The sequence below is a fragment of the Artemia sp. Qi Xiang Cuo genome, chromosome 6 (assembly GCF_049724085.1).
Source record: "Artemia sp. Qi Xiang Cuo chromosome 6, ASM4972408v1, whole genome shotgun sequence".
Taxonomy (NCBI): Eukaryota; Metazoa; Arthropoda; class Branchiopoda; order Anostraca; family Artemiidae; genus Artemia; species Artemia sp. Qi Xiang Cuo.
Window position 1 is genome coordinate 62,820,382 of NC_142799.1, and position 72,089 is coordinate 62,892,470.

The following is a 72,089-nucleotide window of genomic DNA, read 5'->3' on the forward strand; positions in this document are numbered from 1 at the left end:
ATATACGGAATAATTTCTGTTCGTTTTAATTTTTAATGTTGCTCCTTACTTTCAGTTAAAAACTTGTTTTTCTATTTAATTTCTGAACGTTTTTTAATTAATTCAGGTTTTGATTTTGGCTCACCGTACATGAATAATAAGCAACACTCCTTAGGCACAATCTCTTTGCTCACTTGAAAAGGGTATGGTAATTTTTAATATCTGTATTTGAATGAGCCCTCTCCCAATCTTCTAGGACCACTGGTTTTTCCCGTCAACCCTGAAACAAACCTCATCAAAAACAAATAGATTAAGACGCATCCGTGATCTTTCTCCTGGCATTAAAAAAAATGCAGAATTTCACATTTTTATAGATAGGAGCTAGAAATCTCAACAGGAAGGTTCTCTGATACGCTTAATCTAATAGTTTTATTTTCAGTAAGACTGCTTAAACTTTGGGGGGGGGGCTCTTTTTTTTGAAAATCAGGCAAACTTGCTCAGGCTCGTTGCTTTTGATATGTGACAGTCGACTTAATTATTTGTATACATTTGGCACCAAAAGGTAAAGCTAATTCTTCTAATGTATTAACTTTTATCATAGTCTCTTGTTTTAAGTTTTGGTTGCTATTGGGCCGAGTTGCCCACAATTTGTTACCACTAAATATTTGATTAGGTTCAAAAGACAAAGGCTTTGTATAAAAACTAAAGAACTTTTCATAAAATTTTAAACGAGCAAAATCTAGCTGAAATAAGATGTTCAACTTAAGAACAAACTAAGGCAGCCAAAAAACGAAGAAATTACCTCTATTCAAGGCTGTATCTAGGGAGGGAGCTAGGGGGTTTGACCCTCTCCCCTTCAAAATTTTTCTTACTCTTTATAACTTTTGATGGGTTTTTAAGTTCTTCCCCCCCTCCCCAAAAAAAAATCCTGGGTACGGCCTTACCTCTGTTAATTATTGCTACTGTGTTCCGCATTCTCCTTCTTCCTTTTCCACAAAAGGGTAGAGTATTATTTGCGTTAAATTTAAAAATAAATAGGCTTAGATTAAATTCTTTATTTAGCCATTTTGTTTTATGTGTACTAGAAAGAAATGTATTAAAAAGGAGCGAAATAGGGATGAAAATTAGTTACATATTAGAAAAGTAAAATTTAATTGGGTGTTACATTGTAATAGTAAATATATGTTTAAAAAGTAACTTATATTATTAATGTAAAAGTAACAGTAACTCATATTAAAAGTAACTAATATATTAGAAAAAATATAATTAAAAAAATATAAAAGTAGCTATGTATTGGAAAAGTAAATTTAATTGACTGTTATATTAAAATAGTAAATATATATTAAAAAAGTAACTTGTATTATTAATATAAAAGTAACTTGTGTGTAAAACTAACAGTAAATTATATTAAAAGTAGTCAATACATTAGAAAAAATATAACTAAAAAAGTATAAAAGTAGCTATATATTAGAAAAATAAAATTTAATTGTCTATTATATTATAATTGTAAATATATATTAAAAAAGTTAAAAGCAATATATATTAAAAGTAACAAATATATATATATCATATATATATGTAGAAAAATACAATTGAATAATTATTTTAAAGTAGCTGTATATCAGAAAAGCAAAATTTAAGTGGTTGTTATAAATACACTAACTAAAAAAAAATCTGGAAATTTTAGTATTTTCTAATTATGGTTGTCTATTTTTAATGACACTCAAAACCGAGAATAAAGATAGTCAATGGCAAAGGCCTAAATTTTTGCTTAAAAGTTGTGTCTGTTTTATTATTAATTTGTTCCATTTTAGAAAGATGTTTACAGTCTTATCAGAGGAGACTTGAAGATCAGAAAAAATATCCCAAGGGCGAATATCAGCCTGTGACGTCCAGTAAGTGATCTTGGAAAATAGTTCTTTTAAAATATTTACGATAAAATTATTACGTTATTCGAACCAATATAGACAATCATTACAGTCCCCCTGCTTTGTTCCCACTGGGTGGGAGTTATCACCTATCACTCCCTTTGTCCCCCGCTTTAAACTTTAAGCATTAGTTTCTCAATAACTTATGGCTCTTGCCGCCCTCTAATTTTAGCCTCTTTTTTGGAATGTGGAAAGGGCGGCCACCTATAGCACGAAAATGCGATTATAGCACTGTTTTATTATGTGCAGCACTGTAGCACGTGCTTAGGGCTGCTAAGATAGCGCGAAAAACCTACTTTAGCACTATGTTAGCTAATTTGTTTACTATAGCAAAGAAAATCACTGTGCAGCACGCAAATTTGGGCGATTGTAGTACTTTAGGAGCTGACCATGATGGAAATCCTGTATGTCGCTGATTACTGAAATCCTCGCCCATTTTTCTTAATCCGCCTAAAATTTATGCGTCCTTCTTTTTAATTTCTCTTTAAGCTCCTAAATAAACTTGGCGCCCCCTTCCCATTATTTAAGGATTTATGCTTCGTTTTTCCGCCCGCATCTTGATCCAGTTTAGCACCCTGACCAGGGTTGCCACCTCTAGTGAATTATCTTTATTTCTAGTGATTTTTTATATTGGCTAAACAAAAAATCACTAAATCAGCTCATAAGTCACTAGTTTATTGAAGAAAATCACTAAAATCTAGCGATTTCTTTTCTCTGGGTGGCAGTCTTGATTGTGGCATCTCCCGGGAAAATTCAGACAGATTTGGTGACATCCAAAAAATATCTGTGCGAGTAATTTTCAAAGAAAGTTACTTTTTATACTCTCTTCTCCCAAAAATGCAGGAGAGTCATGTTGTGCCTCCGTTTTTGAAAAAGAGTACTCACGAACCCTCGCACAGAAAATGTTTTCCCAAAAACACTCCCCGCCCAGATTCCGCCCGCCTTGGGTTGTTTCTGAGCCCGTTCCTATCTTGTCACTCGTCACTCGTTCGCTGATTTACCTCCAGATATCGAAAACATTTTGTCCCCTACATTACGGAAAAAATTAAAAAAAACAACCTAAAAGTTTCTGTTTTTGATCACTTGTACAGGTGTTGCCTATACAGGGTTGCCATCTCTAGTGATTTATCAGTATTTCTAGCGATTTTTGCATTGCCTAAACAAAAAATCACTAAATCAACGTTTTTGATTTAAATCTAGCGTTTTTTGTACAATACTGAAAGATCAATTTTTTTTGCAATGGGCTGTGGACGGTTCCGGAAGCACGCCTGCAGTCTTGTAATTGAGTCACTGCTTTGTCAATACCATTTTGGTCGTGCATGAATCTTTTATAGCATGTGAAATCGTAAAACAGGGAATTCCAACCTTCATTAACTGTAAAAAAGCTTCTGCACCTATGTTTTGAGCATTTTGTTCAGAGTCTGTGCTGTTGCTGCAAGAAAACAGTTTTGATGAGAAACGATTAATCTTTGGCGGGTCCTTAGTTTTAACCGAGGGGCCACCCGCTTTCTATCATCTGATGTAGTTTTCAGAGCGCCACGTGTGCTATACAATTTTACGTCACGGTGCGCAGCCCTCACAACGTTTGGCACAGTGCCCTTAAAGCTTGGCATAATTCTGCCACGCTTAGCTCTTGCCACAGGGTTTAAGTGATTTCTGGAAGTTAGCGTCCCGTTGATTTTAACCATTCTTCTTAACGTTAACAGGAGCTACGTTGACTTAACACGCAACCCCGAAAATAATCGGCAGTGTTAACATGGTCTTATAGAATAACTTTTTTTTTATCTGAAGCTCCAAATCAAAAATCTGAAACTCGAACCAATTTTTAAATGCATAGATTCTCTCTCCAAAAATGTAAAAAAAAAAACATATTTTTTAACTCTTTCGATCTGAAACCATCGAAACAAATAAAACGGATATCGGTTTCATCACGACAGGGCCAACTTGTATTTAATAGAAATAATTTCAGCCTTCTATCAGCGAGAGGGGGGAATGGAGTCTGGGTGGGAGGCTCCAATTTTCCGAAGTCTGCACTAAAAACTGGATAGGAAATTATAGTAATAAAAAAGGGAATATGACATTGTTTTCAAACAGTGTTGCTACTAATATGCTCACTTTCATAATCATATGTATCTTGACTGAGTATTTCAAAATCGTGCAAAGGAACTGACGCAATTCTTAGCATAGTATAAGAAAACATCTTAACTCGGAATAAAAGCACGGATAAGCCGGCATCAGGGGTGGATACAGAAATAATGTCTGGCGGAGTGGTGACATGACTTGGGCCCCTTCATAATTGTTTGATCTCCCCTCAAATCACCCCTGTAATTAGTGTATCTTTTGATTTTGTGCAGGGGGTGCACATGCCTCTGAAAACACCCCTTGGATCCACCACTGGCCAACATTTGCAAATGCAAAAGAAGATAAAATGGATAGACTCCTTAAAAATAAAAATAAAACTTGCACCTCTTGGTTTTACAAAAGTTTCTGTTAATATCTCATATAGTTCGGAAACCTACTATTGACCTACTTGACTCAATTGTCCTGCCGGCTTTGTGCCAGCGTCGAGAGAGCAGACATCATTATCCTCCATGACACTCGGTCTTGAGCAGCCATGGGTGTATAAACTACACTATATATAAACATAATATAGCCCAGTATATTTAATAATAAAGAATTTATAAACATTGTGAAAAAAAAAATTTTTACGAGAAATTGTCCACTTGGTTTGTGATGTCACATTGTTAACAATGTTATCCTAACACCTAAACGCAGTGAAATATTTGGACATTACTTTTTTCTCTGTACTATTATCGCTTTTTTCTCCTACTCTTTTATAATATTATAGAGGACATAGCTGCTTATGAAGCTGGTTTACCATTGGTCACATATGATGCTTTTGTTCTTTATGCAGACAACTCTCCTGTTGATTCGGAATTTGCGCTGAATTTGCGAAAACGACTAGAAAATGATGCTTTGCAAGTAAGTAGCTTATTTTTGATATATTCCACCTACCATAGCTTCTTATAGGATGTGATGAGGACGATAGGGGATTTCCTAAAAAAAAAAAAATCCTAAAAAAGTATATATTTTTATTTCCTAAAAGATCATTTTTTTTTATTCCTAAAAACAATAAGTCCTGGAAAAAATCTGCGAGCAATCTTTGGAAGACGATGTTAGCAAAACATTCACACGTCCACTAGCTTAAGATGCCCGAAACCAGGGGCAAAATTCCAAAATTTTATTGGGGGGGGGAGCGCAAGAAGGATCCACATCTGCAGAGTCAAGGGGCATGGGTTATGTAATAATTTTCCACAAATTTTTTTTGGGGGGGTGCCAACTACCCCCCCCCCCTTGCGCATCCTCCCTCCCAAACGACGGCACTGCCCGAAACGTATTTAGAGGAGGGTGAGATTTTTCGAAACCGCAGACAAAAGGTGTTTCTCATGGACATTTTGTAATGAATCTTTAGAAGCAAGTGGCTTTATAAGTTACCTTTATGATGAAAGTTAATAGGATATTCCTAAATTCAAAGAAAGAAAAGTCGTGGGACAACCATTAGAGTCCTTATTGAAAGACTTCTCAAACGGTCTCCTAAAATCTTGGTGTACTTATTTCACAAGAGTATCTTTACTTTCTGTTGGCAGTAGGTGTAAATTCTCATACCCCTTCCAAATATACCCTTGAGTGTCAAATAGAGAGTAGTGATTACGTAGTAACCATGCTGGTTTTTCCTTGTCTTTTTATATATTTTTTCTTAGTGTGAATTCGGTTGAATAACTTTATTGAATATGGCTTATTTACCAATGTCAAGCGTTACAGACGTTCGAAATGTTCTTTTCTCACTTTCCATCATTATCTTTTCCATTCTCTCATTTAAGCTTCAACGATTTGGAGGTGAATGGAGCTCGTCCGGAATGATACAGACCATGTCTGCTGACCACGTACCTCTGGATACGGAGTTTCCCCTAACTAAACGCTCCGATCAGGGTGGCCTCAACCTCATGAGGTGAGTGGAGACTACCCCAGGATTCTCAGTATCCAGGTAAATCCTGGCTCTAATCAGAATCCAGGCCTAGGGTCGGTTGGGCTTGCAACCCTCCACCTGAGACCCATTGCAACGAATAGATTAGCAACTGCCTCGGATGACCAACCTTCTTTTATCCCGTGACGACCCTTGCTGGCCCCTGGACTGAGAAATGACCAGCGTTTGAATCTTCTTGACCAAGATGGCCTCCGAATTGCCACCTGGAATGTATTGACATTAAATTTTCCCGGAGCTAAGACGCTTCTAGCGATGGAACTGAAGCGATTCCGCATCTCTATTGCTGGAATAACAGAAACCCACCTATTCGGGAATGGAAATGATCGCATTGGTGAGGGATACCACCTTCTCTGGTCTGGCCGGACAACCATCAAAAGAAACAGAGTCGGACTAGCTCTTGATGACAAATCCAAGAAGTGGCTATTGTCATTCACTCCCGCCTCAAATAGAATCGCCTATGCTAGACTCCGTAATGAGCAAGGAAAAATGACGGTACTTGTTTGTTATTCCGCAACAAAGGAAGCTGACACCGAAAGAAAGGACACTTTCTACTCTGCCCTGACGAATGAATTGTCTAAGATATTCCGGCACGATATTGTCATTCTCCTGGGTGACCTTAATGCTACTGTGAGCGACAACCACAACTTATGGCGACAAGTCATTGGACCAGTTACTCCGGATTCCCTAAATGACAATGATCTAAGGCTTCTGCAACTCTGCAGCATGCACTACCTTGTGATTACGAATACCATGTTTGCAAGGAAGGGCATTCACAAATATACATGGTACAGCAACGACGGCCATACCAAAAAATGATCGACTACATCATCGTGTCACAGAGATGGAGGTCTTCGATTAGTAACTGCAGGACGTATAGGGCAGCTGAAATTGGCAGCACTGACCATCGCCTCGTCGTCGCTAACATTCGACTAAGGCTCAAAGCCCATCACTCAGAACCAAGACCAGCCAAGATCGACGTCTCTCGCCTCTGCGATCAGAACATACGGTCGAAATATGCCATTGATGTCTCAAACCGCTTCGACACACTCCTGCCATTTGAAAGTTGTGAAAACGCATGGCTCTCGTTCAAAAATAATGTCCTGGAAGCAGCAACAGCAAATGTTGGACGGAAAAGCGAGCTAATAAAGCGTGGATTCAGTCGGATACGCTTGACGTCATAGAGCAGAGACGCAAGGTGAGGTTTCTCGGTGACATGCCAACGTATAGAAGCCTTAATGGTGTCCGCAAAAAACTGATACAGCGAGACAGGAAGCTGTTTGTGGAAAGGAAGGCACATGAGCTAGAGGGTGCAGCCAAGAAAGGTGACGTGGGCAGTCTCTATAAGTATCTCCGTGATCTAACAGGTGACATAGCCCCCTCAGTTGCATCTGTTGTCTCTGTGGATGACCAGCCGCTCAGTGACGAAGCTTCCCAGGTCAGTCGATGGAAAGACCACTTCTCGGGCCTTCTCATCGCCGAAGCCGTAGCGTAGACTGAACAGGAACTCATCTGCCTAGCCGTCAGCACCCAGGAACTCCTGACAAGTGACACAGAAACTCCATTCACGTCACCAGAAGTATACACAGCACTAAAACGTTTGAAGAACAACAAAGCGGCAGGCATATGTGGAATATCTGCTGAGCTCCTGAAGTATGCCGGACCGGTGATGCTACTTTGGCTCCATATGCTGTTTTCTGTGGTTTGGCGCACAGAATGGATCCCGAAGGACTGGCGAGCTGGTATAATCTTGCCCTTATGGAAGAGAAAGGGGAGCAAGAGCATCCGCTTGAACGAAAGAGGCATAGCGCAACTTTCAGTGCCTGGAAAGCTCCTTGCTATGACCCCGCTGGATAGATGCACGATTATCCTTGGAAGAAAGACGAGAATACAGCATGTAGGGTTTATGCCCGGGAGATCCACTGTCGAACAAATCTTTACCATGAGCCAGTTAATTGAGAAGACGAAGGAATTCAGGAGGAAAGCATATGTAGCCTTTGTGGACTTCAAGGCTGCGTTTGACTCGGTGGATCGCAACTCGCTCTGGCTGATACTTTGATTAACTGGTCTACCTGACAAATACTGCAAGTTGTTTGAAAAGCTTTACGAAGAGACCGTGGGTTGCGTCCAATTCAACGGCAAACGGAGCACGACATTTGGCATCAAAACTGGTGTACGACAAGGGTGTCCTGCCGCCCCGGAACTGTTCAATTGCGTGATAGACCATGTCATGACACAAACAACAAATCACCTGCCCTTTGGTCTGCAGTTTGGAGATCGCGTTCTGACGGACGCTGACTTCGCAGATGATCTTGGTCTCACTGCTGACTCGATCGACCAGTTGACTGACGCTCTGGAAGTCCTGCAGGAAGAGGCAGCAAAAGTTGGCTGAAAATAAACTGGCTTAAAACAAAGATAATGGCGATTGAGCCCAAGCCCAGTCTCGCCCCGTGATAATATAACAGTTTGCGGAGCTCCTGTTGAAGTTGTAAAGAACTTCACTTATCTTGGCTCCGTGCTGTCTAATGACGGCTCTATAGAGGAAGAGGTGTGCAGCCAAGTTTCAAAAGCGTCGTCTATCGTCGGAAGGCTCAACAATCTCTGGAGAATGCCGCATATATCTAGGCGCACGACGATGCGAATTTATAATGCATCCGTAAGCTCGGTCCTCCTCTATGCAGCGGAAACCTGGCCTCTCAAATCAACAATCCTCAGCATGATAGACGTCTGCCAGACGAAACAGCTCCGCCGGATCGAGGGACTTCGATGGGATGATATTGTAACCAACACAAGGTTGCTCGCACTCACATCCCAAGTGCCATTCTCCGTCCAAATAGCGCACCGTACTCTCAGATGGTTTTGACACCTCCTGCGTATGCCGACGACAACCCCAGCCCGAATAGTCTACGATTTTGACGCTAAAGATCATGGCCGGTCTCGCCCGAGGGGCAGACCTCAGACAAGGTGGAAGAATAGCCTCAACAAATTTCTTGAGATAGCTAACATTGCTGTCGACGAGGCCTCACTAATAGCAGCAGACCGGTCAGCCTGGAGAAGCAGAGTTGCGACGCTCTCTACGTCGCTCCCAACGCGGCAGGAGCCTTAAGTCAAGTCAAGATTAATCCATCGACCTATTTACTTTTAAGATTAATATAAAAATTGGCTTCTAAGAAACCACTCTGTTGAAAGCATTGGCATTGCAAGGAGCTGCAGGAAGACGCTCCCCCCCCCCCCTTAAGAGCTAAATATTTTGAAAATTAAGGTGAAAAATGGGATAATGATTTAAAAATCGAGAAAAAAATATATAAATGGAAGTATAATAAATGAGTATTGCGAGGAGGTGCAGGAAGCCAATCCCCCCCCCCCCCAAAAAAAGCTCAATATTTTGAAAACTAAAGTAAAAAACGGAATGATACTTTCAAAACTCATAAAACGTTCTTTTTCTTCAAATTTTATCTTTGCCCAAGATTTAATTCGCCCGATATAAACTGTTTTTTGGTTGATTTTATCTTATCATATTACTAAAAATGAAAAAAAAACATATAAACGGAAGTTTAAGAAATGAGTGCCAAAACTATAAAATCTTGAAATTTCGTGGGGGGGGCCACTCTGAAGTTGAGAAGTCGAACACGGAATGTATGCTTCATTGACTTTGTTGGCCGAAAATTGCTACGATCAAGAAAGGATTTGCGTTGTCTTCTAGGCTATGTTGTTCTAAGCTACTACACCAACTTGAGACAACTCTTGTTCGGTTCACTAATTTTGACAAATTTAAGCTTAAATACATCAATAATGGGGAAAATTCACCGAAACACAAAAAATGGTTCTTTTTATAAAAAGTGGTGCTTATGTGTTATAGCGACCACACCAAAGAAGTAAAGTTAGGTTAATCCTAATGAAACATACCAAAATATGAGGCAAATTTAATACTTAACTGCAACAGAGAATTATGGAAAGTAGGCCGCTCAGAATCCATTATAATAAATGTCTAACCACCTCTATATATTAGATATATAATTAAAATGTACCTGCATAGATACCATATATCTCGCTCATGCTAAGCTGATTATCTCTGAGTGGACACAGAAAACCGGTTTTAGTACAGATCAAGAACAAAGTGTGGTTGCTATAACACTTAAGTACCTAAAAAGTAATGAAAACAATATTCTGATGGTAAAATTGCAGGGTCTATGCCCTGTCTTTATCTACATTTCTTCTTTAATTTATATTGTGTTTTGTTTTAAGATTTGCTCAAGAGACGACCTGCTGCCTGGAATGCACTCAGAAATCAATGCTCTTACTGGCTTAATCAAAAACCGTTGCAAAACTGTGATAATTATAGCCACTGATGATCTATTTCATAATAGCAGTGTTAATACCTGGTTAGTCAATGTGACAATCACAATTGGATTTGGTAAATATCAATTTTTGCACTCCCTATAGAACCATTTTCTAGGGAAGTTTTCTTAAAATGTATCAGTTATGCTTCAAGTGTAGGGACTACTCTTCTGTTCTTCCCTTTTCTCTTTTTTTGAGTTTTTTTAGTTCTATCTTATTTGTATGCTGTCTAGGGAAGTATACCCTAATATAAACAATAGCTTCGTAATAAAACAATTTTTTAGGGGAATTGTCTTCAGTCAGTTATCTTTTCTCAAAAACAGCTCGTAATTTTTCTGTAGTTAAGGACTGTTCTTCTGTTCTTCCTTATTTCTTTTTTTTAGTTTCACCTTTTTTATGTGAGTTTTAAACCATTTTTTTGAAAAGGCCCCTAATAAAACAATGTTTTAAGGAAGTTCTCTTAAAATTTGTCAGTTATCTTTCCATTATGGTGCTTGTTCTTCTGTCCTTATATTTTTACACTTCTAATTTTTTTTTTTTTTATATTTATATGTATTTTTTCAACGATTTTCCGGAGAAAAATCATCATAAAATTATTTTCTAAACGAGTGTTTTCAAAAATTTTTCAGTTATCTCTCAATTATGGTGTCTGTTCTTCAAAATTTTCGTTTTTTTTTTAGTTCTATTTTTTATTTTTTATGTTTAATATACTGTCCCTATTTTTATTCTATTCTTTATTTTACACTTTTTTACGTTTCTTCATGTTTTTTTTTTTTTTTTTACTTTTTCAAACAATTTCCTTTGATACCTTCCTCAAAGTGCGTTGGCTTGAATTCATCCAATTTAAATCGATCAAGTATTCTTCCTATTTTTATGTTTCTTTTTTTTCTTCCTCGGTTATGGAAATGGTTCGTTTATAGATCTTTTTGAAACAGTTCATGGTAAATGAACTGAATTGGTTTTAAAAAACAGTGCATCATACGAGAATCATTCCAAACTATATAATTCAGCCTTTGGTCTCCTCAAAATTATAAATTTTCATTGTGTTTCTTATTTATTATTTTATGTTTGGATTTTTTTACCTTACTTTATGAACTCTTTTTTTGTATACTATATTCTTGTTTTGAGACCTCAGTGTTCATGTTTTATGTCAATTAATAAAAAAGAACTTCCGAAAAAGAAGTTTTTTAGAGTAAAGTAAAGGCCATATTAAACTTAAGACTAGCAGAAATAAAAATCTATAATAATTCAAACTGAAAATGACCAGAAATTACTATTAAAGAATAAATTTAACCCAAAACGAACAGAAATTAAATAAACAATTATAGCAAACAAACATACAACAGGTCCGTTTATAAATGAATAAATAAATCTTAAACCAGTAAAATTTAAATTGAATATGCAATCAAGCTTAAAACGCACAAGGATCACTACAAACAAGGGTTCAGCTACTGCCCCTTCCTAACTGTAATAGTATAAAGCATAGTGCGTCATGGCGCTTTACTGAAAACGAATTGTATTACAAATATTTTCTTTTGTACTTATTTCAGTATGGAACATAAAATGAAAATTACAATGAAATAAAAGCATGAACTGATGATCTTTCAGCATCATGAGCTTCAGTATCATTATATATCAAATATTCAGTTTAATTTTCGGTGTAGACTTGAGAAGATATGTGATCCCCGTCCTGCACTGGTATCCGGGATCATTGCTTTTCCTGAGGCGAAAATAATTTCAATGATTTAAAGAACATGAAAATTGGAACTTGGAATGTTACGACATTAAAAAATGACTATCGTGTCGATATTTTGACTGACGAATTCAGACGATTTGAACTGGACTTATTAGGAGTTTCAAAAACTCATATCTCAGGAGTCGGAAACATTTGAATTTGTTTACTCAGGTAGGATGGATAGGGTACATAGACAAGCAGTAGGGCTCAGAATGAATAAGGAAGCTGCTATGTCTTGTTTGGGTTGGGAAGGTATTAATAATAGAATAGTAATTGCTCATTTTATGACTAGAAAGTTCAGGGTATCAGTTATAGTAGTATACACCCCTGTAGAACCGACTGACGGAGATACTAGGGACTCAGATGAATTTTACTTACAGTTGCAGGAGCAAATAGACAAGGTCCCAGGTAGAAATATGATGTTATTACTGGGAGATTTTAACGCCCAGGTTGGTAGAAATAGGGATAGATGGTATCCCAGCCTAGGTAAATTTGGTGTAGGAAAAGAAAACAGTAAGGGATACAGACTTTTGCAATTTTGTAGGTATAACAATCTAGTTATAACCATACGGTGTTTGGTCATAAAATGGCCAAAAAGTCAATGGGGTATTCATATGATGGTAACACAGCAAACCTTATTTATTATGTTATTGTAAACTAAAGACTGGCAGAATCAATACAGCATACTAGGGTATATAAGAATGCCGTTATTGATGTCAAAAGTAAAGAACACCATCCAGAAGTGTCAAGGGTTAATTGGAAGCTGATATTTCGGAAGGGTAACTTCCTGCTGGAAAGTATCGATGCCGGTAAAATCCAGGCTGAGAATCTTCGAGAATATTTCACGGAACAGTTGAATGCTAAAATTGAGAGTTTAAAATTTGGTATTGTGGAAAATGGTTGGAATAATTTTAGAAAAATAATTTGTGAAATTGCGGAATGTGTATTAGGGAAGAAAGCTAGAACTGCATCTAATAATATTAGTGAAAAATATTTATGTTTAACATAAATTAGAAAAGACTTGTACAAGAATTATCTGAGCTATAGATCATATGGAAACTAAATGAATATAAAGAAGGTAGAGAAAACATTAAAATATGAACTGAGTAGGTGTGAGGCCCTGGAAAAAATTGCCGAGGATCTGGAAGATGAAGCTGGACGGCATAATAGTAAAATACTGTACTTGCACGTTAACAAATTGAGAGGGAGTAGTCAATCCGGACTTGCCCCAGTTAAAGATAGGAATGGGGTCGCAATTAGCCATAATGAAAAAACTAAAGAGAGATGGGCCGAACATTTTGAGAATTTGCTTAACCGAAATAGAGATGCTTGAAAAAATATAGAGTAAAATGAAAAAGTTTTTGATACCTTGGATGTGAAGGAAGATTTGTTTTGTGAAGAGTAAATAGAAAAAGTACTAAAAGGATTAAAGAATAATAAAGCTCCAGGTGCTGATCGGGTGGTAAATGAGTTTATTAAATATGGTGGCTCTGAGGTTAGAAATAAGTTATTGAAGATTATGAATATGATTTTTGAAAAAGGGGAAGTACCTAACGATTTTAGGAAAACCTTAATTAAGTCACTTTATAAGAAAGGTGATAAAAGTGAGTGTGGATATGATACTTTTTAGACTGAGAGATGCCGTAGACAAAGTTTTAAGAGAAGAGGATTAAAATAGAATAAGGCTCAAGGTGCTGATTGGGTGGTAAATGAGTTTCTTAAATATGGTGGCTCTGAGGTTAGAAACAAGCTACTGAAGATTATGAATATGATTTTTGAAAAAGGGGAAGTACCAAATGATTTTAGGAAAACCTTAATTAAGCCACTTTATAAGAAAGGTGATAAAATTGAGTGTGGTAATTATCAAGGAATTAGTCTGGTCTCTGTAGGTAGCAAATTACTTAGTAATACGATACTTTTTAGATTGAGAGATGCCGTAGACAAAGTTTCAATAGAAGAACACTGCTGTTTTAGAAAAGGCAGAGGATTTGTTGACCAAATTTTCACTCTTAGGTTAGTAATTGAGAAGTGCCTGAGTTGTCAAACACCTTTGGTCCTCAGTTTTAAAGATTACGAGCAAGCGTTGGATTCTGTTGATAGAAGACCTTTAGTAAAGGTCTTATCCTTATATGGTATAACAGACAAATACATTAAAATTATTAGTGCTATGTACGAGAATAACACTGCTGCGGTTAAGGTAGGAAACGACGTTAGCAGCTGGTTTTGAATTGCATCAGGAGTAAAAAAGGGTTGTGTTCTATCCCCCTTTATATGGATTATTTTGATGGACTTGGTCTTAAGGAGCACGGGAAAGGCAATGGGAGACCACGGAATCAAATGGGGAGGAAGAAGTCGCCTGGACTTAGATTATGCTGATGATTTAAGTATCTTAGATGAAAGTGTGAGCAAAATGAATGAAGTTTTTGAGGGTGTGCGAGTTCAAGATGATAGTATAGGTTTGAAGATTAATAATAAGAAGACTAAATCCTGGAGGCTAGAACCAAGCGAAAATTAAAATGCAATTCTTAGTAATGACAATCTTAATCTGGTGGCCACCTTTCTTGGTAGTAATATTAGTAAGGGTGGTGGTAGTAGTAAAGATGTTAAATGAAGAATAGCCAAGGCTCAGGTTGTTTTTTCACAGTTAAAAAAAAGTCTGGAAGAATAGAAATATAAGTCTCCAAACCAAGATTAGAATATTAGAAGCTACAGTGATGACAGTGGTCAAATATGCCTCTGAAGCATGGACGCTCCGAAAAGTGGATGAAGATTTGCTAGATGTTTTCCAGAGAAATTGCTTAAGGATTGTTCTGGGTACCCGGCTGACTGACCGTATTTCAAACAATAGGCTATACGAAAATTGTAGTTCAATACCGCTCTCTAGGGCTATAATGAAAGAAAGGTTGAGGTGGTTAGGGCAGCTTGTGCGGAGGAAGGATGACAGATTGCCGAAGATCGTTCTTTTCGGCCAACCATCTAGGGCTAAACGGAAAGCAGGTCGTCCCCGTCTGGGGTGGGAGGACGTCATAAACAAAGATTTAAAGGAAATGGGAACTTCGTTGGAGGGTTTAAAAAGGAAGGATTCAAATAAATTGGGATGGAGGAGGAGCGTGCGCAACTGTGTTGGCCTCAGGCGGCTTGGTGCTGCGATGAGTTGTGAGCAGTAGTAGTAGTAGTAGTTTAATTTTATTAGTTCTTTCCCAGACTGTTCAAGATACATAGTTTTCAGTAAAGCGGAAGTGAAGCAGAAGGCTTTATACTTTTAGGCTCTTTACTTTTCTGTTGTTTTCTAATATAGCCTTTACTTTTCTTTGAAAAACTTCTTTTTACGAAAGTTTTTTTTTTAATTAATTTCTGTTCGTTTTCGATTGCCAAAGTTTCAAGTTTTTCAAAATCCCTATTTCAAAATCAATTTATTATATATATATATATGTATAAACATATATATATATATATATATATATATATATATATATATATATATATATATATATATATATATATATATATATATATATATATAAGTAAACAAAGTATAACTCACAGCCCTTTCCACGGAGGCTGGGAGGGGGGTTCAACCCCAGAATCATAGTTATTTGGCCTCTCGACTATTTTGAATATAATAGCTATTTCAATATTTAGGCAGGATGTCTTTGGGGAAAAGGTGGGGGGATGCTGGTTGCCCTTTGATTTCTTTTGACTCTCAAAAAAGAACTAGAAGCCTCAATTTCAAATTGAATGATGCCCATCCAAAGGTAATGTGACCAGCCCTTCCACAAAAACCTTATATGTTAGCAATGGCCAACTTGCATAAGCTACAAACCTTGCCTCGGGGGCTATGGTGGATTTTTCAACCCTTAAGTTATAGTAAGTTGAATTTTGGACTTTTTCGAACAAAATGGTTATTTCAAAATTTTAACTGGATGCATTTGAAGAAAAGAGCGCCCGAGGGGGAGGGGTGCTGGTTACCTTTTGATGACTTTTGACTCTTAAAAAGGGCAAAAGAAATTTAGATTTCCAATGGAAAGAGCCTCCTTCAAAGACCACACCATCCAAAAAACTTTATATGTTAACGATGGATAACTAGCATGATTTATAGCCCTTTCCCCGAGGGCAGCGGGGGGGGGGGGTTCAAACCTGAAATCATAGTTATTTGACATTTGGCTATATATATTTTGATTTGATACATTTGGAGAAAAGAGGGCGTGGGGCGGGCTAGTTGCCCTCCAATCATTTCTGTCTCTTGAAAAGAGAATAGAACTTTCAATCAAATAAGCTTCCTCCAAAGTTTATACGACCACCAATTCCATAATAACCTGATATGCCCCTGAGGCATAACTAACAAACTTTGACCTGGGCTCTAAAGATTGTGTCAACTCTGAAGGCATTGTTATAAGATCGTTGGAATATTTTAAGCAAAAGGATTATATCAAAAGTTAGATCGGTTGTATTTAAGGAAAAGAGGTTGTGGCGGGGAACTTTTTGCCCTCCGATCACTTTTGACTCTTTAGAAGGGAAATGGAAATGCCAATTCCTAATCAAATGAGACTCCTTCTAAGTTTTTGCGGCCACGTTTTCAATAAAAACCTTATATACCCTTGGGGCATAACTTACAATCCTTGCCCCAGGGCTCTGGGTTTTGCATCGACCCCGAAGGCATTGTTATATAATCGTTCGATCGGGTGCATTTGGAGAAAAGAGAGCGTGGGGGGGGGGGGTTTGACCCTCTGATAACTTTTGACTCTTAAAATGGGGAACTAGAACGTTGAATTTCAAGTTAAATGAGCCCCTTCTGCAGTTTATACGACCACCCCTTCCATAAAAACCTTATTTATACTCAGGGCGTAGCTTAAAATACTTGCCTTCGGGCTCTGGGGGATTGAATCGACCCTGGATTTTTTTTGATCTGACCTTTGAACTATTTTTAACAAAATGGCTATCTCAAAATTTCTATCGAATGCACTTGGCGAAAAAAGAACGTGTGGGGGGGGGCTAGTTGCCCTCCGATGACTTTTGGATCTTAAAAAGGGCACTAGAACTTTGAGTTTCTAATCGAATGAGCCCCCTCCGAAGTTTATACATCCACTCCTTCCATGTGAAGTACCTCTGGAAAAAAAATTAAACATTGAAGCCTTATTGCCTTTACTATAGGCAACACTATAGCGTTGCCTCTGTTATTTGTTGATTTACTCTTCTTTTTGTCCCTTCTTTTTTCCTTTTTGGACCAGACTTGTTTGTTTGTTTTTTGTTTTGTTTTTTTGGGGGGGGGGGGCTTCGTGTTTGCATTATTGTGCAATCAGGCAGAAACTTATGTTGCTGTTTTTTTCTCAAACAGTTCAAAAAAGAAATTGTTTGTTGGTCCCTTTAGAGTTGGCCCTTTCATTGTCAAGCAAACAAATATTATTTTAATTCTATCTTGTCAAGTGAGACTCCCCCTTGGCCCAAGTGCCTTCAGATACAAGTCCCATACCAACCGAAAAAAGGAATTCTGTTTTTTTTTTCAGGATTGGAGTCCTTAGCCCTAGCCAAAATATTTTTGCATTAGGGTTATCTTGACCAAGGCAATTACGGCCTCAAGTTTTAACTGATTAGGGACAACTGTTTTTTTGCCCATTTTCAGGCCTGTCATTACCCTCTTCTCTCCAAACAACATGTTTGGTCCTCTTTGGCCCACGTTACGACTCCTTGAAGTTTCACGCCAACAACAAAAAAAGATTCCTGGTCCCTGTTTGGTCCCTCTTCCTCCTTCCCTTTTTCTTTCTTCTTCTTTTATTAATACTGCTTCTCTTTTGTTCCTCCATTAATTACTTTCTATTTTGATTCCTCTTCACTAATATTGATTTATATTTCTCTATAGTTAGTTGGGTTTTTTTTTTCAGAGCAGCCAAAGAAAATCATTCCATGTCGGATTGATAGAGAAGTTCGAATTCCAGAATCGTTAGCACCCATATCAAAGCTGGATTTCTGTAATAAAAATGTGGATAGCTATGCTCGCCTTATCAATAGCATTCGTCTACTCTCGAAGCAAGCAGAGAAGTTCAAAGCTAGGGAGCAAATTCAAGAGCTGTCACCCAAGTCGAAGACCGGTCGAGGATCTTCGCGTTGGCTCAAGGAGCTATTTTTATCTCGTAATAGTAGTAGTCGACTAAGTCTTTCGTCGAAGGACTTTGGCTGTGAATAAGAGAATCTGATTAAAGATGAAAAGAATAAAGGAACGACTAGTAGGAATCTTGAAAAAGAAAATGAGATATTCTCAAGGGAACTGAAAGAGAGTAAGGTGAGTGGTTTGATTAGAGAATGAAAGAAAGAAAAATAAATGAAAGAGAGATAGGTGAATAGTTGAATTGTGGTATATAGCTTCGTCAAATTATGTTGATTTAGTTTTTTGAAAGAAAGTGAGAAGTGATAAAAAGTGAGTCAGGTAGTTTAATTAGAGAATAAAAGAAAGTAAGGAAACGGAAAAGGAAATGAAAGAGAGTAAGGTAAGCAATTTGGTTGAAGAATGTAAGAAAGAAAAGAAAATGAAACAGAGATCGATGAATAGTTGAATTTGAGTATTTAGCTTCGTGAAATTGTGTTGATTTTTAAGTTGGAGCGTTTAGCTTTGTAAAATTGGGTTGTTTAGTTTTTTGAAAGAAAGCGAGGAAAATTAAAAAAAAAGTGAGTCAAGTAGTTTAATTAGAGAATGAAGGAAGCAAAAAAAGGAAATAAAAGAGAGTAAGTTGAGCAGCTTGATTAGAGAATGAAAGAAAGAAAAGAAAATGAAAGAGAGATAGGTGAATAGCTGTATTGGGGTATTTAGCTTTGTAAAATTATGCTGATTTAGTTTTTTGAAAGAAAGTAAGGAAACGAAAAGAGAAAGGCGAGCAGTTTAATTAGGATATTTAGTCTCACAAATGTCTTGATTTGTTGACTTGATGAAAAAAAGCTTTCTTTGATTTACTATAGTCAATCTTTAATCAGACAAAACGAAAAATTAATAACAAACAGTTTTTTTAGTTTAATTAAAAATAGGATGTTGATAGTTTTATTAAAAATACTTAAATGAATGAAACCTAATAAGGTCCAAAAATATCAGTCCCTTTAGCTCATATTGAAGGCTTTGTCATTAAAATATATTGAACCGATAACAACCATATGACGATAAGTCATATCGTTCACATTGCGCTCATATACATTCACATTGAAATCCATATTGAAGGCTTTCCTGGACTGTTCCAGCAAAAGACGAAAAAGCTCATTTTGTTTCTCGTACTAGATTTTGAAAAGAAATTGTAACAAGAATGAAAAAATAGCTGGGTTTACTTTCTCGTGAAGACTGGAAAAAATATTTCGCCCCCTTCATTTAGCCCAATTTAAGACTACCCCTTGAAACAGCAAGATGGCACCTTTTTTGGGGAGGAGCTTAATTCCTGTTTTTAAAATTATTCTTAGTTTTGATATGCTAGTAAGTTTTAATGCATAATTTTAAAGCAATATATTTGCATATTCAGTAATAGCATGAGTATTGGTATCTTCTTGTTGCAATTGAAACTTTTAACCATCTATAAAAAAAAATTCGGAGTATGGCTCCATATTTTTTCAGGCATATATAAAATTTTGGTTTTAATTTCTTATGTTTGTCTGCTAATTGTTTCATCAAAACCTGACCTACACCTCAAAAATTAGGGTTAAAGAATGGGAACTTGTGCTAGTGTCGAAAAAAACTGTCAACGCCATCTAATATTTGGCGACAGTTGGCATTTTTTCCAGTGTAACAATAAGAATAATTAATTTAATTTGTGTACTTGATAAAATAGGGTATTAATAAGCATCTGATCACAGTTCCTGACAAAAAAATGATTACAGTTGGAAAAAAATATATCAAGTGTCGCCAAACGGTAGATGAGGTTGATAGTTTTTTTTTATCGACGCGAGTGCCAGTTTACGCTCACAACCAGGGTTGTCACCTGTTGCGCGAAAGCGCTATTTTAGCATTATTTCATCATGAGTAGCACTGTTGCACCTGCTACATTTAAGGATCGAATGGTAACACTTACGTGCTACAATTTATAGCACTTTCGTGCTACAATTTTTTTTGTCTTCGACGAAATAATGAAGATTCTGAAAAAAGCAGAGGAATTAACAAAAAGTGCGGATTGCCTTTTTCTCGTATTTGTTTTTGAAAGATTGGCGCAAAGTTGATATAACCCGGACCTTTTTTTACACAAGAAAAACCGAAAACTGAGACTAGAAAGTTAGAATTTAACTAGACCTTTAGAAATTAAAAAATATTTTGAATATAATTATAAAATTCGAATTTAAATTTTCGAAATTTGAAATGATAATTGTGAAAAAATTCACCTTCATAACGTGTAGCTTTTTTTTATCGTATCGAAGTTAAATTTCCTAATTTGAGTAATAATTGTTAAATTGGAACCCACCGGACTGTGAAATTTCGATATGACGCAGTCGGTTATCAAAAGAACCTATCTGTATAATCGTAAATTTTCTGAAGAGCAGAAGAAAAAAAAACTCACATCTTTTTATTTCCGCTGCAATAACCGTAAAACAAAATCGTTGTTAGAGGGGAAATAAAAAATTGTGAGGTTTTTTTTCCTGCTCTTCTGAAAATTTACAGCTATGGAGATACGTCCTTTTGATACCCGACTGACGATTTAGTTGTTCAATTCATTTATCCATTTATAATTTATAAATTTATTATTTGTAGTTTATTTATTCTTAATTGAAGACACAAAATAAAGAAATTTCTGAAATCAAGATTTTCAATACGGCGCATTGCCGTTTTCAAGACAGGTCAAGACACCGTTATACACCGTTACACCATTGCACTGTTTTAGTGATGATATATTGCAGTCCTAGCCTCTGAAAATAAAACAAATAAAAACCGAACATTTTCAGCCGTATGAGGTAATTTACCTGTAACTAATTTGCCATTATCAGAATACTCGAATTTTCTCAATTTTTCTCGGTAAAACTCTACAGTTTTTAGTGTTTTTTATCATTTAAAAATCTTTTTTCTCGACCACAGCTGCAACCTATAATAGCGAATCACACTTCATAGTAACTGAAAGTTTAAAAGTGGATTTAAAAAAAAACTGTTGGGTGAGAAATTTTTGTATTTAAAAATGATTTAGGGATGATAAGTATTAAAAGGCTCATTTTAATAGTGAAATTCCAATGCGAAAATAAACTCTTATTGGTTTTGGAAGAGACTAATCACCGTTTTCCAGAAACACTCTTTACTGGAATATCGCCATTAGGATCGCCCTTTTCAAATGGTTGAACACCCATTGCTTGAGGTTTTAAGCCAAACAAGAATATTGTTTTTTAGTATGGGTAACAGTGACGTGTTTCTTTTCTTTCATTTCCCGCCAGGGTTAGTTGGCTACTATGAAATTGTAGTTCGATGTTTATTGATATCTAGGTATAACTATATAAATCTACTTTAATAAGAACATCCTATACTGCATATTTCAAAGGAGATAACACTTTCTTAGTGTCAATTAAAGGAGTATAAAGATAAAAAGTATTATAAGTATGCAATCATAATCTTAAAGCTCTAAATTTTGAACCGGTGTTTTTAACCCACTTTTGTATTTTCCCCCTCCCAGTCTCCTTAGTATGTGAACTGTTTCAGTTTGTGGTGCTAAAACCTTGTAAAGAGCTGATCTGAAAACTAATGCTTACATTCACGTGCTTTCGGGGCTTTTCTGTTATGTCCCTAGTTGATGCACTTGGAAGCAAAATAGTGTATTGTTGAAGTATTCATGCCAGAGCCTAAAATTCCCCTCCCCTTAAATGCATGCCTTCCGAGACCCCCAGTAAATGAAAATCAAAACCGAGTTTTGAAAGAAATTTAATCACTCGAAATTAAAGCTGATTTTGCTCAATGCTTGTATCAGATATTTCATAGGGCATAGGCATTGGAACATTCCTGGTTATTACTGAATTGTATAACTACGTAATTAAAGAAAAAATATAACGATTAGGGAAAATGGAATAAGTTTTTAACATCTACGACGCCATGTCAAATTACACGTGATTTTGATTGAATCTGAACAGCTAAAGTAAAAAGCATGGGAAAAAGTTTGAGGTAACGATGCATGAAAATGAAGCACAAACAAGATCTTTGGCAAGCCGATATGTGACAACAAGCATCACAACGAACAGATCGAGTCATAAATGAAATCTGCGGTTAAAAGAGAAGCAACAGAAAGCGAATTGTATAAAATTGATTATTCTTTTATGCATTAACTGGAAGGAGTAATTGAATTCATGTCAGAATTTCTTAATTGAAATTACTGATTTGGATCCTCGTGAGTTAAACCAATAAATAACTATAGAGTCAAATATATACAAGCCTGCCGCGTGATTGGTGTCAGATGCATTAAAGGGTGCATTTTAATGCCAAAACATCCTAACTCTCATCCAGCCTTCAAGTAAATATAGAATTAGTTCTAAGGAAGGGGTGGAAAAGTAGAAATCGATATTTAATCCCTTTTGATTTTTGGGAATATTTCTGGTCAATGCTTTTATTATGAAAGTAAAGAGCAGCATTAAACCTCAAAATAAGTAGAGTTTATTCCGTATAGGAGGGGGTTTGGCACTTCCTCATCCCCAACCCCTTCCCACATGGTCGCAGCCAAATATTGCCACTGGCACATGTTATCTTTACTGGGCATAACTGTTTTATAGTCAACAAAAGATAGTTTGAATGATAAATAATATAAAAAAAATTCCTCTTTTAAAAAATTTGGGATCGGATCGAATTAAACTTAAATTTTAAACTAAAATATACGTTTCAATAAATAAAAATCAAGTTTGTTTTGAATTTTTTTAGTTCTTCTTGACAACACTGTCTTGTCAGTGGCGCTTGTAGTTTTAATTCCTATGTAATCCATATTATAGCGCCAAATCTTCTTGTATCAATTTCCCTTACTGTCATTGAGGACATACCCCGTTCTGGAGTCTAATATTTTTCTTATTAGAGATATCGATAATGTATTCCATAACTTTTAAAAATGACTTTTTTATCTAGCTAAATGAATGGGTTTGATTTATCACAATCATTATTTGTTGTGTTATTATATTAGTCATAATAGTTGTCAAGGTACAATGGCTCTACATCTCCCCCTCTCTTTGTCTCCCTTTCCAATTTTAATAAAAATAAAGAAAGGTCGAGTTGCTATTCCTTGTCATAATAAACGTTTGCTTTTTTTATAGGACTCGTCCCGAAGTTTATTGTCATTACAGCCGCTTGAATCTGCGAAGCCAGCTAAAAAACATGGAATTTTGAAAGTGCCAAAGATGGTTACGAAGTTAAAACGGAAAAAAGCCATGAGCTCTTAGCTTTATTCTTTACTCATATTTTTACGGCCATTAATCAACGATGTAAAGCGCATTCCGCATTATTTTTGCTTTAATAAAATGATTAGATTTTTAGTTGTATGTCTTGATCAAGGAGTATGGGTAACTTATAAGAGTGGGAACTGGCGCTAGTTTCGGCCAAAAACTCCTCATTGCCATCTAGCGTCTGGCGACACTAGGCATTTTTTCAGTGTGATAATAAAAATGATTAATTTAATTAATGTAATTGGTAAAATTAGGGTAGTAATAAGTCTCTGATCCCAGTTCCTGACAGAAAAACGATTACAAAGCTTGAACAAATGCCAAGTATTGCCAGATAATAGATGGCGTCGATAGTTTTTTTTGTCGAAAGTAGCCCCAGTTTCCACTCCTAGTTACGCATACTCTTTGGTTGGATATTTGATTTTTACATTTTTCTCATTTTGTCTTGAAGGCACTGAAACATTCATTACAATGAACATCCCCCCACCCCAAAAAAACAAAAACAAAAAAAGAACAATAGATATTGGAAAATGTGAGTTTGGCACTATAAACCTACAGCTATAAAGCCATCCCACTAGTTACCAAGATTAATTTTTAAGGTCCAATCTAGTTGTCTACAAATCGCGAGTATAGCTTATGGTACCTTTTATGCAAGTAACGAATATCTAATTAATTAGTAAGTAAAATAACCAACTGACAGGGTAAGCTTATTAATTTGGGAAGGCTGCTGGGCTCAGAAACTACTGCTAACATCTCACTGCAGCACTTCGCCGCCTAATACTAACACAGCTGCACACTCTCCTCCTCCATCCCAATCTATTCAAAGCCTTCCTCTTTACACTCTCCCAAGAAGTTCTTGTTTACCTTAAATCTTTCCTTACGACATCCTCCTAAATCAACCGGGGACGACCTGCTTTTTGTTTGGCCCAAAACGGACAATGACGGCTTTTTTTGGCCCTAAACGGACAATTGACTTTTTGTTTGGCCCTAAACGGACAATGACGGCTTTTTGCTTGGCCCTAAACGGACAATGACGGCTTTTTGTTTGGCTTTAAACGGACAATTGGCTTTTTGTTTGGCCCTAAACGGAAAATGTCGGCTTTTTGTTTAACTCTAAACGGACACTTGGCTTTTTGTTTGGCCCTAAACGGAAAATGTCGGCTTTTTGTTTGGCCCTAAACGGACAATGACGGCTTTTTTTTTGGCCCTACTCTGATAATTGGCTTTGTGTTTGGTCCTAAACGGACAATGACGGCTTTTTATTTGGCCGTAAACGGACAATTGGCTTTTTGTTTGGTCCTAAACGGACAATGACGGCTTTTTGTTTTGCCGTAAACGGACAATTGGCTTTTTGTTTGGTCCTAAACGGGCAATCTGTCATCCGCAGAACGTGCCCTTGCCATGTCAACCTTTCTTTCATTATAGCCGTAGAAAACGGGCTAAACAATTCTTGAGGAACAAAAGTTGACAGATGCCATCATCTTTCTTTTCCAAAAAAAAAAACCTAACACGAATTTATCTGTAGAGTTGGTTATTATGTGAACCTAGTTTTTTCTACGTTTATCTGATAAATGATAAACCAAGGAAAAGTGTTTAGCGGATAACTGAAGGTGCCAAGGGAGAAAGGCATCTTGTCCTTGTCCAAGGGAGAAAGGCATCTTGTAACCAAACCCTGAGCGCAGTTTAATAAGGTGATCTCTTTGAATCCACTAGTCGAACATTTTTCTCAATAGGCATTATCTCCGTCAGTTACTACAATTAAAACCTCGATTAAGTTCGAAAATACGTACTATCTTTGTCCGTAATGCAACTATTTACTCAAATAATTTATAGGGGCGAAATCAAGAATTGCCACATAACAAAGTCGGGACATTCAATGTATCGTTGAAGGCTAATAGCAACACAACATTCAACTATTCAATTATTCAACTTTTCTCTCTTGAAACACCCACCTTGATCGGGTAAAACATCCTGCACAAGAAAGTTGGGATAATGCTTTGATGGGAAAACCTTCTACCGCTCTGCTCGATCATCATCCCACTTTACAAGTCTACCATCAGGCCCATTGCCGAGTATGAACGCCCACTGTATGCTGGTGCTCTAAAAACGTTGCTAATACCCCTCCAAAAGATCCAAAACAGGGCTAATAGGGCAGGTTTAGTTGTTCCCCGTGACTTTCTCCCATCTGTTAGTGAGAAGTTTGATGTAGCGTCGATGGTTGTTTTCTACTAGTACTTAAATTCATCTCCTTCTCTAGAGCTTTCTGATATTGTGCCTCCAGTTGTCCAATCACCAAGACAGACACGAAGGCACAGAGTTCGGTACAATTATCTTGAGGCTGGCAAGCCGAGAAAATAGTACTTGAAGAACAGCTTCATCCGACGTTGCACTTCTATCTGGAATGATCTTCCCAAGGAAGTTATCCCCAAAAGTTTATTTATTGACTCTTTCAAAAGAAGACTGAATAGTAATCTTAAAACCTCGATAAAAGACCAGTGGCAAATCAGATATTTAATTGTATCTGGCACCGGGAATTTAGGAATAAAAAAAAACAACTAGTATTGTCAATTTCCATGAATCTCAATACTGACGTAGCGAATCTCAATATAATTCGCCTGGAACAAATCTCTTAAACATGTAAATCTTTAAAGTATCAATGCGTAAAGTTTATAAGGGAAAATCAAGCATAAACTTTACTTGGACACAAGAAAATATTTATACTGAGCTAGCAAGACTAAAAAATAGCCAGGGTAAAATCACACGGCTTCAAAATCCAAAATCTGCACCACTGATATTAATTCTTCAATAGCAGAATTTTACTAAATACCCAAATTTATAACTTCAGAACTGGCTGGTTATCCCTAAGTAACAGGATTCTTTACTTCCTTCGCCACTCGCAACTAATTCCAAATAATTTGCCCAAAATAATCTTCTATTCTGAAAGTTATTTCTTGAAAGATTGCAGATGATTTTTCGCGTCTATTCATCCCGTCCCTCGGGGAAGGAATCTTTATAGACTATTCCTATAAATCCTCCTATATACAACGTTTTAGGTACTATAATTGTTTTAATGCCTTAGTTCTAGATTCTGATTTGGCCCCTGACATTTTAAATCAATTAAGATCTTTTTTTAATTTGGTGGGTATTTTACTCCAAATTAGCCCATGTCTTTAGAAACGCAGGTTTAAATAACTGCAATTGGTTAAGGAGACCCAAGCAAGACTGAGGCTTAGGCTTCACTCTCTATGTAAACCAACTTGTACAGATTGTGACTTGTGTGGTTATACCCTTATAACCTACAGAAACCCTTCCCGGAAAAGAAGAAACCTTTCGTTCGAACTCTGCTCGAGACGCTATTGCTCAATCGTCACTTCAGGTCACTACGGTAGGCGCTTGGCTAGGTATGGGTATCTAAGAGATACAACCAAATGGGTTACTTATATCTATGCTAAAAAATAACACGGATGTCTTGTCTCATAAGATGCTCTCATCAAAATTGGAGCCGAACTAATCTATAGCAAAAGATTGTGTCAAAACCTTCTGAAATCTGGACCTAGGCTAAGCGAAAAATAGAGGTGTAGTAAACTATAAGAAACTTAGTATTATATCTTTAACGTACAAAAATAAACGCTTAACTTACCTGAATTAAAAGGTACAAACGAAAAATGTTGCCTCTATACGGGCTGTTTCCCTTTGATATTCTGGCCAATAATGACAACTCATAACTGCAGAATTTCTCGCAATTATTGGCTGGCTAATTAAAAATGAAAGAAAACCTGGCAAATCCGGTTATGTAGATGTCTGAATTTGCGGGTGAGTCACTATTTAGCTGACCTTATATGTCCGTCTTAATATGCTGGATTATTAATTCAAAGACGTAAAAGATTATCGCAGGCAAGGAAAAAGAAAGAAATAAGCTTATAGGTACTTATAAAAAATAAGAAAAAATGGCATTCACCTGTTAGTCAGTGCCATGGGCCCAACGCTTAGCTTATTGTAAAATGACGACTAGCAGGATCAATAAAAGATAATACGGCATATAGGAGTACTGTCACTGATGTTAAAAGTAAAGATCGCCATTTAATAGTGTCTAGAATAAATCTAAAGCTGAAATTTAAGAAGGATAACTACATTCTAAGAAGAAGTTTGGCTGGTAGACATCAGGATGAGAATTTGAGAGAAACTTTCCTGGAGGAGCGGAATATGAAACTGGAGAATCTAAAATTTGACAATGCATAAAATGGAAGGAATAATTTACGGAAAATAGTTGGTGAAGTAGCGGATGGTGTCTTAGGAAGGAAAGTTAGAAAAACAATTTGAAGAATTAGGAAAAACACTTTGTCTCATAGAAAATAGGAGGGGTATGTACACAATATATTTAAGTGATAGATATAATGGGAATGGGAGGAATATAGGGAAAGTATTAAAATATGAATTGAGAAGATGTGAAGTGAAGCCAATGGATAAAATCCAGCCAGGCGGTATAATAGTAAAATAATGTATTAGTATGTTAAAAAAATATGAGGCAACGGTCAATCTTATCTTGTCCCAGCTAAAGATAGAAACGGGACCTCAATTACTAATGAGAAGAGCATTAAAGAGGAATAGACAGAACTTGTTGAAAATGTGTGAAGTCGTGATAAAACTATAGGAAATCATATCCTGAAGAATAAAAAACGTTGTGACAGTTTGGAAGCTAATAAAGAATTAGTTTGTTAAGATGAGTTAGAGACAGTGCAAAAAGAATTTAAAAAAAATAAGGAGGTTCCAGGTGCTGATATTGTAGTTTTAAAATTACTAAAAAATACCGAGTTTTAAAATTCGGTGATTGTGAAGTTGGAGATAAATGCTGAAGGATATGAATATGGTTTTAAAAAAAGAAGGAGCATAAAACGATCGTAGGAAAATTTTGATTCAATCGTTTTGTAAGAAATGTCAAAAAAGTGAGTTTGGTAATTAGAGTGGCATATCAAAATGATAAGTGCTGTGTATGCGAACATCATTATTATGGTTTAAGTAGGATGTGATGTTAGTAGCTGGTTTGTGTTGAATCAGGAGTTAACACTTATATGGTCTGTTTTGATTTTATTTTTTTTTATTTTTTTTGCAAAGTGTATGGGAAAGCAAGCAATAATATGGGAAGGAAAAACTTCCTTACACTGAGATTGTTTGGATGATTTGAGTGTCCTTGATGAAAATATTAGCAAAATAAATAATGTTTTGGTGGCTTTGAATGTTCACGGCCTAATAATAGATTTGAAAATCAGTGTTGAAGTATGAAGTTGCTTGGACAGTGAGCAAATAAAGGTGAAGATGCGATGTTGGGTAACGAAAAGATCAGTCCTGAAAATTTTCAAGGCAGAAAAGCTAAGGGTGTTTTTCTACAGCTGAAAAAAGTTTCGAAGAACAGTAAGGTAAGGCTGTGAGCCATTCCTAGAACATTGGAAGTGAAGACAGGAGTCAATTGTGATTAATAACCTTGATCAGAAGATCAAAGATCAGAAGATCAAAGATCAGAAGATCAAAGATCAGAAGATCAAAGATCAGAAGATCAAAGATCAGAAGATCAAAGATCAGAAGATCAAAGATCAGAAGATCAAAGATCAGAAGATCAAAGATCAGAAGATCAAAGATCAGAAGATCAAAGAAGATTTTGTAAAGGAAAGTGTGTAAAGGAAGTGTGAGTGAGAGTTTGATAGCGTTTATTTATATAGTAAAAATAAGGGGGAAAAAATTTCCAGAAGTACGGTTGTGTTCGATTTCAGAATGATGGAAGAATCGGTCCTAAATGAAGTACGAGAAATCGACATTCATCGGTTTTTCAAGGAACTGGGCCTAAACGCTGGAGTAGTAAGAGCGATCGACTCCGATGATCTTAAGAGATTCGGACAGGTGCGAGTCACTATAAAACCGGTAATGCTGGCAGATGACCTCGTATCAAAATGCAAAACGAATGAACCGAAGATGCGATTCCAAAATAGCATATATCCTGTAAATGTAGACAGATCCGGACGACGCCCGATCGTAGTCCAGTTGCGAAAAATCCCAGGAGAAGCTACCAGCGAGGACATAAAGAAAGAACTACAAGTTTATGGAACTGTTCTAAATATCAGAAGGAAGGTATACAGTGGTGACGAGTTTATACAAGTCTACACTAGCCGAGCGACCGCATTAATGTACATTGAAACGCCAATACCACCGTCTATCAACATCTTCGGTGGGGATGAGAAAATGAATGTTTTTTACCCTGAGCAACCCAAGGCCTGCAACATATGCCACGACGAAACTCATAAAGCAAAAGATCGCCCTAGAAACAGAAGAAACATGAGGAAAAACAGTGTTTTAAGCCCAAATCCGATTGGCAGACATATTAATAATCCATGGGTAACGCCTAGGACTGTTGTAAGTCAGCCGTCAGGCTCAAGCAGCGCCCTAGAGGGAATACGGAATTTGACACCATCGATGGCCGTAGACCTTATTCTAACTAGCACAGAAGATAATGCAAAAATGGATTTAGATAAAGCTAAAGAAAATGATAAAGCGCAAAACGACCCTGAAGAGAAAAAAGGAACGAATCAACCAAAGAAACCAGTGGAAGTCCAGAAGAGAACCCTGAGACCCCCTACCGCCCAAAAATCATCTGAAAGGGTTCAGAAACAAGGAGGAAAGATACAAACACCAAAAAGGACCCTCAGCGAAGTATCCATCGGAGGTAACGAAAACAACCAACCAAAAGAAAGAAAAACACAAACAACAGAAAACCAAACCAACACAACCAAAGGAAAAGGAAAGAAATAAAAAATAAAAAGCTAAATAGATTTTTTGTCATTTTTAGAATTTTAGAATGAATCTAACACTTAAAAACCTGACCTTAAACAGGCTAAAGCAAAAAAAAACGTCAGGAAGTTTTTACGAAGCATCTGAAAGTATCAGGTTTTGATATATTAGCGGTCCACATGTTTGACATTTCTTGTATCTGATTAAAACAGGCAGGTGGTTATTCATTTCTCTCAACAAGTGGATCTTTCGACACAGGTTTTTTCTTAAAGCAGGATATTGCAGTGGACCCGGAGAACTTCAATTTGAAGAAGATGGAACCGTATGTAGCCTCCAGATTGAAAGCATCACACTCATAAACGTGCACATGCCTTCGGGAAGTAATAACATCAAAGCCAGAGCTGATTTTATTCAGAATATCATACCAAGATACGTCCCTATAACTGGATGTAAATTATTAATGGGAGATTTCAATTGTGTAGCCGGAGACGAGGATGTGCAAACAAGAACGGGGACGAGTCTCAAAAAGAGAATAAGTAAAGATCTGAAAAGCTTGGTAAAAGCATATGATTTAACATACATGTGGGTTCTAAAGAAAAAGAATGAGTCTTTTTTCACCCGAATCGTAGACCAAGGAGCAATTAGAGTCAATAGGATTTTTATATACAAGATCATCAAAAATTCTATAAATTCCAATCAGTATGAGCACATTTTATTCTCTAATAATTACGTGGTCCGAGCAAGTATAGGGGATGTAAATAGGAAAACAAGTTTCAGGAGAGCTCCGTATTGGAAACTACACCCTGATACTATCAAGGATAAAGGAAACAAAGAAATAATCCAAGAAAAAAAATCCGAAAAATACTCACAGAACGACAACAAGACGAAAGCCACCTAACAGCATGGATTAAATTTAAAGAACAGATCGTAAATTTTCTAAAATACCTACAATAGGAAAGCGAAAGAGAGCGGTTAGCCCATGAACGATTTTTAAGAAAAGTCCTTAGCCAACTGAAAGATGAAATAGACCAAAATACAGGCGATCCGATTTTCGAATACCATGAAATAAGGCGACAATTAAAGGAAATCGACCAGAAAAAATTTGAAAACTGGACAGTAAAAAATCGTTTAAACGATTCATATGAGGGAGAACAAATAAGCCTGCCGACAATCTTGAAAGCTGAAAGCAAACGAGATGAAAGCAAAATTGACAGAATAAAAACACATGATGGAAAGATAACAGATGATCACGAAGAAATAAAAAACACGCTATATGGTTTATCCTCAGATTTATTTACATGGAAAGAAGAAGAACGAGAGGCAAATGCTTTTGATGATTTTAAAGTGAAGCAAAAGGCTTCAAAGGATGAAAATGAAATTTTCAGTCAGTCCATTACTGAAGAGGAACTAAAACAAGGTTTAAAGTTCTACTAAAAGAGGGAAAGCCCCAGGAAGAGATGGTTTTAGCTACGATTTTTACAAAGTGCTTTTCAGTGAAATCTCGGAAATCATGTTATCAGTAATGAACGAGATGATACGTGAAGGAGCTACACCGGATCAGACCCTAGCGATCATCACATTAGTGTCAAAAAAAGGAGACATGCAACATATCGAGAACTGGAGGCCCATCTCTCAACTTCCCTGTGATACCCGATTATGTTCCAGAGTACTCATGAACAGACTCAGAAAGCTAATGGGAGAGATTCTGGGTGAGACCCAACACGGGGGCATAAAGGGTCGAAAAGTCCAACATATTCTTGCGATTTTACGCGACTTACTCCTTAGAAGAGAAGAACTATCGGAAAGTGATATCAAATGGGTTTTAATATGCGTTGATTTTATCAAAGCTTTCGACTCGGTAGTCCGGGAAGTCCTATGGGAACTGATGACGGTGAAGTATTCGTTTTGTGGTGAATTTGTCGTTTTTTACAAGAACCTATACCGTGGCGCAGTGGCGAAAGTGGTGGTAAGCGGAAGCCTCACTGAGGAATTCCCCCTTGAAATATCCCTCCGGCAAGGTGACCCAAGCTCTTCATTTCTGTTCGAGATCTATCTCGACCCGTTGATAAAATACATAGAAGCCAGAATAACGGGTATCAGAGTACTGCCAACTTTAGTTCTCAAGTCTGAGGCTTTTGTGGATGATGGGAATTTCTTTGCCGATGGAGTGAGTGACATTAAAACAGTAATGCGGGGACTAGAATGGTACGAGAAAAATTTTGCCGTCAGGACTCACAAGAAAAAGAGCAAGATTCTCCCGTTAACAAAAACGCAAAGGCGAGTTGGATTAGGAGCTTGGAAAAGGAAACTTGGCTGGAAGTCTGTCCTACAGTAAAGACACTTGGTGTGGAGTTTTCAGTCAGAGGAAATTGCTGGCAGAACGCATGGGACAAGAAAGTACTCGAGATTCAGTGTTTGCTATGTGGCGAAGATAGAGGCAGGAATCTTTCCTTGTTCCAGAGATCAACTTTCGTCAACATGTATTGTGTATCAAGAATACTTTATCTGGCCCCAGTAATACCCCTCCCGGAACCTATAGCAAAGAAAATTTAAACCTACATGTGGCGTTTTATATGGAGCGGTAAGCTAGAAAAACTGAGTAAGAAGTTGCTTTTTTGCCCAAAGGAATCGGGAGGTCTAGGAGTACTAGATTTTAGAAAACTGTGCCAAAATATGATTGCTAGAGTGACCCTTGAATTTTTAAATGGACCGCAAGAATACCTTCAAATGACCAGAGAGTGGCTGGTTCCCCTTCTAAACATTCCTAGTTCAACAAATTCAGACACAAACGTCCCAGTCTTCATGAAAGATTCTTTCCCGATATTAAAGCAACTGCAAGAGAAAGGGCTTCTTATGGCGGATAGTAGAGAAATAAAAACTGAGATAACCAGGATTTTAACTCCCGAACAGGAAAATAACGGATATCATGTAAAAGAAAAAGAACCGTTTATAAATTTTGAAAATGCCTTTAGAAATCTACATTCTTTCCCCATGGAACCAAAAGTGAGAGAGCTTATGTTTCAAGTCATACACATGATTTTGCCTTACCGAAATAGAGTGTCACGTTTCCTGAGAAATGAACATGAAAAATGCTCTTTTTGTTTTGAAGTAGTGGAAGATGGTTTAGACCACGAGTTCATCAAGTGTAATGAAAATAAGGGAATTTTTCAGTTTCTTTTCGATTTAAGTGAAAAGTGCAAAATTAAAGTTCAAAGTGATGAAGAAAAGAAGAAGCTGGTGACATAAATTTGACATAAATTCAGATTTGGAAGTGAAAAAGAAAAATTCTCTGTGTTATATTATTGGAAATATGTGTCATTATGTGTGGAGTAGAAGGAAAAGATAGAAAGTGGTGTGTTTAGAGGGTTTTAGGAGTTTAATTGAGAAGAAAATGGAATTATTGAAGATAAGAATAGAGTGGAGAGAGTATTTTTTTGATTTTGAATTATGAATCATTTGTAAATATGGTGGGTGGAAAAAGAGAGTGAGAAAGTAAGTAGTGGAGAGAGTTTGAGTTTTTTATTGGTAAGAGATAGTTCTTTGTGTGAGTGAGTGAGAAAACAGCGTTGCCAGTAAGGTAGTTTAAAGAGAATTATTGATATTTGTTTTTTTTAATTAGCAGCCAAAAAAGAAAAAAAAATGGAGTATTAGGAAAAAAGGGAAAAAAAAAGTTTAAAAATGGGGTTTGATGGTCATTTCAGCTTATTTTTTTTTCGTAAATATTAGTGTGTTTATTTTTGTGTGTTGTAAAAATAAGCTGAAATGATAATGTAAAAGAGGTTTTTTTTTTGGTTTTTGTTGGTATTTTTATTTATTTTTTTATTGGGATATTTTTTTTATATTTTTTTTTTTGTAGTGGCTTCTTTGCAGAATTGGAATTTGAAAAAATTTTGTCTGTTGTTGTAAATGGCCACCGCAAGCGGGGAATTCCTGTGGAGGGGGGACGTCCTCTCTGCGGGAGAGCATTTTATTTTATTGTTATTAATTTTTAAAAATTATTTTAATAGAAGTACAATAATGGAAAGACCACTCTTTGGCTGCTAATTTTAGTAAATTGTAGAGTGTAGGTGGCATTTAGATTTTTGTAATGTTTAAAAGTAGTTTTTTTTTTGTTAATGTTAGTGCCACTGAGAGGAGTGGAGGTGGGATTAAAAAAAAAAATAATAAAAAAAATAGATTGTGTTAGATCTCTTCCTAAGGAACTGCATAAGGATGGTTTTTTCTACCCGTTGGGATGACCGTATATCAATGACTAAGCTGCCAGGAATATCTTGTACTATCCTGCTACTAAGGGTCATAGTGAGAGACAGGTTAAGATCTCTAGGACATATTTTGCGGATAAAAATCTTCAGACTACCAAAAATTTTCCAGATTGGCTATCTTCTCAGGGCCAAACAAAATGGAGACTGTCTCAAAGTGAAGTGAGCAGAGGTCATAATAACGTATTTAATAAAAATTAGAATGTATTTTGAGGGTATAAAGAGGGAACTTTTAAATAAACTGGGATGGATGAGGAACTTGAACGGCTCTGTTGAATTCGGATGGCTTGATGCTTCAACAAGTTGTTAGTAGCAGTAGTAGCTGGAGCAGTCCAAGGCTTCAGTCAGCTTCCAAATAAATTTAGATGGTTGTGAAAGGGCTAATATGTTGTCTTTTCAACGCTAAATGCTTTAGTGTGTGTATTAGGAGCTAGAATCTCTGACTAAATGAGCCCATTCCCACTTTTTACAACGATAATCGGTGTAAGAAAAATGATGAGTATATCATCAAACTTCTCTCATCATTCTAGGCCCGTTCTTTTGCACTAACCTCTTACATCTAAGATCTCACATCTTTCTGCAAAGATTTCCGTTCTTTTAACTCATCTTTGTTCTAAGATCTTACAGCCCACTGATGTTAGCAAAAAGTGTGAAAGACGCCATCTTTCTAACATATAGAATACTGATGAGAGAACTTTGATGATATACTCATCATTGTTCTTAGACCGCTTATCAGAGCAGAATGATGGAAGACGTTTGCAAAAGAACACTATAAGATGTAAGATCTTAAGGGCTAGGCAGACGTAGCTGATTTCGGGAACCGATTACAGCAAGGGTATATTCAACGCCGAATAATTATAACTAATGATGCTAAGAGGCGGGGCTTAGTGACGTTTTTGGTGATTAATCATCATTAATTACGATTAATTTAAGATAATAATTAAATACGATTAATTACATGCCTGAAGCTCTAAAGCCCTAGTTCATTCATTGTCTAGAACATAATTAATGATGATTAATCACTGAAAAATCGTTACTAAGCCCCGCCTCTTAGCATCATTAATTAGAATCACTTGCTGAAATCGGTTCCCGAAATCAGCTACGTGTGCCTAGCCCTTTAGGGCTAAGATTTCACTTTTAAGCGTTCTTTGTCAAAAGATGTATGCCCGTGCCACATCATAATCACATCTATCGATAACGAAAGCCAAATATCATGAATGACAAGGGAATTTTCTTGATTTTTAGTGTCACACTTGTATTTGAAAAGCAAAATTAGAAATGCAAGAAATTAGTTTAAAGAGTTGGCACCAACAATAATTTGTGTCCAACTGTTCTCTACTAATACTAAATCTTTTTAACTTTTGTCAGATTCCTCTCCCAGATAGAAAAACCGATTTTCTAAGTTTCTCTTTGTTCTAGTTTTAAAAATTATGCTTTAAATCTTGACTCTGATGCCCGTGCCACATTATAGTCACATTTGTCGATAAAATCAAAATTACGCACGAATATAGCGCCATTTATGTTCACAGTTCGTAATTTCTCGTGTCGAACATTGTTCAACTTTCAAACATAAATTTCTTGACTAACCAATCAGAGTCAAAGTTTAAGGCATAATTTTTAAAACTAGAATAGATGAAAACTTAGAACAGCGGTTTTTCTATCTGGGACAGGAAACTGACAAAAGCTAAAAAGACTTGCTATTAGTAAACAGCAGGTGGACACAAATTACTGTTGGCGCAAACTCTTTAAACAAATTTATTGCAATTTTAATTTTTGCTTTTTAAATACAAGTGTGACGTTAAAATCAAGAAAATTGACATATCCCATATTGCCATAGATGTGACTATGATGTGGCACGGGCATGATTGGTCAGTCAAGAAATTTATGTTTGAAAGTTGAACAATGTTCAACTCGAGAAATTACGAACGAAGAACGTAATTGGCGCTGTAGTCGTGAGTAATTTTGGATTTTATCGACAAGTGTGACACTAGAAAAGATGGAAACTTAGAACAGCGGTTTTTCTATATTGGAGAGGAATTTGTCAAAAGTTAAGAAAACTTGGCATTAGTAGAGAACAGTTGGACACAAATTACTGTTGGAGCAAACTCTTTAAACCATTTTCTTGCAATTTTAATTTTTGCTTTTGAAATACAAGTGTGACACTCAAATCAAGAAAATTGCCATGTCATTCATAATATTTGGCTTTCTTTATGGATAGATGTGACTATGATGTGGCACGGGCAATAAAAGAACGGAAATCTTTGCAGAAATGTGAGATCTATGTATCGCCATCTTTAATGATTTATTTATTTATTTTAGCGCCAGGTTTGCCAAAATTTAAATTAAAAGTTAATGAAATTCATCTAGACTAAATAATAAACCTTTCTCTTGTGTAATTGAAATTTTTTTCATTCTTTTTTCTCTTTTCCACTTTCAGATACTTTACCCTCTAAGCCCTAGTTTGAGGGTGGAGCTGAATTGGCTTTTTTATCTTTGATAGAGTTACAATTAGATAGCCTAGGCCTAAGTACTTGGTGACAGTAATTAGGCCTATATATGAAGATTTACCATGATAATGAGGGAAGGTGCCCAATGGATATTCTTAAAAAAATTACATTCTAGCCTCTAGAATGTAAAAATAATATCCAACTACACTTAGTATCAAGATAAAATATGCTAGACAGATAATAACATTTTTAAGACTCTTACACCTTTACCTACCTAGCTGTATAGGTCAATATCTACGAAATCATATTATTGAGTTAGGACTAAAGTGAATACACCATTCGAATGCTCTTTTTATGCTGATTATGAATATAATAAGCATTTCTATCGGAAATGAATTTCAGCCCCCCCTATATATGCAAATTCAGGTTATATATTTCTACATTAGGGGGGGGTGTTTGCAAATTTTGTTTCTGATGTAAATGGGAGGTAAGTTTAAACTTTACCCCCACCCCCCCTAATGTAGAAATATATACCCTGAATTTGCATATCTAGGGGGGGGCTGAAATTCATTTCCGATAGAAATGCTTATTATATTTGTAATCAGCATAAAAAAAGGCATCAAATGGTGTATTCACTTTATTCCTAACTCAATAATATGATTTCATAGATATTGACCGCTGTATATTTGACTATCTATGCAATATACAGAATATCTACCTAGTTGGATAATAACATAGCTTAGTGTTTCTGATAGCCTATATATCCAACTAGGCAGATAAGAAGATTCTCTAAGCAGTTTGGGGTTAATATCCAACTAGCCAGATAATTCATTTCTCTTAGGCACAGCATGAACATCCAACTAGGTGGATAATACCAAGTCTTAACACTCCTGATATATAGCCTATCCAACTAGGAGGATAAGTAAATTCCATTATACAGTTTTGGGATGATATCCAACTAGCCAGATAAATTGTTTCTCTTAGGCACAGCAAGGATATCTAACTAGGTGGATAATAATGTAGCTTAGTTTTTCTGAAATATATCCAGCTATGCAGATAAGAAGATTCTCTAAGCAGTTTGGGGTTTATATCCAACTAGCCAGATAAATTGTTTCTCTTTGGCAGAGAGAATATCTACCTAGTTAGATAATAATGTTGCTTAGTGTTTCTGATATATGGCCAACTAGGCAGATAAGAAGATTCTCTAAGCAGTTTGGGGTAAATATCTAACTAGCCAGATAATTCATTTCTCTTAGTCATAGCATGAACATCTAACTAGTTAGATAATACCAAGTCTTAGCACTCCTGATATATATCCAACTAGGAGGATAAGCAAATTCCATTATACAGTTTTGGGACAATATCCAACTAGCCAGATAAATTGTTTCTCTTAAGCACAGCAAGAATATCTAACTAGGTGGATAATAATGTAGCTTGGTGTTTCTGATATATATCCAACTAGGCAGATAAGAAGATTCTCTAAGCAGTTTGGGGTTTATATCCAACTAGCCAGATAAATTGTTTCTCTTAGGCAGAGAGAATATCTACCTAGTTAGATAATAATGTTGCTTAGTGTTTCTGATATACATCTGACTAGGCAGATAAGAAAATTCTCTAGGCAGTTTGGGGTTAATATCCAACTAGCTAGATAATTCATTTCTCTTAGGCACAGCATGAACATCTAACTAAGTGGATAATACCAAGTCTTAACACATGTGATATATATCCAACTAGGAGGATAAGTAAATTCCATTAGGGAATCTTTGATATCCAATGGTCAGATATAGGAGCTTCTCAACAAATCTTGCGGATTTTGCCTCTGCTAGTGCTGCAGGGCTTACTAGGCTTACGAAAAGTAAAAGGTTGGAACCCAGCCACAGTAAGAGATTTGTTTTTATCCTGTTCCTACTGGACAGTATATGTGCAACTTTACAGCCTAATTGACTGAATAATATACAGAGAGAAATAAGTTGTTTTATCAGGAGGAACTAATCTGCACCTTTACCCCTGGTTTCTCACATCAACATAATTGAATTAGTTGATTGAAATTTATAATCAAGGGACTGTTAAACAAAGGAGTAGGCTGAAGATGTTGATGCTCTACCCTTCAGCATGAGGGTATAAAATTTCCAAATGACATGTTGATTTTACACATGTTCACTTGCAGTACCCAGGAAGGAAATGTGAATAGCCTCGATATTCTTTACCCTTCAAATGTCATATACTTTAGTAAATATTTGGAGCAGCTTATTTCCAATGGTCTAATTAGTCAATCTATTATCTGCATTATAAAATCTTCTAGCTACATCAGAGAGTCCTGGGCCTACGCTTTACCATTTCCTACTATTATTAATATTATACTTTTATTTCCCTTAATATACCATATGAGGAGTATTCACAAATACAGAAAAAAGATACTTGTTTATGGAATAAAATTATGCTCTGTCCTACAGAGAAGTGTCTTTTTTCCTTGAATTGTTCTTCTTTCATACTCTTATTTGCAATCACAGGAGTAACTAGACCTGCACTGCTCCATGCACTTAGTAATGGTATGCTTTGCAGGTACGGATACACATGCTGTCATAAATGGCATCAAATCTGGAATCAAATATTTCATCAAGTTCTGACTCAGAACTTGGAGAGGGCCCTCCATCAAAGAAAGTCAAGTTCTGGGAGCAATATGGGACCAGGAATAAGGGAGCAGCTGTAATTACCTGCAATTACTGCAAAAAAGATGTGAAGTCAACAAAGGGGGTCTGCAACATCGTTTAAAAATCACCTTATGGCTAAACACAAAATTGCTGAACAACCTAAACCAAGTACTGTTCCAAAGAAGTCATATTCTACAGCATTGTCTCAGCTCAGCATGCCGAGCACATCATGTGAAACTAACCCAACTCGATTTGAAGGCACTGGAAAGAAAAGGGATATAAGAAATTTTTTGAAGTCAACAAAGCAGCAGCAGTTGAAGCTGAACAAGTTGTGTAGAAAAACGGTTTGCATTGACAAGCTTCTTATTTCAATATTTGAAAAACCAGGAGTAAAGGCTCTAATCTCTAAACTTACAGGAGGTCTTACGGGCCCATCAGCTCGTACTGTTGCAAGACATCTAGTTAAAGCAAAGAAAAGGAAGGTCAAGCACCTCAAAGCTGAACTCCAGAAAGTCCGGGAAGTGAATTTGACCCAAGACTGCTGGTCTTCAAGAACGGGGTCTGGCTTTCTAGGTATTACAGCTCATTATGTGATGAAAAGCACTGATGGCTAGCTAACTTTGGTGCATAGAATCCTTGAGTTTAAGAGACTAAAAGTTGCTCACACTAGCGCCAACATTCTTCGTGCAATCCGTAGTAGCCTCCAGAAGTTCAGAATTCTACGGAAAGTCTACTTTATAATTACTGATTCGGGAGCTAATATAGTAAAGGCTCTCAGAGACGGTGAAATTATGCGAAGCTCATGCTTTGCAAACAACCTGCATAATGTGGTAACTAATGCCCTTAAGCTGTGGGAATGCAGAAACAAGGCAGATTTAGTGAGTGTTCCCCACCTAAATGGTTCAGGATCCAGTTCAGAATCTGATGACAACGTTGATACTGCTGAACAAGATGACTTTACTGACGTGATTTTAAGAGATGATGACATTGAAGAAACTGGTTATACCGACTGCAGTAATGATGATGATAGTAGCTCAGAATTAAATGATCCAGACCTTGACAGCGATAGTGAGAGCTCAATACCTAGACAAAGAGGCGTCTCTGGTGAAGTATTGACGCTTGGACCAGCACTGGTAAAAATACGAAAGCTGGTTAGATTCCTGAAAGTATCTTCCAAATTCCACGATCTTTATGAAGCTATTTGCAAGACTTATGGTCTTAGTCCATCCATCAAAAAAGTCGTGAATGTTCAATGGAATAACACACTTACAATGATAGAAATGTATTGTGCCCGTAAAAAGCCGCTGCGCGACTTCTTCAACCAAAACCTAAGTGACGGTCAGATTAGAGAGCTCGAACTTCACAGCAATGAGTGGTTCATCATGGAAGCTGTCAAAGAGGTTCTTCGCCCGTTCAAACAGGCAACAGTGATAGCTATTGGATACAATTATGTTACGGCAAGCAAAGTCGTGCTGATGATTAAGGGATTACTGTTGTTTTGTCAGACTCCAGATACTAGTATTATGGCTGAGTCAATCAATGTGCTGAAGGAACTTCTAGTTGTTCATCTCAGGAGATACTTTTCAGCCAGTCCTAAGTTTGATATGATACTCTTCACAAGAGCTGGCTTTTTGGACCCTGCAATTTATGAAAAAATGACACGTGTAGACAGAGAGTCAGCTCGTCAGTCCATCTGCTCACTTCTCCAGGAATTTATTTCCGAACAGAGAAGCACAAAAGAACTTGATCAAATCCAACTGAACTCCACATCTTTTCCTATTGACGTCGCTCCTGCTAAGGCAGGGACTAACCGAAAAGGGTCACCAGAGACTCTTGATCAAGAACAAAGCTTGTTTTCTAAGTTTCTCGGCACGACTGGGTTACGGATGAACTCTACGAGGCAAAATGCCAACAGTATGAGCATTGACGGCGTGGCAGCAAATATTATCAGGGCATATGAGGAGAGAGTTCCTGTTTTTTTTAGCGAGAGACGAAGATCAGGACAAAATAATTTTGATCCACTAGAATTTTGGTCTGATTACTTTTACACTTACCCGGAGTTAAGTGAAATTGTATGTATTCATCTATCAGTCCCTGCAACTTCAGTACCCAGTGAGAATGCATTTAGTATTACTGGGTACTTTACGCGAAAGCAGTGCTCACGAATGACTGCAAAGTAGGGGTCGGCGCCGTTTCTGTTTCTGTTTTTTTTTCTAACGGTTTCTGTTGTGTTTTTTTTTTCGGGAAAAAGGAAAAAACAGAAAAAAGGTAGCCCTTTTTTTTAGTACCGTTCCCGTTTGTGTTTAGTTTTTTCTCTCGCCATTTTTGCCGTTTCTGTTTTTTTTAAACCCGTTTTTCTTCATTTTCCGTGTTTTGATTATGAATAGCACCATAGCGCAGTCTAGCGACTTTTATTGGATTAGCGATACTTGCCATCTATCGAAAAGCGCTGTCTTTACGTCTTCCGAAGAAAGGATTTGCTATTGAAGAAAACATTCGCCATAGTAAAAATTAATCTAAAGCAGTCTACTTGGATTTACACCTTTGGTTAGTCTTGGTTAGTAGATGGTTACCTGGTTGCGTAAAGGTGCAGATTAGCTACCCCAGTAGCGTAGGGTGCAGAGGCCCTGCAAATAGAACCAGGATATACACTAAGAAGTGATTTGTTTACATCCAGCTTCTACTGAACCCTATCTGTGCAAATTTACAGCCCAATTGACTGAATAATATACAGTAAGTAATAAGTTGTTTTTATCAGGGATTGCTAAACTGTACCTTCAGCCAGATTAGTTCCCCCTGTAGTGTAGGGCACAGAGGCCCTACCAACAGAACCAGGATATACAGGGTGAGTTCCAGCGATTTAATTTTCATTACCCTAGTAAGCCCTGTAGCACTAGCAGAAGCGGAACTACAGAAAATCTTTGATATCCAATGGTCAGATATAGGAGCTACTCAACGAATCTTGCTGATTTTGCCTCTGCTAGTGCTGCAGGGCTTACGAAAAGTAAAAGGTTGGAACCCAGCCACAGTAAGAGATTTGTTTTTATCCTGTTTCTACTGGACAGTATATGTGCAACTTTACAGCCCAATTGACTGAATAATATACAGAAAGAAATAAGTTGTTTTATCAGGGGGAACTAATCTGCACCTTTACCCCTGGTTTCTCACATCAACATAATTGAATTAGTTGATTGAAATTTATGATAAAGGGACTGTTAAACAAAGGAGTAGGGTGAACATGTTGATGATCCACCCTTCAGCATGAGGGTATAAAATTTCCAAATGACATGTTGATTTTAAGCATGTTCACTTGCAGCACCCAGGAAGAAAATGTGAATAGCCTTGATATTCTTTACCCTGCAAATGTCATATACTTTAGTAAATATTTGGATCAGCTTATTTCCAATGGTCTAATTAGTCAATCTATTATCTGCATTATAAAATCTTCTAGTAACATCAGAGAGTCCTGGGCCTATGCTTTACCATTTCCTGCTATTATTAATATTATACTTTTATTTCCCTTAATATACCATATGAGGAGTATTCACAAATACAGAAAAAAGATACTTGCTAATGGAATAAAATAATGCTCAGTCCTACAGAGAAGTGTCTTTTTTCCTTGAATTGTTCTTCTGTCATACTCTTATTTGCAATCACAGGAGTAACTAGACCTGCACTGCTCCATGCACTTAATAATGATATGCTTTGCAGGTACCGATACACATGCTGTCATAAATGGCATCACATCTGGCATCAAATATTTCATCAAGTTCTGACTCAGAACTTGGAGAGGGCCCTCCGTCAAAGGAAGTCAAGTTCTGGGAGCAACATGGGACCAGGAATAAGGGAGCAGCTGTAATTACCTGCAATTACTGCAAAAAAGATTTGAAGTCAACAAAGGGGTCTGCAACATTGTTTAAAAATCACGTTATGGCTAAACACAAAATTGCTGAACAACCTTCACCAAGAACTATTCCAAAGAAGTCACATTCTACAGCCTTGTCTCAGCTCAGCATGCCGAGGACATCATGTGAAACTAACCCAACTCGATTTGAAGGCACTGGAAAGAAAAAGGATATAAGAAATTTTTTGAAGTCAACAAAGCAGCAGCAGCTGAAGCTGAACAAGTTGTGTAGCAAAAAGCTTTGCATTGACAAGCTTCCTGTTTCAATATTTGAAAAACCAGGAGTAAAGGCTCTAAACTTACAGGAGGTCTTACTAGCCCCTCAGCTCGTACTGTTGCAAGACATCTAGTAACAGCAAAGAAAAGGAAGGTCAAGCAGCTCAAAGCTGAACTCCAGAAAGTCCGGAAAGTGAATTTGACCCTAGACTGCTGGTCTTCAAGAACGGGGTCTGGATTTCTAGGTATTACAGCTCAGTATGCGATGAAAAGCACTGATGGTAAGCTCACTTTGGTGCACAGAATCCTTGCGTTTAAGAGACTAAAAGTTGCTCACACTAGCGCCAACATTCTTCGTGCAATCCGTAGTAGCCTCCAGAAGTTCAGAATTCTACGGAAACTCTACTTTATAATTACTGATTCGAGAGCTAATATAGTAAAGGCTCTCAGAGACGGTGACAGTATGCGAAGCTCATGCTTTGCACACAACCTGCATAATGTGGTGACTAATGCCCTTAAGCTGTGGGAATGCAGAAACCAGGCAGATTTAGTGAGCGTTCCCCACCTGAATGATTCAGGATCCAGTTCAGAATCTGATGATAACGTTGATACTGCTGAACAAGATGACTTTCCTGACCTGATTGTAGGAGATGATGACATTGAAGAAACTGGGTATACCGACTGCAGTAATGATGAAGATAGTAGCTCAGAATTAAATGATCCAGACCTTGAGAGCGATAGTGAGAGCTCAATACCTAGACAAAGAGGCGTATCTAGTGAAGTATTGACACTGGGACCAGCACTAGTAAAAATACGAAAGCTGGTTAGAATCCTGAAAGTATCTTCCAAATCCCACGATCTTTTTGAAGCTATCTGCAAGATATATAATCTTAGTCCATCCATCACAAAAGACATGAATGTTCGATGGAACAGCACACTTACCATGATAGAAATGTATCGTGCCCGAAAAAAGCCACTGCGCGACTTCTTCAACCAAAACCTACGTGACGCTAAGATTAGAGAGCCCTAACTTCACAGCAATGAGTGGTGCATCATGGAAGCTGTCATTGAGGTTCTTCGCCCGTTCAAACAGGCAACAGTGATAGCTAGTGGATACAATTATGTTTCGGCAAGCAAAGTCGTGCTGATGATTAAGGGATTACTGTTGTTTTGTCAGACTCCAGATACTAGTATTATGGCTGAGTCAATCAATGGGCTGAAGGAACTTCTAGTTGTTCAGCTCAGGAGATATTTTTCAGCCAGTCCTAAGTTTGATGTGATGCTCTTCACAAGAGCTGGCTTTTTGGACCCTGCAATTTATGAAATGACACGTGTAGACAGAGAGTCAGCTCGTCAGTCCATCTCCTCGCTTCTCCAGCAATTCATCTCCAAGCAGAGAAGCACAGAAGAACTAGATCCAATCCAATTGAATTCCAAATCTTTCCCTATTGACGTCGCTCCTACTAAGGCAGGGACTAACCGAAAAGGGTCACCAGAGACTCTTGACAAGAACACAGCTTGTTTTCTAAGTTTCTCGACACGACTGGGTTACGGATGAACTATACGAGGCAAAATGCCAACAGTATGAGCATTGACCGCGTGGCAGCAAATATTATCAGGGCATATGAGGAGAGAGTTCCTGTGTTTTTGAGCGAGAGACGAAGATCAGGACAAAATAATTCTGATCCGCTAGAATTTTGATCTGATTACTTTTACACTTACCCGGAGTTAAGTGAAATTGCACGTATGCATCTATCAGTCCCTGCAACTTCAGTTCCCAGTAAGAGTGCATTTAGTATTACTGGGTACTTTACGCGAAAGCAGTGCTCACGAATGACTGCAAAGTCACTTGAACTCCGAATGTTTTTAAGTGATAAATTCTAATTTATGTGGTCTTTTCATATATTTGGTCTTTTTTTATATTTGGTCTTTTTTATTAATCTATATTAATAAATATTCACTTTACTCTCGTAAATCTAAAGAAACTGAAAAAAAAAAAACAGAAATATCTGTTAAAACGGCCGTTTTTTAAGTAAAAACAGGTCGTTTCTGTTTTTTGGGAAAAAAACAGAAAAACAGAAACGGATTTCCGTTTTTTTTTTCACCGTTTGCGTTTCTGTTCCGTTTTTTCATCGTTTCTGTTTTGGCCAAAAACAGAAACGGTGCCGACCACTACTGCAAAGTCACATGAACTCCGAATGTTTTTAAGTGATAAATTTTAATTTATGTGGTCTTTTCATATATTTGGTCTTTTTGTATATTTGGTCTTTTTTATTAATCTATATTCACTTTACTCTCGTAAATCTAAAGAAACTGAAAAAAAAACAGAAATATCTGTTAAAACGGCCGTTTTTTAATTAAAAACATGTCGTTTCTGTTTTTCGGTAAAAAAAAGGAAAAACAGAAACAGGTTTGCGGTTTTTTTTCACCGTTTTCGTTTCTGTTCCATTTTTTCATTGCCGTTTTTTACCGTTTCTGTTTTGGCCAAAAACAGAAACGGTGCTGACCGCTAATCAATAACATATAGCTATGTGTTAACATAAATATGTTGTCAACTTGAAGCAACTATTTTAGTTAAATCGTTACTTTATTCAACGCGCTAAACGTGCTCACGTAACTCAATCCGTAAAGTATTATTTTGTTACTTATGCTATATTAGCATAGCATAACTATTGACTTAATATGACAGTTTCCAAATCAATTAACTCTTAACTCGATGAAAAAAGAGGTAACTGAATAGAAACGAACCTCTGAGTGATTAAAGCCCTCAAAATGGGAAACAGTTCTGCCTTGGGAATTCTATGTTTGTGAGGCGGAAAATTTTTGCGTTTTATGTGCAATTACAATATTCAAAATCTAGAAAACAAACATAAGCTTACAAAGAAGCGCTTTGAAACTTTATTTTTGAATGCGCAATGATCCAAAAATAAAGTCCAAAAAAGGTTTGGTTTTAGCTGATGCAGATAACAAAACCCTCTTTTGTATGTCAGAAGATTATGTGTATTTAGTAAAAGTTTTGCTAGCCATTTAGGCTTGCTTGTAAGCAATATCTTCCCTGTATGGTTTCTAATGCCTGAAACAAAATATTGCTGCCATTTCTTGTGCAAGTGTATACATTAATCTTAACACGTATTTTTGAAAGTTGATTTTGTGACCAATTAAATTAAAAAAAACAAGTTTTTTTTTAAACTGAAAGTAAGGAGTGACATTAAAACTTAAAACGAACAGAAATTTTTTCGTATATGAAAGGGGATGTCCCCTCCTCAACGCGTCGCTCTTTACGCTAAAGTTTTTTATTGTTTTATAAAGCAAGTGGTGAGAAAGAGTCAAACATTAGCGTAAAGAGCGGGGCGTTGAGGAGGGGACAGCCCCTTTCATATACGGAATAATTTCTCCTCGTTTTAAGTTTAAATGTTACTTCTTATTTTCAGTTGAAAAAACTTGTTTTTTTTTTATTTTATTTCTGAATGTTTTTGAATTAATGCAGGTTTTGATTTTGGCTCACCGTTGATGAATAATTAAAACGAAATTTGCATATTAATTTTACTTTTATTTGGTTAAATGGAGTTCTCGAAAGTTGTTTAATTTTATTTACGAACGTTTTTTTAAGTAATAAAATACGTAACTTCCGAATTAACTTACGTACCGAAATTCTATATTCGTATATTTTCATTACGTGTATTAGGGGGTTCGTCCCCTAGTCAATACCTCACTCTTTACGCTAAGGTTCTATGACTTTTAAGGGGTCTTTCCTCCTTTTTTCGAAAACAAGGCATATTTTCTCAGGCGCGTAACTTTTGATTGATGAGACTAAACTTGATGAAACTTATATATTTGAAATTAGCATAAAAATCCGATTCTTTTAATGTATCTACTGGTGTCAAAATTCCGTTTTTTAGAGTTTCGGTTACTATTGAGCCGGGTCGCTCCTTACTTACAGTTCGTTACCACGAACTGTTTGATTAGGTCAAAGAATAGTTTTAGAACTATAAAATGAACTATCAACTATATTATCCCAAAATAGGCCCAAATCAGCATCGTATGGAAATTCTATCATAGGCAATCCGTTGCGAAAGTGTCGATGAAACATATTTGTCTAGATGTCTAGGCATGTAGAAGATTGTCATTTAAGGGTTAATAGGCTAATAAATATGCTTTTGAGAAGTAATTTAGGTCAGCTAGCTGTCATGAGGATCCAGAAAAGAGTGCTTCAGACAAAAGTAGCTTCTAGTCTACATTCGGGTTCTGAGGTTTGGGGTTTTGCTAAAACAGCTAAATTAAGGGTAGTTCGGCTGAGATATTTCCAGAGAATTTTGAGCTTGAAGGATTCATTTAGTTCAGTGGTACTGAAAGGAGATTTTGAGCTTTTCACTTTAATGAGGGTTAGATTGTTTAGAATGGTGAAATTTTTGGAAAAAATAATTAAGCTACCTAGATTTCTGCTTCTTAAGTCAGCTTATTTGGAGAGCTTAAAGGACGGTAGACGTGACTCGTGGCCAAATCAGGTAATGAAAATACTGGACCTTTTTGGCCTTTCGGAGATGTGTAATGAAGGAAAAGGCCCAATTGATGAAACCGTGTCAGTATGGAAGGAAGTCCAGCGAACCCTGAATGACCAATAAATCCAAGACTGGCAAGCTCATAAGGACCAATCTGTATCTGAGGCTTTACTAACAAGCTATAGAGTGTTGAGGGGAGGAGGTTTATTGTATTTGGGTTGAATAAAGAGGAATTGAAGAATTTGTTGTCGTAAGAGGGGATAGTTTGGGTTAAGGTGAGAGAAGGAAATTTTTGGGAAATTTTTGGCTGACCGCTATTTTTGCCCTGTGTTTGGATGTGTGAATGAGAATTTATTTCTTTTTGTATCCGAGTGTGAAGAGCTATGTGAGTTGTGGAATGGACGTTTGGGACGAGTGCTTGAGAGTGAATTCTGGTTAATTGAGCGGATGGCTGAGAGGAACGCGTTTGCTGTTAAACAGATGTATAAGTTTCTTCGTTTAGGGATTAAACATAGGGAATCATGTTTGAGGGGATTGCTCGTTACGGTTTTAGGAGTTGAATTTTATTATGATCGGTGTTTGTCGGTTATTAAATAAAAAAAAACAAGTTTTTTTTTTAATTGAAAGTAAGGAACGACGTTAAAACTTAAAACGAACAGAAATTATTCCATATATGAAAGGGGCTGTCCCCTCCTCAATGCCTCGCTCTTTACGCTAAAGTTTTTTATTGTTTAAAAAACAATAGAGTTGTGAGAAAATCAAACTTTAGCGTAAAGAACGAGGCATTGAGGAGGGGACAGCCCCTTTCATATACGGAATAATTTCTGTTCGTTTTAAGTTTTAACCTCGTTCCTTACTTTCAGTTTAAAAAAAAGTTTTTTTTTTATTTAATTTTTGAACGTTTTCGAATTAATGCAGGTTTTGATTTTGGCTCACCGTACATGAATAATTAAAACAAAATTTGCATATTAATTTTACTTTTATTTGGTTAAATGGCTTTCTCTAAACTTGTTTAGTTTTATTGTACCATTGAAGAAATATTTGTGGTAATAGAAAAGGTTTGCTCGTGGCGATAGAGATTTCTCCTATAGCGCCACTTATAGCGCTGGAGATTGTGTCAACTAGGCTAGCGCCGCTCTCAATTAATGAGAGAAAATTGAATATGTAGACATACAAATGTGGCTTCTTCTTTCTTGAGCTATCTGGAGATCAGATTCCTTTGGGAGCATTTACCTTGGAGACTGGCGAACTAATTACCCATTATCGGACTAGACTCAGACATATAAGAGAAACAAACACATATAAAAAGACAATAGATTTATTTAACTTACATGCTTAATTGTACAGCAGCGGGTCACTTCAATGACAATAATGGTGACCGAAATTATCTGCGGTACTAACCGTTTTAAGTCTGACTTCATATTAAAATTAAAAAACACATTTACACCACTCCCAACCGCAGTTCTTTCGTCCTGTGCTCTAGGGACTGCCTGCCATTGGTTCACGTGCCCCAAGGACGCGAATCTTCGTCCAATAATCTCTTTGAGATTTTTCAGATGATTCAGGAGTTCACACAGTTTTTTTGCCTTTTAAACTTCCTTTTAAATGTTGTGCATTGCATTTTTTTTGCTACAATTATCTTAGCGAAATTATAACGACTAGCACCGTTGTCTGACTGAAACTAGAAATGCAATTCTCCTTTCGCTGATTAATGACTTTTCATTTTTTGCGACTATATTTAGCTTAATTATAAGAAATCGGAATTATCTTTAGAAGGTAACTTTATTTTGGTATTTTAAATACATCGCATATTACTCATGGTACATATCACCCTTCCCATGAAATAATGACGCCCCGTCATTAGTTACTGCCCATTAGGAGTTTTAAAATTTTTCAATTATTTTTCTTATTTTATTCTACATCCCTATCTAAAATTCATCTACCGGACTAAGATTATTTTTGGTTCTAGGTTAGCTACTATACTAAAGATTTTTTTTTGATTTTGCTGTCTATATGACGTACTACATACTATCTACACAGCGTTAAATGAATAATATAATAATCTTACACCTAATTCTACTTGTGGCACATACATGAATGATTTATAACATACAATATTTGGATCAACATATTCACTGATGACATTAAAACACTTTCACTATTTAAATTTTTGAATTGTCAAAGCTATTAGGAAGTAACACATGTAGCTTCACATCTATTCGTCACCTTTCGTGTCCTTAGTGTACTACACCCTTCTGTTGTAAATTACCGTCCTTCACTCCTTTTGTCCTGGCAAAAATTTTGAAGCACTTACGTTGTGGTTTCTTCATGGAACAGTTCGAGTCTAGTTGTCTTTACACGGTAAGTTTTCCCTAATAATCAACTGGGAAATGACCGTTAAATATCGTTCTAATAGTAAACTGGGAAATGATTCTTCCCACTACAGGTGTTGGTGTTTTTCTTCTCAGCATATCATTTTTAGGATTTTTGAGGCACATAGAGAATGTATTCTCGCGTAAAATTGTTCATTTGTGCCTTTTGAAACGGGTTGCTGTCATATTATAGTGACTTTCTTGATATATTGTCTTTAAATTCAACTTCGAACTTCCTCAGCTATCATCTAACTTCAAATATCGTTAAGTATCGTTTATCTTGTACTGCTCGATGGTGTTCTCAGATTTAAAGTTCAAATTTTCTTTAATTTCTGCTTCAAATATCTTCAAATGTCTTTAAGTGTCATTTAACTTCAAATATCGTTTATCGTGTGCTGATTGATGGAGTTCTCAGGATTAAACTTCAAATAGTCTTTAATTTCGTCTTCAAATATCTTCAAATGTCTTTAAGTATCATTTAACTTTAAATATCGTTTAATATCGTTTAGCTTCAAATATCATCACTATACTGTAAAATTATTCTGGGGTCCATAGTGAGTATCAAAGGCGATATCTACGTATTTATATCTTGTACTGGCCGATGGGTTTCTGTGATTATATAGTTCATTAAAGTACTTGATACTGAGGTTCAAATATAGTGTTACCTGATACATAATATGGTTCGTAGTCGAAGAAACGACGATCGAAGGTAACTGTTGTTTTCGTAGACGAAGCTGGGACGAAACTTGCCTGGAGTTATGGTGAGTACTCTTCGTTGGTTGAGATATGATAAAATAGATGTTACTGGGTCGTATCTGTACTGGGCAGCTTATTGTAATACTCAATGACCAAAGTGTCCGTTTACTTTCCTGCAATAAAAACAACGCGGCAGAATCACATGTTCTTTGAAGTAAATACGTATACAATAATTCACGAATTAATTGGGTTATAAGTTCTAAGGTATGAGACAGAATTAAATAAATACACTAATATTGGTACTCAAAATGAAAATCTAAAACAGAAATGTCTTCAAATTTGTTTTGATAACGAAAATATCGATATTAAATAAACATAATTTACCCTACATTATTAAGTTTGAGGTCTGTTTTTACAATATTTTTTCATGCCTGCATTGTTCACGCAAGTCCGTGCTGTATAAGAAACGCATGTTGCAGCGTCATAACCACACGGTTTTACGCAAACGATACTACGATGGGGGGGCAAGACATAACAAGGACTGGTGGAGAACTCTATACCAACTAGTTTTCTGATGTCTTCCCTATTTCTTGGCTTAGACGTTCTCATGGGGCTCCGGGTTTAACGGCTGAAATACAGAGGTTCTTAGTCTCAGGATTTTTCCGTAATTGCAAGTCAACATTGGTGCCTCATATTCGCTTTTCGAATAAGGTCATTAGATGCAGGATTTCCAAGCTTGCCTCCGTAGATTCCAGTTGATGCTTGGTAAAGAATATAAGCGTAATGAAGAACTGACATCAATATCATATTAGAAGGCTATTGTTTGAGCAAATCCTTCAGCACTAAATAAATAAATATTATATTAAAGTCTTATTAGAATCTGTTAAGCAAGAAACACCTTCACATTAATAGGTAATTCCTGTTGGGTTATACTTAGTCACCATTGGACATACACAGGGTTTCAATCCATATATCTTAACTGATTAAATGGTTTTAAAATTTGTACGTATTATTATTGAGATATAATTTCACATCCGCCGTGAAATTCTACATATAAACGTACCAATAGGTTGTTTGGTAATAGTTACCAATAGTTGGCTATTAGTACATATATTACTCGAGTAAGAAACATTATATTTCTCGAGTAAGAAACACATGAATAAGCAAGCGTGCAGCACGTAATTACACTGGTAGGCCTAAAATAATTATAATCTGCACTAAGATAAAAAATTTCGTCTAATTAGACGCTTCTGTACTGATATTTTTTTTTTTGATTTTATAAAGCTACCAGATATAAGGATATAGCCTACTGAATTGCATAGTTTAAAAATCAAACTTCTTTTCAAAATACCCGACACTCCAAACTTGTTGTGTTTGCTTCAGCTGATTAAAAACAAATTCAGTCTATCAAAATATATTGAAAACTGGCGGAAATTTGTACGGGTATAATGGGGGTGAATAAATATAGGTTTCAAGAGGAAATTTCTTTAGTATTCACCATATCAGAATTGGGTAATTTAATGTACATGTTGCTCAGATAGATTTCGCATGAACTAAAAAAGGGGGAAACAGGGAAAAAAATTGACAAAAATAAACGTTTTTCACTAAATGAAGCACAGTCTTTTCGAGTTAAACATAAACCTTAGTCTAACTTCAATAAATTATCAGGTTCCAAATAGTTTATTGAGATGATTAAATTTTTATTCACAACTTGTTGATAAATTACGCTTTCTTAAATAATTAAAGTACAGAATTGAGTATGTATTGACTCTTAGATTAATCGAATAATAATTTGACTTATATTTTAAGCAAGAAAAAAGAACAAAACGGCAAGTAACAAGGATGATTAAACACTAAAAACCTAAAAACAGAGTAAAACATGATTCAGATCAAGCTCTATCTATGAATAGTGTCAGATTATAGAATTTTTAAGTCAATTTAGGCCTATTTTATTTAATTTTTATTATTTTTATTAATAGTTTAATTTTGTTTTTCCAATATTCAATTGGAAGTCGATTTCAGGATGGATTATACGTCTTAGAAAAATTTTACCACCGTTTTAGAGAGTAAATTTTGCCTTGTCTTAAACTATATTTAAAATTAAGAGTAAAGAAATTAGCGTCATCACCTTTCAGTCTTCTTAGTGATCGACATAAATCGATAAGTAAAAAAATTTTTTTGTTTTTATGACATCAATCTTTGTTCGTACCTGGGTCGATTTTTCATAGAAAATCCGAGGGGAACAGAGTCAGTATAGGTAAGATGTAACGTGCATGACTTGCGAAAATATGTAACAAAAATTAGAGGACAATATATGTCATAGATAAACCAATGAAATTAAAGAACATTTTTGTCACAAAACTATAGAACGGTGATCTCTCTGTTATTGTATACGTCATAGATATAAACTAATGAAATTAAATTTTTTCGCCAAGGAGCTACAAGAAAGTAAACTCTCTGTTTCTCTTTCAAAGCATTCTGATCCAAACAACGAAAACTTAACTAGCTCACAGAAGTTTCTATTCAACCTTTAAGTATTGTTTTGACTGGCCCTGATTGGCATAAAAATACTAATTTCTTACACTTGAAGGACTGAAGAATATCCCTTCCTACGGTCGTTTAAAAAAATTACAAAAATAATCATGGGCCGTGGGTTCCTCTCCAGGCTTCTCACAAGACGTGGGCCAACACCACATGTCGTTATCAGTCGACCGCGAGCTTCCTACCTTTGGTTATTTTCTGTTCCAACCTTTCTATTATCCTTTGAAAGGGCATAGAAATAACACTAACAAAAATAAGACATCTAAAACTTAGTCAAATCCTTACTTGGTTAACTTTACTTGCACACTGTTAAATTTATTATTGTGTTAAATTTATTATCTTTGAAATTTGTCTTTACATTAATTAGGGATATTTCCATCTGTCAGGTTTTTTAACAGTTCTACCTGACTGTGTCGTGCTTTTCTCCTCGGTTTATTATGGTTTTTTCTTTTTCGGTTTGTCTAGAGAAATAATGTAAAATTTTTTGTATTGTTTTTTCAAAAATTCTTGCCCTTTTAATTTTGTTTGTTTCCCGTGTGCGGCTGCTGAGGTCGGCCTTGATTTCCCTATTTCTTTAGCTACTATTTGGTCTGATTTACCATCAGACTCTTCGGAACTAGTTTCCGACAAATCCCGATTAGAACTTTTAGAGTTGGCACTTTTTGAGGTGTCACCTGCCCTTCCTTCGTAAATTTCTACTCCTCTAGAAGTAGAAGGTTTATTCTCTAAGTCCTCGCCTTGAGTTTTCAACTCGAGACATTTGAAAGATTCTTGAGAGCTTTGGGAGGAATCAATAGTTTTTGCGGGGTTCTTCCATTTTTTGAAGGTCATGTTTTCAGGGGGATGGGGCATTCTTTGCAATAGGGAGTCCCTCCGTGAAGTCCACGTCCATTCGTGCTTAGGTTTGACCTTGGACACAGTTATATCATGATATTGACCTTGCTTGTAATCCTTTGGAGTATTATTCCCGGGCAGTGTACTTTGACTCGTTTTTACGGAAAAATTTATTAAATCCATAGCTTCTCGCAGGTTTGTTTTAGTTAAATCTTTGGGAGGAGTTTTCTTTACAGTAATACCGGGGGTTTCTACAGCTCTGTTTAATTCTTCCTGTAAGGACAGGGGCCTTTCTATTTGTGTTGCAGGGGAAACCATATCGTCTGGAAATCTTTTGGGGGGACATGGGGTCGAGATTCTATCGGGGAAAAATTGGGTTTTTGGAGATATTGTATAATCTAAATCTCCCGCGCTCGCCGATGAATAACTTTTTGGACTTTTTGGCGTTTTTATTTCAGGAAAAAATCCTGGTATTAGGGATTTTTTCTTAGGAACAACTAGATTTTTCATTGCTAAAAATTCTTCAAAGTTTTGTTCATCACTTTCATTTTCAAAATAATCTTGTTTGAAATTAAAGGTTTTTAGATCTGCCAGTCTTGACCTAGGGGGCTCATTTTCCGAATCTGACGAATCAGTAGAAGAGGGATGTGACATCCATTTCTCTGGAAATTTTGCTCTTTTTATTCGGCTAACATGTGCCTTGTAAGTTTTTCCGCTATCGGGGTTCTCCATTTTAAAGGTCTATTCATTATAATACTTTTTGACTATTCTTGAAGTCCCAGACTATTTGTTTGAAAGTTTTTTTCCTTCCGTTTTCGCCTCGTTCCTTAGGTAAACGAAGTCTCCTACTTTGAAATCTATATTCCCCTTAACTTTGGGTTGGTTTCTTAGCTCTTGGTTTATTTTACATTTTTCCAACTCTTGCCTAACTATTTTATAAGTTTTCCTCATCCTATTTATGAATTATTGTTTATAATCTTCTGAGTCGTTATAATAATGACGAGATTAAATAATATCATCATACGGACTTCTAAAATCTAGACAAAAAATTAAATAAAATGGATTTTCTCTGGTTGTTTCGGAATAAGCAGTGTTGATTACGTTGGTTAAATAAGGTAAAAATTTATCCCAGTCGCTCCTATTGTCGTTCGTATAAATACTTATAACGTTTGAAAATATTTTATGTATGTTTTATATTTTTACATTATCTTGTGGATGGTACGGCGCTGTCACCATTTTATCTATATTAAGGAAACTCATTAAATCTTTTGTTACTTTTGCAACAAAATTGCTCCCGTTGTCGCTCAAAATTTTATTAGGAAAGCCAAATTTTAAAAATAATTTTGCTAATTCCTTACTTGTGGCATAAGCACCATGATTTCTCAATGATTTTGCAAAAGTAAATCCGGACAAATTATCTACAACCGAAAGACTACACGTAGGGCCTCTGCTAAAAACAGGTCAGCCTCCATTAGTACCGTATAGGTCAAATGAGATGATATTGAAGGGGTAATTTGCTACTGGGATCCTTCCCATTGGGGGATTTTGATAAGCTGGGGGGATTTTTCTCAAATTACATGCTTCGCATGTACTTACAAATTCTTTAAGTTTTGTCAGTGCCGATTGTACGTAAAAGTATTGTTTTAACTTATGGAACGTTTTCACAACTCCTAAATGTCAACCTGTGTCCGAATGAAAATATTCAAATGCAGGCCCTATTAAGTTTTGTGGTAACACAGTTATGATCGAGGTTTGGTTTCTATTTGTTTCAGCAGTCACAATTCTAAACATTACTTCTTCATGAAGATCATAGTAGAAATTATTTATCTCTTTTCCAATATTTTTTAATTTATAAAAAATAGACTTATCATTCACAAGATAATTAACTAGTGATAAACATATTTCGTCCTTTTTTTGATTTATTCTGATATTTTCCAAAGACAAGGGACAATAGTTAATCTTATTTTCTTTTTCTGCGTCTTTGACTTTGTTTTTCTTAAATCCATGTTTGCTTTTAGCATTGATAGCATTAACTTCATTTTCTTCATCTTCCGACGGATAATTTTCTGGATATCTACTAAAAAAGTCGCAAGCTACGTTTTGTTTTCCCTTTAAATGTTCAAATTCATAATCTAGGTCTTGGATTTTCATAATCCATCTAGGTAGAATTTCCGTGGGGTTTTTAAATGTGCGCAGGTACTGCAATCTTTTATGGTCAGATCGTAACATAAATTTTCTACCAATTAAATAATGTCTAAATTTGTCCAGGTGGTAGATAATAGATAGCAATTCTAAGTTTGTGGTGGAATAACTGCTTTCGCCCTTTGATAAAGTTTTACTTGAATAGCATATAACTTTTTCTATTTGTTTAGGTGTTCCCTGTAGAGGGTTAGGGTTTTCTACTGGGATTGTTTGCGAAAGGATAGCGCCTATGCCCTTTGAGCTAGCATCAGTGGTAACGATGAATTTTCCGTTTTCGAAATCAGGGAGTGATAAAATTGGTTCAGAACTGAGCGCCTTTTTGAGTTGGTCTAGGGAAGTTTGAGCTTCCTGGGACCAGGTAACCTTATGGGAGTTTCCTTTCGTTAATTCCGTGAGGGGTTTCGCAATTTGGGAATAATTGCGTACAAATTTTCTAAAGTAGCCAGTAAGTCCTAAAATTCCCCTTAATTCTTTCATAGTTCTGGGGGGCTTGAGGTTTTCAACACATTTTATTTTATCAGGGTCTGGGGATATCTTTCCCTGGGTTACTACTACTCCTAAAAATTTAATTTTGGATTGAAATAAATTTACTTTCTCAGGCCGGCACTTTAAATTGCCTTGCCTGAACTTCTCGAACACCTTAGCTAAAGTTGCCAGGTGTTGCTCAGTGTTTTCCCCCACGCATATAATATCATCAACAAAATGAATTATATTCCTTAATCCTCTCAACAGGTGCAATAGGGGTCTACATAACGCGCTTGAACTTGTTTTAAGCCCAAATGGTACCCTTAAGTATTCATAAGATCCATATTCGGATGCTGAAAATGCAGTCTTATGGACATCCTTTTCGGCTATTTTCACTTGGTGGTAACCTTGGGTAAGGTTCAAAGAGGTAAAAATTTAGTTTTTGCTTGAAATAGAGTCAAGAATTTCGTCTATTCTTAGTAGAGGAAATTTATCGCTAACTACTTGTTTGTTGAGAGCCCTATAATCTACTACGAGTCTAAAATCTCCATTCTTTTTTGGTACTAAGATCACTGGTGCGCTATATGGACTTATACTTGGGCGTATAATTTCGTTTCTTTCTAATTCTTGGATTTTATTTTTTAACCACTCTTTGTGCTTATATGGCACACGATATGGCTGTTTTGCTACGGGATTACCAGTCGTTAAAATTGAATGCTGATAAAATGGAATCAGCCCGATATCATCTTCAGATGCAGAAAATATATCCTTAAAATTCCATAATAATTCGCATAATTTTTTCTTAAGTTCCATATACGTAATATGATACATTTTAAATTTGTTTAAAAATTGCGATTTAGTCAAAGGATATTCGTAATTTGAAGTTTTAATACCGTTAACTAGGTTTCTTTTAGAATTTTCACATGTATTTAAATCATTTTCCGTTAAAATCTTGATTTGGACTAAAAAAGTCCCCTTTTTAATTGTAATTGTATCGTTTTCATGGTTATTGTTTACCCAAATAAAACCTTTCCCTTTGTTATAAGATATAATCTGTTCCTCGCATAACAGATTTTCGGGTATTTCAGACGGTGTCGCAAACCATATTTCTGATTTGCTAATTACTGGCTCGATCATTTGTGATATTTGAATTTTTTGCATCGTTTTGGGAGGTACTATTTTTTCCCTTATCGCAAATCCTTAGTATCTCTCTTCATTTTCAGTTTTTAATTAATTCCTGTTGGCTCGATAATGCGACAATGTGGCATCTTGTGACGTTGCATTGGGTTGTTCAATGTTTTTCAACCTTTAAGCTAATTTCTTGACTTAGTTTTACATGTACTGTATCGTATATCCTGTTTTTGTTTTCGCAGATTCCATACTGTTATTATTTAAATTTACTTCCTGTCTGCAATCTATCTCAGGATAATTGGACAAATTCCCAATTAAGCCGTGTCTTTGCGGGACATGGGGCTCAAAATATTTTGACATTTTACCACTAGAAATTTTGTTTACTGTTATGTTGTCTTTGTAACCTCTGTCACGATTTCTTAAGGTAGAAATTTTTTCCCCCACCTTAGCTGGGTATACAAGCTTCTCATTGGCTACGTCTAATAGTATTCTATTTGACCTTAGAAAATTTGTCCCTATAATAGCTTCATATGGGAGATTGTCACATATAATAAAATTTGTCATGAAGGTTTTGTTGTCTCTTTTTACGTTTAGGCAAATTGACCCTTTTGCATTTAATTTATGGACTGTAATACTTGTTAAATTGGGATTATTTGAGTTCTTTTGTCGCCTAATGTGCAGAGGCAACGTATTAAATACGCAAGAGTTTATGATATTTACAGTATCACCGCTGTCAATTTAGGCATTAAATTACAATTTTTATACGAAGAAATCATAAAAAATATGTAACTTTTTATTTAGATCTCTAAAATAATTCACGTTTCGAGTGTTAGACCGATTAATTATCCTTGGTACCATTGCAGTCCAGCTGATATTTCTAAGAGGCCTGACGTGTTTCACTGATGCCTTATTTCATGTGCCGGTTCCGGTCATAGATATTCAGATGCAGTAGGTTCTGTAGGCATATTTAAATGATTTACGTCTGCCTGTCTTTACCATGTATTATTATGGTAACGTGGATGTCTCGTGTCAGTGCCGTTTGCTGGTGCTGTTTGCCAGTGCTGTTGGCTTGTAAAATTTTTATTTCTCATCGGCAAATTTTCATTATTTTTATATTTCATTCTCACATTATATTGGCCTTGGCAAGTATTTGGGTTTTCAAACCGGTAATTAATTTGCTGTTTGGGAAAGGGCTGTACAAATTTGGTTGGTACGCATTGTAAGGTACTGATTGGCGCAATCCCCCCTGGCTATAGCCTATTGCACGACCGGTGCTAAAATTTGTTCTTCTGAACAAATGGTTACCGTAATTTTGCGTACTACCGACAGCATTTCTTGGTATGGGATTGGTGACGTAGTGACACTCTCTTGCGATGTGGCCGACACGAGTGCAGTTATAGCACCTAATTGTTGTAGGGTTGATGGGCTGAAAACGTACTGTTTTCTCCCTAGTGGTTTCTTGTATTTTTTTTATTTTTGCTACTGGGGAGTTATCCCTTGGAAAGGAAATTGGGGAATGCCTGATCTCCCTTGAAGATTAGGTTCGCGTTTGAGTCGCCTAGGCTATTTATTTTTGCATTACTATGATTAGCAACCATTTTATCAACTTCAATTAGTCGCTCTATCTCTTGGACTGCAAGATCCAACGTCTGAATATTCTTGGATATTACTAATCTATATAGTTTTGGGGGTAGCCCTTGCAAAAAGGTATTTTGTATGATTTTTTCATACAGTTGCCCAGAACCACTTCCGTATTTTGCTTCTACAGAAATGCGTATATTATCCAGATATTCCCTTATATTTTGTGAAAAATCAAAGTTCACTACTCTATGTTTTAATTTATTTATTGAACTGGTTTCTATAAATCTCTCTTTGAATGCTTTTAACAAGTCATCAACCGTATTTATTGGCAAGTTGCCGTTATTTCCTATGGTATGCTCGACCTGTTTTAAAAAGATTAAGGCCTGACCTCTTAATCGTAGAAGCAGCATGTCTTTTAACGCTCCAACGTCTGTTTTTGTTAATTGTACAAACTGGGTCAATTGGATATTAAATTCGTCAATATCTGACTGACCATTGTATTCTGGGATAGATTTTGCAATTTCTATATTTTTTGCGACTAACTTTTGCACTAATAATAATTCATTTAGATCGTCCATGTTTGTTTTTTTTTGCGTTTATATAAAATTAAAATTTTGATTAAACTATTTTGGGGTAGGCTATTATCTCATATGAGATATAAGGGGATTCCTATCGTAGCCTAGTGGTTATAGGCCTAATCAATTTTTTAATGTGTCTGTATCTGTCCAAAAATTTAAATATGAATTACAAAGTTTAAACAGCCAAACTAGTTTGCAGTTTTCCTCCAACTACCGACACGCGCCTTTTGTACTATTGAAGAAATATTTGCAGTAATAGAAAAGATGTTCTCATGGGTATGAAAGGTTCCCCGAGCGTGCCAGTTCTCGTACTGTAGGGGATATCAGCTAGACTGGCGCCGCCCTCAACCAAACGGGCGCAATCTTACATGTATTCATACAAATGCGGATTCTCTTCTCTTGAGCTATCTGGAGATCAGATTCCTTTGGGAGCATTTACCTTGGAGACTGGCGAACTAATTACCTATTATCGGACTAGACTCAGACATATAGAGAAACAAACACATATAAAAAGACAATAGATTTATTGAACTTACATGCTTAATTGTACAGCAACGGGTCACTTCAATGACAATAATGGTGACCAAAATTATCTGCGGTACTAATCGTTTTAAATCTGACTTCATATTAAAATTAAAAAACACTTTTACCCCACTCCCAAACGCAGTTCTTTTGTCCTGCGCTCTAGGGACTGCCTGCCATTGGCTCACGTGCCCCGAGGACGCGAATCCTCGTCCAATAATCTCTTAAAGATATTTCAGATGATTCAGGAGGTCAAACGTTTTTTTTTATTTTAAACGTCATTGGAAGTATTATGATTTGCATTTTTTTTGCTACAATTATCTTAGCGAAATTCGAACGACTAGCACCTTTATCTGACTGAAGCTAGAAATTCAATTTCTATTTTTTATGAGTAGTGAGTTTTCATTTTTGCGACTAGATTTAGCTTAATTATAAGAAATCGGAATTATCTTTAGAAAGGAACTTTATTTTGGTATTTTAAATACATCACATCTTACTCATGGTACATTATTTACGAACGTTTTTATTAGTAATAAATATACGTAACTTACGAATTAACTTACATAACGAACTTCTATATTCATAGATTTTTCTTACGTATATTAGGGGGTTCGCCCTCTAGTCAATACATCGCTCTTTAAGCTAAAGTTCGAATTTTGTTCCAATTCTTTAGGAATGACCCCTTAATCACAAAGGCCGTGATTTAGAATATATAGCTCATATGAAAGTACTAAAAAATCTTTGACTTAAAAAGCGAGGTTTTGGCTTGGGGGCCATCCCAATCATATACATAATATTTTCTGTTTATATTAAGCATTGATCTTGCTCCTTACTTTCAGTTGAAAAACTTGTTGTTTTTTGTATTTAATTTCTTGTCTTCTTCTATACTGATGCTGGGAAATCCGGCGCCCCCTACATTGCAATGTCACTTTCCCCATAAAAACTTCCTTCATGGAAAGATCCTCCCATATAACCACCGACCCACCCACTCCCCACCTACCAGAAAAAATCCCCCCTGAAAGCGTCTGTATACTTCCCAATAACCAATACTATATGTTAACATTGGGTAAAGTTCATAACTTTCAGCCCTCCCCCCGGAGACTTCGGGGGATTAAGTCATCCTAAAAGACATAGTTATCATATTTTCTACCATGCTGAACAAAATGGCTATCTCAAAATTTTGATCGGGTGACTTTGGGAAAAAAATGACCGTGGGAGGGGGCCTAGTTGCCCTAATTTTTTTTGTCGCTTAGAAAGGGCACTAGAACTTTTAATTTTCGTTCAAATGAGCCCTCCCATGATATTCTAGGATCACTGGGTCGATACGATCACCCCTGGGGAAAGAACAAAAAAAAAAAAAATAAACACGCATCCGTGATCATTCTTCTGGCAAAAAATGCAAAATTCCACATTTTTTTAGATATGTGCTTGAAACATCTACAGTAGGGTTCTCTTATACGCTGAATCTGATGGTGTGATTTTCATTAAGGTTCTATAACTTTTAGGAGGTCTTTCCCTCTTTTTTCTAAAATCAGCTAAATTTTCTCAGGCGCGTAACTTTTGATGGGTAGGACTAAATTTGATGAAACTTATATATTTGAAATCAGCATTAAAATCTGATTCTTTTGACGTATCTTTTGGTATCAAAATTCCATTTTTTAGAGTTTCGATTACCATTGAGTCGGGTCGCTCCTTGCTTACAGTTCGTTACCACGAACTGTTTGAAAATTTTTAACCTTGGTGTGTTTACTTTTTTGTTTTTTTATTGTTTTTTTTTCATTTTTTGATTTATACTATCTAAAGTTTTATTTTGTTCCTGAGCTTTGTGTGTAGACTGTATTCTGTGTTACTATGGCCAGCAGGCTTGTTGCAATAAATCTTATTATATCTTATCATAAAGATAATGGTAAAAAGTAAGGCAATTCAAAGGAGATCTAATCGAATAGGTAATTGAAAGTTGGCCATAGGCGATCAATTCTGAAGTGTCGATCAAAGGTAATAGTAAACCCATTTACACCATGAGGGGTGTATAATGGATGACAGAGGCATAAGAAGCGAAGAAAGTGCTGTTGGATGGCCTTTGATTTGTTTTGTAGCATAAAATAGTGCTAGATATCAAATATGCGATTCAATGAGCCCTCTTCCAGCTTTCTATAGTCGTCTGGTCTATGATGAGGCTAGGGAGAAGTATATTTAATGTTATATAGGAGATACTAACTGTCGCTCTTTTCCAAGTCTATGCATGCTTGTGGACTTCACGATATGTCCTTTAATTGACGGGCTAAATCAACAACGCCATCCCTTGTATTATTTGACCGTATTATTTCAAAATACGTTGTTTAGGATATAGTTGGCTATTACGGTGTTTGGAAATGAACTCTTGGGCCCGCTGTCAAATAAAGAGTGCCTTAAAATACCCTTCGGGCCTGACAGGGGGAGGGCTATATCCCTTATAATATAACTAGAGAACTAGACAAGTGCCCACTTAACTTGATAACCATAATAAGGCTTTTCTTGTCGACGCCCCAAATATATGTAATTAAATATTGAATTGCAAAATGTAACGATTTTTTGACGTCTAATAGAAATGTATGAATTAAAAAAAAAACATAAATTAATTTTCATGTTTCTATGAAAAATATGCAGAAACCATATTATTCTGGGGACCGTTTAGTCCTTTTTTGAAGTTTTTCTGATTTCCCAGAGAATATGATTCAATAAATTGTCTAAAAAGGAAGGAACTAGTTTCACGTTTATGAGTTTGTACTCTACTATTGCAAGTCTTCTTCAAGCCTCCTCCCTCCCCCCGCACATAAAATAAAATCTGAAAATAGTATCGTATGTATCTTCTCGTACCAATTTTGCATTCATTTGCCCCACACTGAAGTGCGATTTGACCCTGAGAAAGCTACAGCTATATCACCTCGTAAGCTTCGTTGGCAATTAATAGGCACATATACTTTGTTCTATATGTTGTAGATGAAGTCCTTGATAAAAGTAAATATTTCGAAAGTACATAAATGTTTTATGTTGAAATCCTTATTTAAAGTTTATGAAGGTCCTGTCTAGTACCTTGTCAGAATGTCTTGCATCAAATCTTCTATTTTAAATTTGTTTACAATAACCGATCTCCTTCAATGTCTATGAAGATAAGGAGAGTAAATGACTGCACATTTTGCTTTGATTTGTCTTCTATACTTTGATTTTTCTATGAGGTTGGTTGAGGTCAAAATTTCTAAGCACTTTTTTTGCTTCCAGAAGAAACCATATTGAGTATTAGATCCTTCTTGTTAACTCTGTCTATAGGTATGCTATATGTTCCTTATGTTTCTGTCTATAGGTATACTATATGATTAAGATCCTTCTTATGATTATTATGATTGAATATTAAGATTGTTCTCATGATTATTATTATTGAATATTAGATTCTTCTTGTTAACTCTTTCTATATGTATGCTATATGTTCCTTATGTTCCTGTCTATAGGTATGCTATATGATTAAGATCCTTCTTATGATTACAATTATTGAATATTAAGATTCTTCTTGTTAATTCTGTCTATATGTATGCTATATATTCCTTATGTTCCTGTCTATAGGTATGCTATAAGGAATGCTATAAAATATAGACTAAACTTAAGGTGAAGTCTACTTTCGTTGTTCTTGGGTGTTAAGGAAAACACCTAGGGGGTCCAGATTATGCCCCCTCTTCCCTTGAAAAAAAAATTGAATTAACAAGAAGGTCTTTCGGCAAATTGATGCTTGAAAGGGAATTTAAAATGGCTTTTATTGGTAGAGCACTCCCACTCTGAAATAAACTGTCAGATACAGCCATAGAGATGGCAATGGTTCTGCATCTGAGTGTAGGTCAAAACTCTGGAGTCTTATAAAACCTTCTGTTAATAATCTTTTCAAAGACTTCCTCCATGACGCCAGGGCCGATATAAACTGAGGGCCTGATAACTTTGGTCAACTAGTAGAACTTGTTTTACTAGTCAACTTATTTTTATCTAGGCTAGGGCATTTATTCTGATATTTTGTCTCTTGAATTTCCTTTTGATGGAATCGTAAAACGGATCTCTGGAGTTGATATGACTCGGGAGACCCTTCCGCAATAAAGCAGAGTGTCTTACAAAGCCGTTCTTCAAATCCACAACGCAGACTTTATCTTCTGTTGCAGTTAGTCCCAGCGTGACTTTTTTTTTGAGAATTGACTATTTTGCATAGGCAAATGGGGACATTAGTCGTGATAGTGTGTCAGTAGGGAATGTGGTCATTCAGAAGCAATCACTAAAGCCACACCAAAACTATTATTTAGAGGTTGTGCTGGTGTCCCATCGGTGCAACAGGTCGCCCTTAAAGTCTAATTTTTCATCTTGTTGTGTGTAGCCAGCTGCTGTAAGAGCTCATGGAATTAAAAGCTGGATCAATATTTGTCAATGGACTTAACATAAGAATTACAGAGAGATTTGATTGAGCTGTGAAAGATTTTTAGGTTATTTTAGTTTTTATATTTGTTTCATCAGCGTTGAAGACTCCTCGTTTTCATACAGGCAAAATATCCGCGTCGTGTTGTTTTTTATCTTTTATTTCTACTGACCGTAGTCCCGTTTGTTTGTTTTTCTTCATTGAGCTTTCTCTCTTTGTTCTTTGATTGAGATGTACGATAGTATGTTTCTATGACAATGGATCATTCCCATCTTGGTTACGCAGGAGAAATGGGTTTGCAGGTGTGTGTCAGGTATGTAACCGATCGAGGGGTGTGCATCTTGAAAGATCTGATGAGAAATACATTCCCAGACGACGTAACTTGTTAATTCTCTTGATAGCTTTCCATTTAAAGATAAAGTCTAGATGCCCAAGACGAACCTTCGGTAAGGTGACGGATGACTCCTCAGTTTTTGATAGGTTAAATTGAATATTTGGTGATCAGACCTCTTTTCTGGTAGAAATGGCCTTGCTGTTGTTTTATTAGTTCTGTTTTAAAGAAGTAGATGAGTTTCTTGACTTTGTCTATATTTTAACTAAGAGGAGGGTTTTTTTGGGGGAGACATGGAAAGTAGAATTGCCAAAACATAAGGTGGATTTTACTCAAATTATGAATATGTAGGGTAGCAATATGATGCGAAGGTAACTAAGTGTAGGCCATTATAATCGATATTAAAATAATGAATAAGGATTTGGTGGACGTTTTTAAAGGAAGTTGTGTATGCCTAATCATAGGCGTCGATCTACAAACCTATGCCTAATCCTAGGTAATAATTGTGAAGATAAGGCCTAAAGTTTGGTAAGGATATGTCAAATGATATTTGCTTATGAAGGTATGAATAGAGAAATAGGGACTTAGGTGTCTTTGTGACTTTGTGTGACTTTGAAGGTGAATAGTGACTTTTTGTGTCTCGGGATCTACAAAAGTCTATTGCCTGAGAAGTTGTACTAAGTAGTTTCCAGACTGTTAAGAATAAACCAGACCCCTAAAAAGTTATGATGGTATGATATTGTAAAAATGAGCGAAATTCTCTGGAATATTTTGGCTGGTGGCAACTAGATGTTATTTAAAGAGGGTGTGATGGAGAGCGATTGGTCACCAGTTTGTTAGCCTCAGATGGCTTATCTCTCTGACTGGGTTGCAGTAGTTGTGTTCATGTCACCCGCTTAGTGCTCCATGTAGATTGTTTTAATTGTGTATTTAATTTTGTATTTCCCTCCATTATCAAGACAAGAAACTAGAAACTGTAAAAAAAAAAAAAACTTTTCAAACTTCTGATTTTCAGTACGTTACTAAGATACATGAACAAGAATTTTACTGTGGTATGGGGGATCTACGATAATAGAAATGCAGGTAATTATGTGAAAATAGAAAATTGTCAGCGAAACCTTGGGATTGGGTGGGGGGGGGGAGGTAGGCCCTAAGCCCGGGAATTATGGGGTCACTCCTACTCCTGTTGACCACTCAATCCAGATTTTTCGTAATTTTCTGTTTACTGGCTAAAACTACACCAAGAGATGGCTTTTTTGTTTTTGTTTTATTGTATTTTCATTGGAGTATGATTTTTCCCACCTCCAAATATATACAGGCATTATGGTATTTTGTCCAAACTTTTGATTTTTAAACCAGTATTCCTCGGAATTCTACCCTGATGCTGCCCTGTTCAGTATGCCTCTTTTATTTTACGGTTACTACTACTAGCTCATTGCATCACTAGTCTGCGTGAGTCCAGCACAGTTGAGTATGGTCCTCTTCCATCCCATCCTATTCAGAGCTTCACTATTACTCCTTCCCATGAAGTTCTCTCTTCCGTTGAATCTTTCTTTTAACATTATTCACCCTATTCGAGGACGGTGTTGTGCTTTTCGTCTAGATTCCCGAAAAATATTTTTAGCAGCTTATCACCCGTCATCCGTAACATATGACCTTGCTCACCTTAACCTTTCCTTCATTACAGAATTGTGGCAGTTGGCTCGACGCCCATTTTTCGTTTAGCTTATTGTATACAGTTATTCAAACGGGTATCTAAAACTTCCCTTAGACAATTCTCTTATAAAATACCTAAGATATCTAACCCCCCCCCCTATCTTTAGGTAGCCTAGCTCTGCTCATGAATTTTTTTTTTCTTTTTAGGACGTTACCAATTCCCCAAAAGGGCACTGTTTCGGCACATCTAGGGTTGGCTAGAAACGCTGACCAAAGACATGCCACCGTTTATGCTAGTTCGTGGGAACCAAACATCAGTTCTTACATTCTATGCTTAGTCAATTGGTCCCAGTGAAAATAATCCATTTAAATCCCTGTGTAAGATAAAAACTAGTGCTTGTGCTTTAGGCGTGTTTAGTTTCTGTGGTTATTAATTTATTTAAATAGTTTGTCAATATTATTATTCCATACGAAAATGAAGCACAAAAAATATAATCATAGCAGAGCCGTATCCAGAATTTTTTTTTTTTGGGGGGGGCGGGGGGGGAGGTAAACACTTTATAAAACGCATCAAAAATATGTTTGTATGCAATTTTTTTTACGTTTTTACAAGTCGAACAAACATTTCGGGGGGGGGGGGGTCCAACCCCCCTAACCTTTCCCCTGAAAACGGCCTTGGATCATAGCCAGGAAGGCTTTTTTCCTTTCAACAACAAGCGCTTCGTGCAGATACAATCAAATTGTTTTCAAACTTAGGACTATGAAATGAATAAATTAAGAATTTTTTTTAGTAATGGGAGAATAAAGCTTGGGAAAACATATATTTATTGAAATCATAATGCTAAAAGTTGGCAGCGCCTACCCTATTGAACCTTTTCACATGTTACACATTTCTGTATCCTTTTTGTGCACCTTCAAATAATCGGTAATTTATTAATTTTACACCTTAACTTACAACATGACTTTTAAAGTTTAATGATAAGGATCCAGTGCGGCATGTTTCAGGCACGTGTGCATTTTTTCTCGTGGGGGGGGGGTAATAGGAAAATTCAGGAGGAGGGGTAATAATAAAAAATTACTTTTATTTAAAAATTTGAATTAGAATTTTCCCAAAATTCGAGACAATATAGGATTTCAAGGGGGCTCTAGGCCCCGCTCCGTGCGAACGTCTCTGAAATGTATGAAGGAATTTATTTGGGCTTGAATAAATAAATGCCAAAAACAGAAAATTATTAATAACATAGGAAATTAACTAGATAAATGCTATATTTTGGAGAAGTTGAAGGAGGCAGAAGTCCCATGCCCCCACGCCCATATATGTATTTATGGAAAAGGAATGTAATTAATAAAGGAAGCTTAGATTGACCCTTTAAACCCTTTTAAGCAGCAAATAGGGATGTATTCGTTGTCGAGGCATTGGTTTTTAACTTTATACTTTGCATTACAACTTTACTTTTAAAATTTTAATTATGAGTAACTGGTATGCAGGAATTCGTTTGGAGGGGGGGAAATTGAAAACATCTTAAAACATGAAAGTTATATGAACAACATCGAACGAGATATAGCATTAAATCTCGAGAATCTTGAGGGAGGCACGGGCCCAGTGTCCTCTCCCAACCCCTATAAACTGTCAAAATAATATAATAAATAAAATATGAAAATAAATTCCAATATAAACTGATATATGAAGAAAAATTGTAACTACTAAAGAGAACTTTAATTGGAGTTTCTTAATGATAATAATATGAGGATAATTTATAATAAAATGGAATTTCTCCAAGGGAAATTCCATTGATGCAACAAGGGAGGACTTTAATCATTTTTAGGGTATGAAAAGGATTCAGAAAATGTGTACCTTACAAATGGCTCATCAGGTCTAGATTACAATATTTTCATCTACCTATATAATTGTCCGTGTTGGCTACTATATTGCCTATATGAACATTATATAACGGGTACCTGAAGCCTGAAACCAAGCGAGTGTTTCTCATTATAAAGTAAGTAGGTTTTATTCGGCTGGGAGATCGAGTTGAAAGTTTCAGGAAAAGTTCTTGGGGGGGGGGGGTGAAGGGACTTTTGAGTTTAGTGTTGAGGGTAAGCGGGCAAAATGTTCTTTCACTGGACATCACAGTTACGGTTTTGTTTCAAGTTGCTATTCCTGTCGTCCAGCAGGTTCTTTTGCTAGTTACTATATAGTGAAATTATTTTGGTTACAGTTGCCAAATTTTAACCAACACATATAGGGTTGCCACCCCTAGGGATTTATCACTATTTCTAGTGATTGTTTTATAATACCTAAAACAATAAGATCACTAAGTCAGCACACAAATCCCAAAAACCTAGTGATTTTTTTTTACCGGGTGATAACCCTGTAAATATCTCTAACTTCTCCTTTTTGTGCATACTTCTTGTCAATGTATTAAGATAGAATTTAGTTTTGGATTTGAAGTGTGATTTCAATTCTGATTTTAATATCAAAGTTTTTGCCAGAAATTTAACTTATGCGAAATTGATGTGGCGCCAGTTATTTTGTTTTGTTCCTTGATTTGTTTAAGGGATGATCTGGAACTAGAAAGCATTCCTCCCTTTATTTGCTTTATAAAATTTGAGTTCGAAGAGCACCAATAATGTATTTTCTCTTGTCCTGTTTTTTTCTATTGTTGTCAATGTGTCTATAACAGATTGGTAATTTTTTTTCTTGGATTTTATTTTTAGCTATTTCTTGTAAATAGCGACTTTAGAATTACGGATATTCAGCTGGATCTGATTATATAAGGGAGCTAGAATCTTTTAATTGTATGGTGTTTTTCAACTTGGTATGTCGTTTAATTCAATTGTTTAAGTAGTTCTAGCAGTTCTGTTTTTCATTTTTTTTTTCTTCATTTATGGTAATTTCTCCTGCAGACAGAATCCCAATGTCCTTACTTTTTACAAAAACAAGAAACGAATGAGGGAAGAGACCCTTTGAAAAGATGGTTGATCCACTCATAAAACAAATATCTTACATCCCATGGGTACGTGCAGGAATTTTTAGTCGGGGGGGGGAGCCTGAAAAAGGTTTTCCTACGGTGGTCAGTTTTTGGACACAAAAATATCATATTATTCCCGGCAAAATATGGTACTTTTACATATGTTTGGTCTTCTAAGCGGGCAGGGGAGGTCACATATCTGGTTAAATTTTCCATCAAGGATGAAAGCAGGACGGGCTAGGGGTCTAAATATCCTTAGATTTTATAACTTTCACACCCTCCCCCATATTTCAAGCGGGTTTAATTAATAAGAAGGAAATAAATAGATTTATAATTCTTTGCTCTGTGTAAAATATCTTCCAGGCAATTCCCATGTTTCTTCTGTTTTGACGAATTCGCCAATTGTCGTCCGAGGCCTGCTTAATTTTTTTTTTTTCTGAATGTGCACCTGCTTCTTTATGGGTTTCCTGTGAACTGTCTTGATTCCATTGCACCGTGGCCCTAATGAAAAATCCTGTTGCCTATATACATATCATTAAACAAAAAATGTGCTTGCGTGTGAACTCACCGTTGAATTTGAGATAATATGGTGGATAAATATTATAATTTAGAATGGAGAAGCCCCCCTCCCTTCCGAAACCCAAAATTTTCTTGAATTGCAGGGTATATCTTATTCAAAAAAAATAAATAAAAATAAAGTCCTCTCCCCGGAATTGTTCTTATTATTCCCCTTCTTCGAAAAAATATCCCTGTGTGCTAGTCTGACCAATTGATAATATGGTAATTCATTGAATCTCTTTCTCTTTAGAATTTGTTTAGCTTGTATGTGTATTTACTTGTGTGTTGAAAATCTTTAGGCGAACTGGCGAAGAGGAAGAACTTTCCTTTTCTTCTTTCTCTTTTTATGCCACATCCTCTCCGCTAAGTGGCGCCAACTTCTTAACTTTCTAAAGCTGAAAGTTGTCTTTATGCACAATCTACAGTGCCCCCCCCCTTTAAAATCTATCTATTTGGCCTTGAAAAACAACTTTAAATCGCCAAGTCTTTTACTTTCTTTTTCTTTTTATGTCACATCCTCTACACTCAGTGGTTCTTGCTTCTTTACTTTCCAAAGCTGACAAAAACATTTATCTACAGCCAGGGGTGAAATTTCCTATGGGACAGGGGAGCAACCAAAAGATAAGAAAGGCTTAAAAGACTTAATTCTCATTTCAAACTTTTCCCTTATCTTATACTAACACTTCGGTCATGCCATGCTCGGATACGTGATACGTTTTTACTCTAGTCTAACATAGACAGAAAAAAGTACTAAAAAACAGTCATAGAAAATACTTTTACACAAGGCAACAGAAAGCAGTATATGTGAGGCCATCGGCGCAGAAAACTATAGCGTAAATAAAAAAAAAGTTGTGTAAAAAAAAGTGCGTCGCTAATTAAGTGCAATGCCAACGCTAGGGGTTAGATAATTAAAAGAAAAGAAAACATACGACAAAACAAATGTAGCGGGAGGAAGCCAGGGTTGAGGGCACGTACCATTCGTTACGTACCAGTCTCTTCTACTGTTTTAAGAGCATACATCTTTGAACAATATTCTGACGTTTTCAGTGAAAAGGCAGTGTTGTCTTGGTAAATACTTAAATTTGTAAACATGGACGCTC

General features: G+C 36.2%; 1 protein-coding gene across 1 annotated transcript; it reads left to right on the plus strand.

The window, feature by feature from the left end:
• Positions 1-1,721: 1,721 nt before the first annotated feature.
• Positions 1,722-23,479, plus strand: LOC148951489 (uncharacterized). Its single transcript, XM_089090911.1, has 5 exons — positions 1,722-1,874; positions 4,756-4,889; positions 10,195-10,363; positions 17,902-18,299; positions 23,249-23,479. The coding sequence occupies exons 3-4, from the start codon at positions 10,225-10,227 to the stop codon at positions 18,201-18,203; spliced, it is 441 nt and encodes a 146-aa protein (XP_088947037.1). The 5' UTR covers positions 1,722-1,874; positions 4,756-4,889; positions 10,195-10,224; the 3' UTR covers positions 18,204-18,299; positions 23,249-23,479.
• The last annotated feature ends 48,610 nt before the right edge of the window (positions 23,480-72,089 follow it).

Coding starts and splice junctions, on each gene's coding strand:
- LOC148951489 (XM_089090911.1), top strand. CDS start 10,225: ATGCACTCAGAAATCAATGCTCTTACTGGCTTAATCAAAAACCGTTGC. Junction 10,364..17,901: donor GACAATCACAATTGGATTTG/GTAAATATCAAT, acceptor TTTTTTTTTCAG/AGCAGCCAAAGAAAATCATT.